The sequence below is a fragment of the Pyrus communis genome, chromosome 5, assembly GCF_963583255.1.
Source record: "Pyrus communis chromosome 5, drPyrComm1.1, whole genome shotgun sequence".
Taxonomy (NCBI): domain Eukaryota; kingdom Viridiplantae; phylum Streptophyta; class Magnoliopsida; order Rosales; family Rosaceae; genus Pyrus; species Pyrus communis.
Window position 1 is genome coordinate 15870683 of NC_084807.1, and position 72089 is coordinate 15942771.

The 72089-nt window shown below is 37.5% G+C and overlaps 5 protein-coding genes across 6 annotated transcripts; 3 read left to right on the top strand and 2 right to left on the bottom strand.

Annotated features, from left to right (window-relative positions):
* Positions 1–8097: 8097 nt before the first annotated feature.
* On the top strand, positions 8098–8984 carry LOC137735717 (BON1-associated protein 2-like). Its single transcript, XM_068475161.1, has one exon. The coding sequence runs from the start codon at positions 8151–8153 to the stop codon at positions 8685–8687; it is 537 nt and encodes a 178-aa protein (XP_068331262.1). The 5' UTR covers positions 8098–8150; the 3' UTR covers positions 8688–8984.
* Positions 8985–14759: 5775 nt separating this feature from the next.
* LOC137735763 (BON1-associated protein 2-like) lies at positions 14760–15842 on the top strand. The gene has a single exon (XM_068475208.1). The coding sequence runs from the start codon at positions 14785–14787 to the stop codon at positions 15319–15321; it is 537 nt and encodes a 178-aa protein (XP_068331309.1). The 5' UTR covers positions 14760–14784; the 3' UTR covers positions 15322–15842.
* A 1167-nt stretch (positions 15843–17009) lies between these two features.
* LOC137735023 (E3 ubiquitin-protein ligase At4g11680-like) lies at positions 17010–20860 on the bottom strand. 2 transcript variants are annotated; one of them, XM_068474380.1, is made up of 5 exons: positions 19882–20860; positions 19169–19297; positions 18934–19066; positions 17534–17695; positions 17010–17374 (listed from the first exon to the last, which is right to left on the bottom strand). In XM_068474380.1, the coding sequence occupies exons 1-5, from the start codon at positions 20379–20381 to the stop codon at positions 17198–17200; spliced, it is 1101 nt and encodes a 366-aa protein (XP_068330481.1). In that variant the 5' UTR covers positions 20382–20860; the 3' UTR covers positions 17010–17197. The 2 variants fall into 2 exon arrangements, with proteins under 2 accessions (XP_068330481.1, XP_068330482.1); XM_068474381.1 differs by having other exon boundaries at positions 17011–17374; positions 19178–19297; positions 19882–20857.
* A 17595-nt stretch (positions 20861–38455) lies between these two features.
* Positions 38456–41480, top strand: LOC137734859 (pentatricopeptide repeat-containing protein At2g03880, mitochondrial). The gene has a single exon (XM_068474166.1). It carries the CDS (start codon positions 38486–38488, stop codon positions 40949–40951), a length of 2466 nt encoding a protein of 821 aa, XP_068330267.1. The 5' UTR covers positions 38456–38485; the 3' UTR covers positions 40952–41480.
* Positions 41481–41680: 200 nt separating this feature from the next.
* On the bottom strand, positions 41681–46174 carry LOC137734860 (shaggy-related protein kinase theta-like). Its single transcript, XM_068474168.1, has 13 exons — positions 45870–46174; positions 44388–44654; positions 44143–44235; positions 43932–43991; positions 43547–43819; positions 43320–43394; positions 43110–43166; positions 42871–43011; positions 42724–42774; positions 42538–42633; positions 42370–42453; positions 42180–42282; positions 41681–42099 (listed from the first exon to the last, which is right to left on the bottom strand). The coding sequence occupies exons 1-13, from the start codon at positions 45930–45932 to the stop codon at positions 42038–42040; spliced, it is 1425 nt and encodes a 474-aa protein (XP_068330269.1). The 5' UTR covers positions 45933–46174; the 3' UTR covers positions 41681–42037.
* Between the last annotated feature and the right edge of the window lie 25915 nt (positions 46175–72089).

A 72089-nucleotide genomic window follows, 5' to 3' on the forward strand; every position in this document is an offset into this window, starting at 1 on the left:
CCTCCGCAATGAAAATCTGGTTGTAACAAGCATGGTCATCCATGAAAGATAACATCTCGTGGTTTACTATTGCATCAATTAACAAATCTGAAATGAACATTGTATATTCATCTTTAGGGGTTGCCAAATTCAAATTTTGAAAATCGATACAAATACATAGAGCACCACTTTTCTTTAAAACAGGGACGATGTTCGCCAACCATTCAACGTATCGAGTTGTACTTCGATCGAGAATCATCGGGGGGGGGGGGTTGGCAGAACGGTTTACAACCAAGTTTAATGTGTAATTCTTGCTCAACGAACGTTCAATCTAAACCAAGCATCTCATGGTAACTCCAAGCAAAACAATCCTTCAATTCCTTAAGTAAATTACAAAGCTTGATTTTCATAGGTTGGGGTAACAAAGCACTAATAAATAAAGGTTGCGAGTCTTCAGCCGTTCCAACATTTATTTCCTCTGAATGGTCATTGACTTGGGGTCGACTGTCTTCGAGCTCGGCCGAGGCAGCTTAAACCTTGTCAAGTGGTAAAACTAGATCGTTGTCTCATTCGACAAGAAACTCTACCAAGTTCACGCCCGAATTCGGTTGTTTGGAAATAGCATGCCAATGGGTCAACAATCATTCCATGGTGGATGAAACTGTGGCCTGGCATCTATCTTGTTTGGTATCAGACATCAGGATCGCCAATCAAGTCAGCCAACCCAAGTTTCGTTGAATCTTGATGCACAGTCTCGGCGCCTACCACAATGATTTTCTGAATTGAGATGCGAGTCAACTGTCATTTCTCTTTAAAACCTTGCAAGGTGATGTAGCCGACGTGATCGTCATAATAGCGAGCTTGAATCATATTCACTTCGAACGATTGATTGTCGGCCGGATAAACCACGACCGTTTTGCCTTCCCAGAAGATAAGGACCTGATATAATGACAAGGAGATGCAACTTGTTTAATAGATCCAATCACGACCAAGCAATGTAGCTCGGTCTTCGAATCAACTATGAAAAACGCGATCATGTGATTACGACCTGCGATATTTACGTCTAACATAAGCACTCCCTTGGTCTGGGATTTGTCATCAACAAAGCTGCTCATGGTGACCCCTGATGGAATAAGTTCGTCGTTGGAACAACGTAATACCTTCATGATAGCAACGAGCATGATGTTGAATGTTGCTCCACAATCGACCAAAATTTTGGAGACCGAATATCCGTCAACATGAGTCATAACATATAATGGCTTCAAATGATGGAGACTAACTAATGAAGAATGAGGAAACAATTTGGCAATAGCTGCTTTGAGTTTATCTTCTTTTGTTGCAAGCTCAATCTCTTCGACGGCCACAAAAATCGACTTGCGTGGCTTCTTCGGCAACCACGCTGCCGTCCAGGAAATTTGGTTGGGATGCGATTGGTTGGAACTCAGCAGGTAAAACATGGACCATGTTGATTTCCATATTGTCGATGACCGAATAACCCATCGGGTAGCGATCTTTTTCCTCTTGACTCTCAAACGAGGTATCCTACGCATGGGAAAGATCTATGTGATCGTTTTCGACTGAGGTCGAGCTATATTTATGTGGTATGTCCACTAAAGTCTTCTTGTTTTGCATGTTGACGTCTGGTTCACTCGGCGTTGGAATTGGGTCTTGGTCTGGTGACGTCATACGAGTTTGCTCCTGATATACGATGTGGGCGTCTCTCGTGTCAAGGTAAGCATCTAATCGTGCTATGCGTTCCTTTTCATAAGTTGTAAGGCTGAATAGAGAGACGGCTAAAAAGACTTAAAAATGGTATCGCAAATATTGAAGGTCTTCGAGAGAGAAGGGAAGTTCGGCAATGTTAATATCAGTATATAGATCTACCTCAAAGCTAAAAACTCGAGCCTCACGTATATGCTGGAACCTAGCTTTTATCCTTGGATCCGACGTCTTTTGCATGATCTATTCAGCATCGGGGCAAGTTAGAACGAGATCGAGAGTATCTTGGCATGCTTTCAACAAGCCATATAAATCATTTGTCAAATGCTTCTTGTGAAATTCCCGCAAGTATTCTAATGCTTCACCAAGAAATGGCGGGTGGAGATTTCATCTGACTCTGATCAACGGTTCATGTGTAGGTAACTGGGGAAGTTTGCTCTCGACCTCCCTCTGGAAGTGTTCGAGGCGAGTCTTTATTTCCTTAGGTCAAAGAAGAAGTTTGATTCACTTTTTAGATTCTTTAATCGTGGTTTCAAAATCACGATCAATTACCTTTCTCCCTTGGAGCAGCTCAGTCATGATCGCCGGAGGTTGTTGGTTATCTTCATTATCAGACGTTTCCTTCGGCTGCCATTTGGTAGCCGAACTATCCTGAGTTGCTCGTCGACGGGCCATGAAGTCCATTTTTTGGCACCGACGTTTATGTGATTTAGACAACGCAGTATATATACCGGTAGGGGAGTTATAAGTATACCAGCACTGATCACGTGGCTCAAGAAGTCTGAATGTGAGCTGAGTTGCAGGTGAACTTGAATTGCCAGAGTTGCGTGCATAATAATCCTCGTTATACAATGGCGTGTTGAAATCGAGGCGTCCTCTAGCCGAAGATGGCTTGTTATCTTGTACTTAAGGGCCAAACCTATCAAAAACTTCATGGCGTTGGCCTGTACCGAGCACCTTTTGGGATGTTACCGCAACTATGGGCACTTGTTGCGGTCTTTCGACCCAATGTGGCTTTTCCTTTGGCTCAGCTAAGATAACACTCGCTTTGCATCGACTACATAAAACCATGGGCTCGTTAGTTTCCTCTACGCTAGAGTCCGACATTAACTCAACGAAACCTGGTCCCGTTAAATCTTTGGGTGGCTTGTTTGAAAATAAATCAATCTTCAATCATGGCGAAGAGTTATGCTTTGGGACATATTGCATTGGAATGAACTCAACCTTTCCTTTTCCTTTATCCCTAGGCAGATGGGCATCTACCATGCTTACCGTCGCCGTAGGGAAAAGATCGGTATCAACACCCATTTATTTCTCAGTGAACTTGAGCTTACCATTATCAATCCAGCTTTGAATGGCATCGCGAAATACGACACAATTAGTTGTCATATGCTTGTTCGAATCATGGTATTTGCAATATGTCTTGCCTTTTAAATCATCAGCCTTAGGAATGTTATGCCCTGGCCAAAGCTTGACAATTTTCGCGAGCAACAACTAGTCGAAGATGGCGTCGGCCTTAGTGATGTCGAAAGTATAAACTTTTGACATTTTGATGGTAGCTTCTTCAGAGGCCAAACTGGTTTTGGCATCCTTGGAGTTAGCATGAGCCAATGCTTTACATATGTATGGCTTGTCAATCATTATCTCGGCCTTGTCAATATTGGCATATTGGGGTTCTTTGCCTTTAGCCGATGCATAACTAACCGTAAGGTTCTTGTAGATCGTTCCTCGGGATAGAGACTTTGAGATCTTTTCTTCCTAAAGCAAGTAATCGTATTGCTCGACATGTTGAGCTAGTTCGTACATATCTCGGAAGTTTGCCCCCAAGAATTTCTTTTTGTACTCCACATCCAAGCCATTTAATGCGAGCCTAATGAACTCGACTTCAGAGAAAGTACTCGGCACCTGTTTCTAGTCGACTTAAACCTCGTAAGGTATTCCATTGGTGATTCGCCAGAAACTTGAGCCATGCAAGCCAAATGAGATACTGACACGTCCATCACTGGCCGCTATAATTGGTCATGAAATTTCTCGACTAGTTCTTCCCAACTTTGGGTGGAGTTGGGTGGAAGGTTAATATACCATACGAATGCCAAGCTGGTTAATGAGAAATTGAACAATTGAAGCTTATGGAAATCATTGTTGACGTCCCCATATTGAGCAGTGAATCGAGCCACGTGTTCTAATGACGATAAGGATGACTCTTCAGTGAAAATACTGAAGTCCATAATTTTGAATCCTTTAGGGTACTCGAACTTTTCTACGAAGGTTGGATATGGGTAAATGAATTTCGGAAACTTCGACCCCTTTTTTAAGGCTGAATCGATCATTCTCTGAACCTCGACCATATCAATAAATGTTGGTTTTGCTCCTTGGTCAAATCTATCCGATCTACTGCTTGACCCACCTCTCTTTTCCAAATCGATCTTTTTGAGCTGAGCAAATCTTATCTCGGCTTGTATCACCAACAATAGATTATTCTTAAGTGGAGGCTGTCGGGAACAATAGACGGGTCCACCTTCGTGGGCTTTATTAACCAGTAGTTCGAGCAACCTGGTATGTGTAGCACTATTATCACGCATCTCTTCGAGTATACTTTTTATCTTTTGACTAGATATTTGCTCAAATTGCCGAGATTGCTCTTCAAGTCGTCGTCGAATAAACGACCTAGTTGGTGGATTAAAAGGCTCACAACCATCCTCGTCACAATCCTCTACTAATCCTTCAACAAAAATGCTTTTTGTCGCTTTGGTGGGGACTTCTACATCACGAGTCTGACCGCCGAGACTAACTTCCTTCTCTCAACTTGTTGCACTTATGGCTTCAGGTGTCATGGCAACAGAAGGATTATGTGCCTGTGGCAAGCCATCTTGTCTTAGGTTTTCGACTGTTGGTGGAAGATTAGTCGTTGACTTACCCATGATTATTTTCATTTTTATTGACCGTGTCTCAATGGTCATGGACTTCGTAGTTTTAGCATTGTGTCCCACCGGACGTGCCAAAATGTTGATCCTAAAAACTACCAAGCCTACGTGGTGCGTAGGCCTCGTAACTAATAAGCTAACTACGTCTTTCGATTATGTGCGGGGCATGCCAACTCGACAGCCAAGCTCGGTCGGTGAGTAAAATGTGTTGATGTTGTGTCGAGCGTGTTGCTGACGTCTTGATCTTGTAACTGCGGCCGAGGAAGGAACACGTCTCGGCCTTTGGGTTCTAGAGCCTGAAGACAAGGCTGTTAGTTCTGCGAAGTTCAATTTCAAATTCGGCTTTCAATGTGTCGAATGTAGTAACCTAGTAACACCTCACTTCGCTGAGAAGGCTAATGAGATGACCTCTACCAACAAGGACTTGAAAATCCTTGTTGACTGAGACTTGGATAAATAACTAGTCGGTCTCGAAGCAGTGCTATCTAACCAAATTGAAAGTGCTCCTCGATAGACTGATTCTACCGCTCTAATGTTGTTTATCCAAACTGAAGATGTCGTTGGTTGCCTTCATAATGTTGTTTATCCAAACTGATGATGTGCTGGTGAGAAGAAAAAGGAAAAGGATAAAATTCTCAGGGTTGTTGAGAAGCTTTTAGCAGGGCAATTTATGTGTTGAATTGGAGAGAGCTTGAATAATGCACTCCCTTCTCTATTTATAATAGCCAACCCCCTCATGGTCAAGCTAGAATCGTATTCAGATTAGAACTCCTTAACCTAATCTAATTAGGTCTCGACCAATCTTGACTCTAATAGGACTCTAAACCAAGCTGTAAAACAAACCAGATTCATCACCTAATTCTTAGCATCCTTAACCTTACGACTCCTCGACTACTTCACTCTTATCTAAACCAATTCCTTTCGCAATAGGATTCGGCCGACCTTAACTGGACGGCCTACAAGAAAATTCTAAATGCCATTAGGCCAAGAATAATCCCAGGCTCAGCCCAAAATAATATTTGGGCCCAAACAGAAAATATACATGGAAGTATCTGAATGACTTACATGTACTCATTCAAATAAGTTCTAGACTACAACACCCTCTCGGTTTAGATGAGGCTTTCACTTTACAGATGCAGAACAATTCGGGCATATGTGGTATACTTATCTAAGTAAATATCTGATCATTAGGGATAATGCCCTTGCGTTTACAAAATCCGAAATTGCTAGAGTTGCAGTTTATGTCAATGATATGAATCTCACAAAAACTCCGGAAGAGCTTAAGAAAACTGACTCATAACTGAAGTTGAACTTTGACATGAAAAATCTTGGGAAAACTTGACGCTACCTCGACCTTAAGTTTTGTGCATAGTTCTGATTATATTCTGGTCTACCAGTCAAACTAAATCCAGAAGGTGATGCTTCCGAGTATAATTTTGTCATTTATACGCTTGATGCAATTGAGACCTTTATGAAGGTTATTGAGCATGAGGTTCCATATTGGAACGTAGGGGGCCATATCTTAGTGTAATTGGTGTTTATTGTACTTAACTCAATGCAATAGATCGTACATCTCAAGTTATTCACTGAATCATACTCTCTGTCTGATCCGCACAAGGTGCGTTCCCAAATGGTTATGTTACCGTTACGGAACACCACAATATCTTGGAGGTCAACCAGATAGACCTCAGTTGCAAAATCTTTGAATTATTCCAAGACTCACCGTACTTCATCACGTGAGAGATATAGTCGAGAACTCTTGTTAAGCATATTTGAAGTTCCTGCGATTTTCATTCATCATTGAGTCTCAACAACGATTCATGAAGACAATGTCATATGTATCGACCAGATCATGATACATCCAACAAGTTAATGCCAAGAATATTGTGTCTACATCAACAAAAGCATCTGAAGACTGAAGTCAAGCAGTTCGATCCTAGACAACCTTGCCGACCTCTACACGGAGTCACTGCCGAAGTCTACCTTCCAAAAGATTGTCCAAGAAATTGGTATGCATAACTTTCTCGTTTACAATGCTTATAGTTTCATTTGGAAATTCTGTCAAACTCATGAGGAGTATCCAGAAGTATGCTTACTTGACCTTAATGTATTCTTTTTTCCTATGCTTAAGAACACTTTCCCATTGGGTTTTTGCTACCTTACTAGGTTTTGACAAGCCACCCATCCTAGGCAGGTCATACCCTTGAATACGTTCTACTTACGTCATGAAGATATATAGTTTTGGCTTAATGCAACTTCTCACTTTTCTCCTTTGACTATGGGCTTTTGTCCCACCTTGAGTTTTGCCATAGTGAGGTTTTGTGAGTTTTACCATCTATGCATTCTTCCGTTGGTTGTGAGACTTGCATTCGCTACTTTTGTCAACTAGACGAGATGACTTTATCAATTGCTTCTACATTTGCCTGAAGATCTTATGCGCTATCTACTTGAGTATTTGCACGTTCAAAAGGGGGAGTGTTGTGATATACATTCTAATACATATTGTGATTGTGTAAATCATAAGTAGAGATAGATTAGGAATCCTTTGGGATTTAGAAAATCTTTCCTAATAGACTTTATATTACTTGTTGAGCAAGTTTCTATCCTCTTTAGAGCATCTCCAGTGAAGTCCCTAAATAGGGAAAACCACCGTATAAAATGAGTATAAAACAAATATAGAGACAAAAATGAATCTCCAATAGATCGGATGGTCAGTCCCTAAAGTATAGGGACTTACCGAATACATAGTGTATGTCCTCCCATATAGGGACTGTATAGGGATAATCTTAAGTAAAAAAAATATGCACCTAATCAAACTATCACGTAAAATCATAAAAACTCTAAATTTAGGGATTCTATTATAAGGACTTTACCATTGGAGACAATATTCCTTTAGGAACACAAAAATTTCCTTTTAAGTCCTCAAATGAGTACTTAGAAGTAGTGGTGGTAATCCCTAAATAGGGACTTCAATTGGAGATACTCTTCTTACCATAAATAAAGGTACAATGACTAGAGAATAACATACAAAATTCCTCAAAGCTATTCTCCACTCTCTTTCTCTCTATGACATGCCCCCCCCCTGATTCTCCTTGAATTAAATATAAGCCACAACAGAATAGAAATATATCCATGTTTTCAAAAAGTTTAACTCCACAATAAATTTTAAGAACCAGTTGAATGGAAGTTTCTCTATATAAGAAGCGTGAACAAATTACATGGAAGTTTCTCTTTAAAAACTCGTAACTCATTTAAAGGTCCAAGAGTCAATTTGGGAAACCAATCCCAACTAGGAAATTACACTCCACCCACCCACTTTCGTATCCATTCAAAATTCAGCGCGTATTGTATTTCATCCTCCAATTTGGATTCCACAGAAACCACGTGGGTGTTTCTCTCTCCTTTCTCACACCCTTCCCTCAACCCTCCTATATAACCTCCTACCCACACCTCTTTCCTCTCAACGGCCCTCACAATTCCCCTAACACAAGCAATTCATCAAACACTTACACGCACGCTTCATCCAACATGGCAGCCAATTCCCGGACGCTCGAAATCAAGGTGATCTCCGCCGAGAACCTGCAATTAGATCGAAAACCCATCAAGAAAAACTCCTCCGTGACCGTCCGGACCGACACTAACAGCCAGTTTCGCACCACGGAGATGGACACAGAAGGCGGCGCCTACCCACGGTGGAACGAAAAGCTCGTGCTCGATTTGCCAACGCACTCGATGTCCTTCACGGTGGAGGTCCAATGCAAGACTTCGTCCGGCGTCAGGACGATCGGGACAGCGACGATTCCGGCGTCGGATTTTGTTGGCGGGTACGTGCCGGAGGGTTACCTGCATTTTTTGAGTTACAGGCTGAGGAATCACAAGGGGGAGAGGAATGGGATTATTAATATTTCTGTGAGGATGAAGGTTCAGGAGATGTACGCTTGTGCAAGTTCAACGACGTGGCCTCACTCGGCGATGGGGTTTCCGGCGGCTGGGAACAGTAGTTTTGGCGGCGGCGTTGTGACCGGAGTTCCGGTTTGGTATGGTGCATATCAGAAAAATTGTTGAAGAATCAAGTCACAATATTTTGAGCGTAAATATTAGAGGGTTTAGACTTTTGGTTAAGGAGAATACAAACTCAATTTGATGCATTCATTTAATTCATTGTTACAACACTTATTGTTTTTGTTTTGATTAAAAGAATTTTTCTGAACATATTATGGTGATTGTAATTCTTATTATCAATTCTCAGATGTAATTGATCTGGTAACCGAAAACGAGGAATTGATCTCATACCGGTTCTTACACTGCTATTTTCCCTACTTCTCTAATAATGTACAGAAAACCCATTTCCTTAACCACAGTGGCTCAATAGTTGGGAACGAATTCCAAGATCGTATTTTACACGATACATCTTGGGTTCCATTGCTGACGTTGATATATCACACAATGGTAGCCAGGGGCAGATGGGGCGTTGGGGGTGTGCAAACGGTGCAGTGGCACAATTGGGGTCCCCAAAATTTTTGATCCTCCTATATATTCATATGAGTATGAATTTCTATAAAAAAAATAAAAATTTATTACATCGATATAATTTTACACTAAGGGAAGAGAGAGTTTGGCTATAAGCCACACAATGGGCAACCTAATTTGGTATTGAATTCACTATCTACGAGATTCGAACCTAAGACCTCTCATTTCCAAGTGAAGAGGAATACCACCAGACCGTAATACTGAATGGCTTCTATAAAAAAAAGTTTTAAATTAAAACGAAAAATCATCATCGTATGATTTTATCTATATTACAATTGATCACGTAGAGGTTATACTTTTTTTTTTTTTTTTTGTACAAACAATATTTTCTACACTAAGGAGAAGGGATGAGTTTAGCCTCATAATGGGTTAACAATAATTTGGTTCAAATTCTCCTTTGGCCAGACTCGAACCTAAGACCTCTCACTTAGAAGTGAAGAGAAATACTACTTAATTGTAGTACTAAGTGGCAATAGAGCTAATACTTAATATGTTAATTTTATAGTTTTCTATACTAATAAAAACTTGTGTATTACTTTCTTCCGCTTTCCTATTAAACAATAAAAAACTAACTAGTGTATTATTTTCTTCTACAAATACAAACATACTTTCATATCTCTCTTTCAGTTGTGCTCCATTTTTTTCACAGATGAACCCTAAATCATGATTTTATGTTGAAAATTATTCAATTAGTAAGAGTGAGATATGGATTTCAATTAATTTTGATTATTGATTGTTGAGCTTTATGAATATATCGTCCAAATTTTTTTTTTTTTTTTTTTTAAATAAGGAGGGCCTTTTTATTAAATTTGCACAAGGCCCCTAAAATGTCAGAGACGGCCCTGGCCAAGGGAGACTGAAATGGCTTTGTTAGTTTTTCTTACCCTAAAAGGCTAGATTGTCGTGGTGAAACAACCAACCGGTCTCATTTAAAAGATTAAAAAAAAAAAATTCACTTCCTCTGATTTTTGGTTTAAACAACTTATGTACAATATGCCCACAGCAGGCAGCTGTACTACATTTATATTATATATACTAAACCAATTTACGCAGAAGGGAAACGGTGGTTCAAATTCGCTATGGTATTTGAAACAGCTGATAGCAGCAACGGTCGAATAACGCACACCACCTTTGACTTGATTAACCAGTGGTTGGGAGAAACACGTTACTGAAAAACCTAAGACAATCTACCACTTTCGAGTGACATTCTCTCACTTGTCGTTTATTTAAAGTTACCTTATCAAAATTTTGAGGACCCAATAAAAGTGTTGATCTCTGTATTAAAAATTAATGAGTAATTGTTCTTTTCAGTAATGCCATTAAAACTTACATCCAAAATATAGAAAGCGTGAGGAGGAAGACTTTGATTCAGCCCACTGAACTTGACTTATTTTTTTTTCTTTTCTGGTTTATAGACTTTAAATGGAAAATAAGAATGAAAATTTTAATAGAATTACCCAAACGAACAATTGCATTGCATTGTATTGTGACAAGTTCAAAGAACAATACTCATAAAATTTTAATTAATGGACCAAAGCTCTTATTCCACTATAACTTTGGGACTAATCCAATCTGCTTTTAAAAATGAAAATGTCTATTATTTATTAATGCCTAATCCTTCATGAAAAATAGGGGAAATTATAGCAATAGTCTCTTAACTTTAACCTAATTGTAGCAATAATCCGTCAACTAAAAATTCATGACTACTATTAGTCCCTTAACTTATCAAAACGTGCATCTACAGTCATTTTTATAAACTCCGTCAAAACTTCCGTCAAAATAAGTCACTTGCCACCCACATGAGGCTAAATCCAAGACAAATATGAAAAATCAAATGAAAAAATTTGTAACAATGATCCCTCAACTTTTACCCAATTGGAGAAATGGTTATTCAACTTTAACCCAATTAGAGCAATGGTCCCTCAACTTTAACCCAATTGTAGCAATGGTCATTCCAACATGAGTCATTTTGACGAAGTTAACGAAAATGACCATAATTGCTTGTTTTGATGAGTTAAGGGACCAATGATCATGGATTTTAGTTGATGGACCATTGCTCCAATTGGGTTAAAGTTGAGAGACCATAGCTACAATTTTCAAAAAAATAATCCCCAACTCATTAATTAAGCCTGGTAACCATCTATTACATTTTCTTATTTAGCATTACAAGAAGTTAGTTTACACTAACTTTACATAATATATCGATTTTGGTTTCCATAATATCGACATATATTTGATCCCGTTACCGTTCACACTAGTCCGATTTCATGTCGGTCACGGGGCTTTAAAATGTTGAACTTGCACATAGGGAAGGTAGCATTGATATGTAACCATTTGTCTATGCAAGTGCAGTGAAAATGATGCTGGCAAGGAAGTTGGCGTAGTTCTGCTCCATTCTCGTACACAGAATGGCAGATGCAGCATTCCTGCAATTTACCAAAAACATTCATGTCAACACGGCCGCGGCAGTCTAGTCATATACTTTTTCACAGTGATGATTTGCTAAATCGAACATCGAATGATCACTTGCGTGCATATTAGACATAACGAAATACAACTGTAAGTATAAAGGCACGAGAACTTACAGCATCAGCCTGGGAAATAGGATGCTCGGTTGGTGCGTTGGTGTCACATTCGGTCATGAATCCTTCGAAAGCTTGGACCTGACCATTAACTTTCTCCGAGTTACGTACCCTTCTGAATTTGAACTTTGGCAATCTATGAATCTCTTCATCTGTTGCTCCGTCCAGTTTCATGCACAAATCGTATGAAGTCAAGTCATATAAGCGTATATGATTGAGGTGTAATCAAGAATCCAAAACTTCTTTCATTTTTTTCGCCCTTCATTAATATAGAGCTTACTACCTAATGCAAAATCAATAGGTTCTACAGAAAAAGGAAATGATTGATTCTTCAATCCAGAACGTCACATGGCATTTGGATGACCCGTATAAAACTCAAACTTCGGCAAAAAATAGGAAGCATGAGATCTAATGCTTCAACATTAAAAAGGGAGTTCACATCTGGTTCACGATGAAAATCAAGGAGGACTGAATTCACTAACAGTTTAGCATTCATTATAAATATCAAATGGGATTAAATGAGTCAGAAGCCTTCACATGTATCAGAGCATCTCCAAGGGGGAGATGTAATTTGGGATGTAATTACATCTTAAATCTCCGGCAGACGATAGAGAATCTCACTCCAGTTAGTTGGATGCACTTATGAAATACAAATTTGGGAATTTAATCTCAACGGTTTAGGGTTTAAGCAAGAAAGTAATTACTGCACTTCATCTTTCCACTCTCTTCACGTGTTTCACTCATTCTCGCACTTGTTTTGGGCCCGCCAGAGCACGATGCAAAACAGATACAAATTTGCAGCTATGTATTCGTTTGTCGGCTAGTTGTTGGTTTTACAGCCCAAATACAACTTCCACTGGAACATGAGATCTAAATGTGCCTATACATCTCCATTTAGCACTGCAGATGCTCCCTCACTTTGTCAAATAATACAAGAAACCACAAACATACAGAACACAACGACTGGTAAAGCTATTAGCCTATTAGCCAATCGCCCCATAGTCATGTATCATCGGTTTCCATTCACATATTTCCATATTTGTGCACAATTCGCATGACACGTGCATCGAGGAGATCTATTAACTTGCCTATTATTACTGAATATGCTACGTCATTTTGTTTTTTTTTTTCTACATGTAGAGGTATATCATATAATCACGTAAACCATGTATTTTAAGCTTAGATGAGAGCTAATTTTTTTAATTTATCTCATGTCACATGATCAGAGGAAAGATTATATGAAGCTACCACTATCTAGACAATAAACTAAAGCTTGCATACAATCCTTATGGAGGTATACCTGATCTGTCACGGCATATAAGATTGCCATTATGCATGGCAGAAAGCAGCAGACTGCAAGCAGTGGGAAAGAGAATTCAAGTTAGTGAATGACTTTACACTCAAGTAGTGGGCAAGAGAATTCAAGTGTTTATATTGCATTACCATAGATGAACCCTAGATGGGTGTATTTATACCGTAGGGAGAAAAACATTTTTAGGATAGAATCCTCGCTCTAGGTTAGAAGAATCCTAGAGGATCTAGATGTAGATATTACACCCTCTTACGAGTTGTGATTATTTGTGGCGCACGAGGATGATTAGTGTCTGTTCTGCATGACTCTGGAATGTTATAGCTAAGGAGCGCCAATTCCTGGATTGTAAAAACTCGAAGACTTACAGTATCTGATTGTGTCCATATCCGAATCAAATCGCCTGTCTTGCAGACTAAGCATGGTCATCTAGCGGAGTAGCTAGGACTCTGCCTAGTGTCCTAGAGCAGAGTGATGGTGGCACAACTACTCTTTTTGATATAGCTCTGCTCGGAGCTAGTGAGTCCATGACTAGACTTCTGAAGTAATTGTATTCAAATCAAACTTACTCCAGCCTCGAAAAATCATAGTTCCACACATGTGATAAGTCAAGTAGTGAGGAGAGATGTGTGAATGTGTGTATCTATCATATGGACGTTACAACGTCACTATATTCGTACTATCTGTATGTTATATTTATGTAGAAGAACTTATCCACACGAGGATAAGAAAGAATGAGAATTACATGTATTGCGACAACATTTTCATGTGTAGCAGTTGTACCAAAAACTGTCTCCATGCGATTATTGAAAAATAAGGAGTAGAGATAATCCATATTTTCAAAAAGTTTTAACTCCGCAATAAATTATAGGAAAATTGATAGAAATGACCCATTTTCTTAATCCTAGGATCAAAATTAGATTTTACGGAAATGCACAAAGCATGCACACGGTATGCACAACAATATGACAGAAATAAGATTTTTCCTACACCTTAAAATAACCTAGTTGCCCTCGTATATAAATAGATTATTTCCTCTAACCCAATCACCGTTTGCACATTTCTCCGGAAATCTCTCTTCCCAAAACCCACGCCTTTGCACGAACCCTAGTCACCTCTCTCTCCTGAAATGGGATCCATTCATAATCCACTGCCTCTGCTGTTTTCTGGAAAATCCCTTCACTCATGAGCTCCTCTTATTCCTTCAATTTGGTAATCATACTACGGATGGGCATTATGCCGCGCCCCCCCCCCCCCCCCTCACTCCTCTTGTCCCTTCATGATGTGCACGACTTGTGCATGATGTGCACTAATTATGCATGGTTGCATGACTTATGCATGACCGATTTGTCTTATCTTAGTCCAAAGATTTAAAAAATTGCTCATGTTTGTCTATTTCCTTAAATTGGAAGAACTAATTGCTTGAAAGTTTCTCTCCACTATGAATCCTATTACACGGAAGTTTCTCTAAGAAAAGTGAAACTCAATTAAAGGCCCAAGAGTCAACTTGGAAACCCCTGACTAGGAAAGTAAATTACATTTCTCCCACGCACTTTCCCATCCATTCCAAATTCGGCGCGTAGTGTATTTCATCGTCCAATTTGGATTCCACGGAAACCAGGTGGGTGTTTCTCTCTCCTTTCTCACACCCTTCCCTCAACACTCCTATATAACCTCCTACCCGCACCTCTTTCCTCCCTAACCCAAGCTGTCCATCAAACACGCGCACTCTTCATCCAACATGGCAGCCAATTCCCGGACGCTCGAAATCAAGGTGATCTCCGCCGAGAACCTGCAATTAGATCGAAAACCCATCAAGAAAAACGCCTCCGTGACCGTCCGGACCGACACCAACAGCCAGTTTCGCACCACGGACATGGACACTGAAGGCGGCGCCTACCCACGGTGGAATGAGACGCTCGTGCTCGACTTGCCAACGCACTCGAAGTCCATCACGGTGGAGGTCCAATGCAAGACTTCGTCCAGCGTCAGGACGATCGGGACGGCGACGATTCCGGCGTCGGATTTTGTTGGCGGGTACGTGCCGGAGGGTTACCTGCATTTTTTGAGTTACAGGCTGAGAGATCACAAGGGGGAAAGGAATGGGATTATTAATATTTCTGTGAGTATGGAAGCTCAGAAGATGTACGCTTATGCAAGTTCAACGACGTGGTCTAACTCGACGATGGGGTTTCCGGCGACTGGGAACAAAAGTTTTGGCAGCGGCGTTGTGACCGGAGTTCCGGTTTGGTATGGTGTGTATCAGAAAGATTATTGAAGTGAAGTCACAATATTTTGTGCATAAATATTAGAGGGTTTATGCTTTTGGTCAAGGAGAATACGAACTCAACGTGTTTTGTGTTCTTGTAGGAAATTTGATGCAACCATTCAATTCATTGTTACAATACATGATTAAAAGAAATTTTCTCAATATATTATAGAGATTGTAATTCTATATTATCCATTCTTGGATGCAATTGATCTGGTAAACGAAAACGAAGAATTAGATTGATCTCATATACCGGTTCTTTCTCTCTTATTGTGTAATACTAAACCAATTTACGCAGAAGAAGATAGGGAAACGTTAATGTGATATTTGAAACAGATGACGGCGGCAGCAGTCGAGTAACGCACACCACCCGACCACCTTTGACTTGATTAATTACTGGTTGGGAGAAACATGTTACTGAAAAACCTAACCACTAAAACAATCTCCCACTTTCTAGTATATTCTACCATTATTTACTAGTTACCTTGTAAAAATTTGTGGACCCAATAAAATTATTGATCTCTGAATTAAAAAGTCATGAATAAATGTTCTTTCGGGTAATTCTATTAAAATTACGTTTAAAATATAGAGTTTAAATGGGAATAAGGTTGAAATTTTTAACAGAATTAACCAAATGAACCATTCTGTTGCATTGCCTTGTGACAAATTCAAAAATCAATACTCATAAATTTTTAATTAATGAACCAAAGCTCTAAGGGGGTGTTTGTTTGCCTTCTTTAACTCTCACTGGACTGGATTGGATAAAAGATTAGTGCAATCCATATTTGTTCGCTTGAGGGAGTAACTTTAGTGGTACTAAGGAGGACTTGCCTCGACTAACAATGTTGCTAGCCGGTCTTAGCGTGTCCCCCCCCCCACCCCCCCCCCCCCAACCCAAACGTTACTAACTGGTCTTAGCATGTCCCCCCTCTTTTTCCCCCACCCCCACCCCCCAAAAAACCCAAACTATGGGACTAGCTAAGATGCCTCTCTTTGTTCTTGCGTCCTCTCTGCTGCTCTCGTTCTCTCACTGTTGCCCGTGTCCTCTCCCTCACCCCTCACCTTGAACCCAGAATCACGTCCTCTCTCTCTCTCCTCATCCTGCTCAATGTCGATGCCAATCTGTGCGACCTAGACTCAAGGAGAGATTGTTGGCTGGTCAGTCCTGGTTCGCAACCCAGACTCAAATCAGGACTAGAATTAGAGTGTCGTCGTAGGGTATACAAGGAATCCAGCTACGGGTTCGATTTTGATTGAAATTGAAATTTTAATTGTTTGTGTTTTCGAAGCTTTATCGATTCAAATGGAGGAGAAAGCTGTGGTTGGAAGTTGAGGAATTTAGACGGAGAGCTTTCTCAATTGAAATGAAGGAGAAAGTTGTGGTTGGAAGCTATGGAATTTGGACTCAAAAAAGGGAGAGGAAAGAGAGAGGTTTCAAGGAGTGTTCTAGGACTGGAAAAAGAAGTAGAAAAAAGAAAGGAAAAAAGAGAATTAATTTTTATTATTTTTATTATCTTACTTCTTAGTCCGATACTACACCAAACACTCTACTAAATTAATTAAATTTAGTTTATTCTAAGTCAATCCAACTTAACCCCTCAAACTAATCTAGTCCAAAATAATATAGTGCAACAAACGCACCCTAATTTCACTAAAACTTAGGGACCAGTTCAATTTGGTTTTAAAAATGCAAATGTCTAGTTTACCCTAAATCTGCTTTTTGAATGCCGAATCCTTCATGAAAAATAATCCCCTACACATTAATTGAGCACAGTAACCATCTATTATATTTTCTTATTTGGCATTACAAGTTAGTTTACACTAACTTTACATAATATATCGATTTTGGTTTCCCTAATATCGACATATTTGATTCCGTTCCCGTTCACACCTGTCCGATTTCATGTCGGCCACGAGGCTTTAAAATGTTGAACTTGCACATAGGGCAGGTAGCATTGATATGTAACCATTTGTCTATGCAAGTGCAGTGAAAGTGATGCTGGCAAGGAAGTTGGCGTAGTTCTGCTCCATTCTCGTAGACAGAAAGGCAGACGCAGCATTCCTGCAATTTACCAAAAACATTCACGTCAACGCGGCCATGGCCGTCTAGTCATACACTTTTTCACAGCAATGATTTGCTAAATCAAACATCAAATGATCACTTGCGTGCATATTAGACATAGCGGAATACAACTATAAGTATAATGGCACGACAACTTACAGCATCAGCCTGGGAAATAGGATGATCGGTTGGTGCATTGGTGTCACATTCGGTCATGAATCCTTCAGAAGCTTGGACCTCACCATTGACTTTCTCCGAGTTACCTACCCTTCTGAATTTGAACTTTGGCAATCTATCAATCTCCTCATCTGTTGCCCCGTCCTGTTTCATGCACAAGTTGTATGAAGTTGAGTCATATAAGCGTATATGATTGAAATGTAATCAAGAATCCAAAACTTCTTTCATTGTTTTTTTCCTTCATTTAATATAGAGCTTACTACCTCATGCAAAATGAATAGGTTCTACAGAAAAAGGAAAGGATTGATTCTTCAATCCAGAACGTCACATGGCATTTAGATGGCCCGTATGAAACTCAAACTTCGGCATAAAATAGGAAGCATGAGATCTAATGCTTCAACATTATAAAGGGAGTTCACGATGAAAATCAAGTAGAACTGAATTCACTAACAGTTGAGCATTCATTATAAATATCAAATGGGATTAAATGAGTCAGCAGCCTTCACATGTATCAGAGCATCTCCAAGGGGGAGATGTAATTTGGGATGTAATTACATCTAAAATCTCCGGAAGACGATAGAGAATCTCACTCCAGTTAGTTGGATGCACTTATGAAATACAAATTTGGGAATTTAATCTCAACGGTTTAGGGTTTAAGCAAGAAAGTAATTACTGCACTTCATCTTTCCACTCTCTTCACATGTTTCACTCGTTCTAGCACTTGTTTTGGGCCCGCCAGAGCACGATGCAAAACAGATACAACTTTGCAGCTATATATTCGTTTGTCGGCTAGTTGTTGGTTTTACAGCCCAAATACAACTTCCACTGGAACATGAGATCTAAATGTGCCTATACATCTCCATTTAGCACTGGAGATGCTCCCTCACTCTGTCTAATAATAGAAGAAACAACAAACATACAAAACACAACAATGACCGGTAAAGATATTAGCCTATTAGCCAATCGCCGCATAGTCAAGTATCATCTGTTTCCATTCACATATTTCCATATTTGTGCATATGCCACATGCATCAAAGAGATCTATAATTTGCTTATCATTGCTGAATATGCTATATCTTTTTTTTTTTCTAAATGTAGAGATATATGATCACGTTCACTGTGTATTTTAAGCTTAGATGAGGAGCTACAACAACAACAACAACAACAACAAAGCCATTTCCCATTAAGTGGGGTCCGCTATATGAATCTTAGGATGCCATTGCGCTCCGTTATGTGCCACGTCTTCCGTTAGATCCTAAGCTTAGATGAGAGCTAATTTTTTTAATTTATCTCATGTCACATGATCAGAGGAAATATTATATGAAGCTACCACTTTCTAGACAATAAACTAAAGCTTGCATACAATCCTTATGGAGGTATACCTGATCTGTCACCGCATATAAGATTGCTATTATGCATGGCAGAAAGCAGCAGACTGCAACTCCAACGAGACAGGAAGCAGCAACACATACAATGATGAAGGCAACATCAAAAACTAGAAATGAAACACAGAGCCTGCAAAAAAAGAGCGGTGTGTAAATAGTTAAAACACATGTGCGCACAACATGCATTCAAGACAATCACTCAAAAGAAACCACTTCAGAGTAAAAACTGTACAATTCTAACCAGTAAAGGCGAGGTGAACCAGATAGCAAAGTCTGGCCACCATTAAGCACCCAGTAGAAGCCAATGACCCACCAAATAAATGAAAACATGCTATTGGCCGACTCCAGATTTTTGGTGATACTGTTGCACAAAAAATGGAGATGGTTAAATATACTTCATGGCATACGGCCACACAAGATTAGCTTTATGCAGAGAATATCACATTCACAACAAATGCCAACCATTACTCACATTCAATTTACCGCTTCAAATTCACAACAAAAACAAATGAAAAAGGACTGAATTCAGATATGAGATAAAGGACATCATAGAATGCAAACCCTGCTCAATTGTACATATCTAAATAAAGAAAAGAATTGTCATAAGAAAGAAAAGCAAAAAGCTTGCCAAATGTGGAACTATATACGAACAGCATCACGACTCCACAATTCAAAAAACGCTCATCCTCGTATGGTGAAACTTAGAAACCATATTTTCCATGTCCGTTGAACTAAACTGACATACACAAAAGTTCCTATACATCATTCCATAGAACAGTATCACAACACCTGCATTAATGCATACTTCAAAACAAAATGAACATAGATGCAACATTTGAATCAAGATTCATACTTTTACATCATAAAAATATTGATCAGTGTACTTTTAGTCCTAATTCCTAAAAGCAAGAATAACTATTAATATTATCTCCAAGATTGCTTTACCTTGTATCATCAGCCAAACCATGCTCACCCCCATAACCTCCAACATGACTCCCTGACATCAAACTCTCACTCCCACCACTCCCCCAACCCGCCTCGCGCCTCCTCCGATACTCCGCAACCACGCACCCAACATGAACAACACACAGCAAAATGTACCCAACAACCCAAATCCTCATAGGCACCAATGGCTTCTCCTCCACACTCAGCCCCAGCACAGTGAACCCAACAATCACAAAAACCAAATTCCACAGCAGGTCCAGAATTATGGCGGGCTTCGAGTGAAACCAGAAGCTCTGCCGCTCTTCCAGCTCCTCCGCCGCGTTCTCCCGGACCCTAACCGACGGGTCCCGCAGTCTCATTCGGCGCCCGCTGGCGCGCCGAAAGAGCCGCATCGCGCCCCGCAACGGTGGCGGGCCGTGGCGCATGAGCCGCCGGCTTTGGAGGAGCTCGTCGCCGATCGAGTACCCGATGAGTGGGTGAATGTCTACGGAATTCATCATGGTAAAGCAAAAGGCTTTTGGACTGTGCTTGATTTTTGGGAATTGGGTTTGTGATTTTCACAGGGTCCGACTCAAATCTATTTATTTGGGTTGCTGTGATTCATTGGATTGAGAGATTTGAAGGGTAAAGGTGAAAGCTTTTTGGGAGCTGGAAATTGGGCTTTGGGGAATCAAATTGGGGTCTAGAGAGAGAAAAAGTAGAAGGCTTAAAATGAAGCATTTGAGGGAGGAGAGAGAGGGGGCTTTAAAGGGGAGCTGCTGGTGCAGAGTAGCAGCTGAGTTGGGTTTCTGCATTAGGGTTTTGGAATTTTTCAGGGTGAATTGATGGGGAAGTTTTGTTTGGGACGAAAACTGCTTTTGTTTTTATCTCTTGTTATTTTTTTTGAAATTTGAAGTCTGTGAGCTTCAGTTTCTTTCAAATTTGCAGGATTGGGAGTTATGCTGTGGGATGGGGAAATTGCAGTTCTATTCATTGCTTGTTTGGCTTGGTGTGTTTGAATTCACATTCCCAGCTCTAAAGCAATAATACTTCTTTGGTAAATAAATTTTGTCACATAACTTTGTTGGCACAACAGAAAATCTTCACCCCTTTCCTTTTTTTTTTAAAAAAAAAAGAAACAACTGATGGCAAACTATCTATTTCTTACAGGCCCGGAAATGCTATAGAGAATTTCACTCTACCTATCATCACACTCAAGCAGACTCAACAACTCAGAGCATCGAACCCGGGACCTCCCTCATTTTTATGTTTATTGAGAGATGCAGTCAGCGCCCTCACCTCTTTCATTGATCAATTGAGTAATAGGGAAAAAAATTTGCAACTATCAATCATGTACGCTCATATAGCTCTAATTGTCATATGTATTTAAATTTTTCGCGCTACATAAATTAGTGCCTTTTATTGGTCGATTGAGCATAGACATGAGGTGAAGAATTTGCTGGAATCAATCGTCCACACTAATATTCTTTCATGGTCAGACACATTTAATTTTATCATTCTACATAAACTTCATCAATAAGGCCCCGATCGGTCACTTTTACGGCCCGGGATCGATAAGTGGAAGTCATAAAAAAGAGTGCTTCTCTTCGCGCGCGTTTTTGTTACCGTGATAGTTCATATAGTATATCTTAGCTTTATCAAAATGAAGGAGGGTTCGAATTCAAGACAAATTTCAGATTAAGCTCACACATTTTTGTAACTGTAATAGTTCAAATTGCATATCTCTTTATCAACATGATGAAGGATATGAATTTTAGAGTTCTTTTACAATGGAAAGAAAAATATCATTAAAAGAATATTAGTTGGTTCAAACTTGCTTCCTTATCACCCAATCATCAATGTGCATAGATTTCTCAGGAGTAAAATTCTCTTCTTTACTATGACAAAAATAACAATTTACTTTGGTAAATTTCATAGCTATACATACTTTGGTAAATTTCATAGCTATATAATACTGAAAATTGATTCATACACATCATTTTTTTTCTTTATACACTCCTAATATCTTTGATCTGTTAAGGATATAATTCTAGTATTATGTTGTTGCATAATACACAAACGTATCAATTATCATCTTTATAACATCAAAAACAAAAAATAAACGAGATTTTGCATGCTAGTATACTTCTTTTTGGGGTGTCTTAGCTTGAGCGGAAATGAACATAAAAAAAAGTGAATGTTGAGATGGTTTGAAGTGTGTGTGTGTCTTTTAGTGATGTAATGTAACCGCATTAGTCTGAACTCCATATGCTTTTCATGATCTTGGGGATAAGATTGTACGACGCACGCCCGCTCCTCCTGCCTTGTTTCCTGCCCTGCCGCCAACTGTTTCTTACAACCTTCCCGCCCTAACTTTCAACGCACTGCCCCTGTCATCCGACAATCAACTGCTCAACTCCTCCACACTAGTTTCTGCACAATAATATAATTTTATCTTTCTTTATATTTTTCTTTTTTAATTTCATTCTAGTCCTTACAACTCACTTGACTCATTATCCCAAGTCAGCATATACTTAATTACCCCATATTATTTCTACTAGTCTTTATACACGCGTTTAGGCATGTACAAAATACCTTTTATTTGTCATAGGCGTGCAGTGCGCTCCTAAAGATTTTTTAAATATGTTTGATAAATGTGTAACAAAAATAACATTAATGTTTAATTGTATGGAGTAGGTCACATTTTTCAAATTGTCATAACCAAATGCTTGTATATTTAATACATTGTTTCAAAACAAAAGATGGACAATATGACATTAAAAAAAACATAGAATCAACTTGTAAGGTGATGGTGGCATTACCAAATTATGGTATGTTTTAATATATCAAGCAAAGCAAAATATGAACAACACGTACATATTGAAACATAACATCTACTTGTGACATCAAAGCCATGCTCATATATTTTTGATACTGATCCAAAACAAAAGATGAACAATATGTACATTAAAAAAAAAAAAAAAAACATAAAGTCTACTTGTAACGTGGTGGTGCCATTACCAAATTATGGTATGTTTTAATGTATCAAGCAAAGCAAATATGAAAAATATGTACATATGGAAACATAACGTTTACTTGTAACATCAAAGCCATACTTGCCACCCATTTGTTTGCACTTGATGCTTCAGATTTTCATTGTCAATCTGCGAGCAATAATGATAAAATAAAAAATCTAACTAATTAAAAATGAGAATAATGCACTATAATTTACAATCACAAATATAAGGGTTGCAAGCAATTTGAACCAACACAAAAAACTCAGTCTAAGTTTTTTTAAGTGAAATTCTATCATGAGAAGGTGTTTATATTGTGAAATCATTAATATGTATAATTTAACCTTTGAATGTGTAATTAAAAGTTATGACCAACATAAGTTTAACCCAAATAAACTTAACTTGGACAATTTACCTATAGCATACTCCGATTACTTGAAGAATATTGTAAGATAAATAACTTTTCAAGTTTGAGTTAACAAATTATACTCATTTTTACGAAATTAAGTAGTAATAAATGTTACTTTAATCTTGTACTTCAACCTTTTAACTTTGAGACAGGTGTGATGCTTGTAAAACTGACAAAACATGCAATTTTATTTATATTTGAATTTGAATGCAATTTGATTTTATTGTATAATTCCACATGAAATTAAGAGATTAGTTGTCATATTTAGAAAGTTGTTTGGTCACTATTAATCTTTTTTCAGAACCCATAAGTTTTTTAAATTTAAAATAATTAATTTGTATAATGATATAGAGAATGGCATTAAAAATAAATAGGCATGAAATGGTGTTGTACTTAATTCGTTATACTTTATTCCAAATCCGTATGATATGAAGAGTCATTGAATGTTTTAGTTCTTGTACAGTCTTTTTTCGTGCACCAACTATATATTAAAGGTATATATAAAGCTAGAAATTTCTTAACCAAAAAAAACAAAAAACAAAAAAAAAACAAAAAAACAAAAAAATGGATTTAGAATGCATATGGCTCATGCTTCTTCTTTTCCAATTTTTGAGAATCAGTTGGTTTAGATAAGGAGTTTTATTCTGACAGATATGCTCCAATCAGGTGTAGAAATTGAGACACACCTGTTAGGAATCCTATCAATAGGCAGTTCCTTCTTCATTTTTTGTTGCATTTATTGTGGTGTTTCAATAAATGTTTTCTAAAGATGCTTAGAAGGAAACAAACAATTTTTTTTGTTGTGAGAATAACGGTTTGTCAATTTTTAAAACAATGTCAAAGAATAACAATGACACACCCTGACCCGGAATGTCCACTAGAAGTCCAAATCGAGTTGTGTTGGTCGACACCTATAAGGTGACGAAGCCATAAAGCGTAGTGATGTGGAAAATGTGAATAAATTTAAACCTACAAGTGCCTAAATACAAGAGTGCGCGGTAAGCGAGTTATGAACCCATTTCACATGTGATGATAGAGCATAAGTATAGTACAGTACAATAGGGTGAGAATTATACCATCGATGGTAATCGTCTACACCAAGATTTGCCAATAATCCTCGTCGGTGCAAAAATTCTACTACTAGAACCTGGAGGGGTGAAAAACAAGGGTGAGTAGGCCTGAAAATAAAGTTTTAATACAAACCTTTTGAAAACGTTATAACCCCTCGTCGTAAAACTTGTATAGTTTCCAGAAAATAATAATACTACGTAAGTATGAAAATGAATGCTCAAGTGCAGTGAAAACAAAAGCATGCCATGTTACAACATCTCAGCAATAATAATTGTAAGCCAGATGTGAAATCTATCTAAACTAGCATGCCAGTCGGAGTCACCTAATGTGACCTGTACGATTGGACCTGTTACTCATCAATCTATGCTAGCACACGAGTTGGAGTCACCTAGTGTGACCTATACGACAGGCTGGGTGTAAATATGTACGCTTTAGTGCTATGATCACGTGATGGCTAGCGATAAATTACGGGTCACCTACGAGTCGAAATTGCCTAATGCAGTCTGTACGACAGGCTAACACCTACTTGGATCCAAGGCCAGCATGCAGTGCAAGAGGTGAACATTATGTGAAGGACTGTGCCCTTGCTGGCCTGAGGCAGGAGCACTAACACCCGGGTGCAACAATGATGAGCTCTAAATGAATATATCCATGCCAATATGATGCAACAATTCCAATCACCAAGTAAACTCACATGAATTTACCTGCGCATCCCGTATGATCGTTTGGCATTTCACAATTTCATAACAATGTAACATTTTAAATATAACATTATTTAATCATTGCATGATATGCATAACTCAGTTCAAAGCATTTGTGGAAACAATAAAGTTTACACACACACACACACACACACACACTATAAAAAGGAAAAAGGCCCACTCACCTGAGGTCCGCGCTACAACTCCCTAGCACCAATATCGAGGCGTCACGAACGATCGGCGCCTAGAACAATTATCAAATCACGTCTCAAAATTCTTATCGATAAAACACATAACTTACATATCCTATTCGAGAAGATCCGTACTTCGGATTCCCTATCCGTAAGTTTCTAATATCCTCAAACATTACGTACTATAACGTATTAAAGTTTGGTAACAATCCAACGGTCGGATTATCGATTCATTTATTAACCAAGTGGTGGCGCACACTTAAATTATAAAAAAAAAAAAAAAAACAGGTTGTTACAAACAAAGTAAAAAACAAACAAGTACAAATTAAAAGTTACAAGTACATATAAATCGTTAACTTTAAAGGAAAAGGATTCGGGAAGGATCCCGCAATCATGACTATTCATCGATCATCGTGCGATCAACTTTAGTTTGGTACTACTTGTATTTAATTTTAAATTTTAAAATGATTTATGATTATACGATGTACGATAAATGGTCACAATTACGGGATCCCTAGGATCCCTAGGAAAATGATCTAGCGAGGATCCTTTTTCAACTTTAAAAACATCACAGTTGAAACGTATAACTTTTTTTCAAAAGGCGAGGACCATGAAGTAAATAGGCATATCTCTGTTGACCCTAAAAATTACAAAGCCTACGTGGCGTGCAGGCTGAGTAACTAATGAGCTAACTACGTCCTTTAGTTGATGCGGGGCATGCTAACTCGTCGGCCGAGCCTGGCCGAGGAGTACAATTTGTTGATGTTGCGTTGAGCACGTTGCTGACTTCTTGATCTTGCGATTGTGGCCAAGGAAGGAACAAGTCTCAGCCTTTGGGTTCTCGAGCTTGAAGACAAGGCTGCTAGTTCTGCGAAGTTCACGAATCGTCGGCACCGGATTCGGTCACAATGATTATATTCGTAAGAGTATAAGCAAGTCGAATCGACACCAGACTATATGGACACAAATACTCAAAGGAGATGTATGTCTTGATGGTGAATCTGGTTCGGCCGTCAGAATGCCGAACTTTGAAACTCACTTATGAATATCCAATCATAAAATCACTCGGCGTTCAATGTGCCGAATATCGTAACTTGTAACACCTTACTTTGCCGAGAAGTCTAATAAGATGACCTCTGCTAATAAGGATTCGAAAACCCTTCTCGACTGAGACTTAAATAGGTAACCAGTTGACCTCAACACAGTGTTGTTTATCCAGACTGAAGGTGCTCCTCGGTCAGTTGATTCTATGACAACAGTGTTGTTTATCCAAAATGAAGATGTTTGCCGGTTGCCTTCACAGTGCTGTTTATCCAAACTGAAGTTGTGTCGGTGATAGGATCATATTTAGGCAACTTAGTTGGCTTGTTCTTGTGCATTTACGTTGTTATTTCTTAGTTCTTTAAGTCTTTTAAGTTATTTTCGTATGTTTTCAGGTTCTAAGGGCTAAAAGAGCAAAGAAGTGCATTTTGGGCCTTTTGGAGCACTATTGGGCTAAGGATGGATAGCTTATGCTTAGAGCCAAAGTGTTGGATGAAATTGAAGGCCTTGTATGCACTTTAGGACATAAAACAAAGGGCCTAGCCATTCTCTTCCCAAAAACCATCTTAACCCATGCATAACCTACCAATTTCAGCCACACGCACACAAAACCCATTCTATGCCGTGGCCTCCCTTGCAATTTTAGCCATCACACTTCATCATTGCAACCACCATTCACCCTAGTTGTCACTCACATGCTTTCCCATTCTATAATTCACTCACATGCACTCTTAATCATTCATCCATTTTCTCACATGCACACAAACACAACCTTGCCGTGCATCCCTTTGCATTTCCAGCATTCCCATTTGCATTTTCAGCTTTCCACCAACCAACCTAGTTGTCATTCCACATGCATTCCCTTCTTTAATCATTCCTAGCTACCATTCACATGCTCTCCCATCCATTCTCTCCCTATAAAACCATGCAATGCATTCATACAAACCATTCCAATTCACCACAAAACAATCACACAACACACCATCACAAAAACCCATTCTTTGCCGTGCATATCCCTTCCATTTTCTGCATATTTTCTCTTCATTGCAGCCACTCTAACCACTCCTCATCCCCCCCAAAACCTATCCTTAGACCTTGTGCCGTAACAAAGAGGAAGAGAAGAGGGCCTAAACGTTCATACAATTCAAGTTTGAGTTGTTGGAATGTTGAGATGTTTCTTTGATTTCAATGTTTAATTTCAATTCTCTTTGTCTTGTACGTCTGAGGAACTAAACCCCCTTTAGCTAGGGGGTGATTCGAAACCATGTTTATACTTGCAATATGAATTGATTACCTTTGGTTGGAATTTCATAAGTTGTGGATTCAATTTGTTTAACCGTTTGATTGATAACTTATTTATGTATGTTTATTGAGAGTGCACGCTTAATTTTCATGCAAGAATATGACGCTAGAATATAAGTGAGTTTCACCTAATAGTTATGAACTTATATTCACAAGTAGTGGAGGTTGCTTATAAACAATCGCGTTAAATGAATCCTTGGCACTAGTTTCATGCTCATCATAGTAACGAAGGCCTCGTCAACACTTATAGTTTTCATGATGCTTAATGATCTTTGATTGTATCTTTATTGTGCTTTTCACGTAAAAGACTTTTGGAGAATGTTGTGAATTGCATTGCGCAAACCCATCCAATTCATTAACTTAAGGAGAACTTGACGGTTAATTTAAGCGGACCTAATTAACCCGGGGTGTTGAGTTTCATAATTTATCGAAAGACCAACTGAAAATCATCTTGTATGCAAGTGTAACATGTGTGGAGAAGAACCCCTTAGCTATTCCATCATCTATATTTTCATCACATTCATATTTACATTTTGCCCTTAATTATAATCTGTCCATTTAATTTAATCTCGTCCAAACACAACCCCCCCCATATTTTGTTAAGTCTTAGTCATTACAATCTATCTTATTTTGTGTTTTTAAGTATTTGGAGTCTTGTGGACTTGTTTTGAGTTCTTGTTAAGTGAGTTAAGTGTTTTAAAAGTTAGTTTTATTTATTTGAGTCAAGTGTTTAGCACCCCTAGTTAATCCCCGGTTAGAACGATCCCTACTTACGTCATTACTACAATTGTCACAAATAGGGTTTAATTTGTGTGTCGTATAATTCTCGCATCAGTCGGCGGAAAAAGAAAATAAAAAATCTTAAGATGTTTGAGAGGTTTGCGCAGGGCAGTTGTGGGTTGAATTGGAGAGACCCTTTCTGTTGTTTGTAGCCTTGTATTTATAGGGACAAGTATGCGTTGGTTGATAAGCTGGTAAAGACTACCATGTTATTAGAACTCTTCCACTGATTTGAGCCTCGGATAAGCCTTACTCCCCCCAAGACTCTGAACTTAGCCAAAAATACAACCAAATCCAATCCTTGTGTTTAGTCTTATCAGTTATCACATCGAATCCCCAAATAATCTGCACACTTGAAGATGAACAAATAAATAGCCACCAATTATATATATATATATAGTTAGCCCAGTCCACACGGCATGCAGACTATATGGCCTAATCCCATCATCAATTCTTATGGTCTTGTACTCAATCTGACAACACCATCACCATGCATTGAAAACCTACCCTACCTAGGTTTCTCATCTCATCCTCACATCATCACCAAAAGCCATCATCTCTATTGTCGTGCATGCATTTTGATCAAATGAATTTCAAATTCATTTTAAGCTTCCAAGTGCCGCCAGACATCCCAAATCAATTCGAATTGTATTTCTTTATTTGAGATATAAATCGCATCCTATTTATCTGGTTTAAGAAGATTCCAAGAAGATAATTATTATGATAAAATCCATAATATTATCCTTTAGCAAAAATATCTCCATTTTTCCATCCAATGGTTGAGAACCATGTTCACTCAATGGCCTTGATTACTCGGGCCGATGGTGTAAAATCGGGTCCAAAGAATCTCATACACAGAAAATTTTTATTATGTTCAAATAATATGAAATGGAATAAGAATTACAAATCATCTGGCTTATAATTCCACAACTAAATGCATTATGGGAAACAAAACTCTAGCATTCACATATCTAAAACTAATAAGGAAAAAATACACAAATAAACACAATAAATGAATGGAAGATATTGGCACATCAATGTTACTAAATTATGAAGATGGCAATGAAATTGATATAATTTATCAAGACTAGATCTTGACATACACCCAGGGTTGATGAGTAGAGTCCCTCCCACAATAATATACTAAAAATTCATGACGAGCCAACGTCCATTAGATCCCCGCCAATCGCTAGTTTAAGTGGCGGCCAACCACGAAACTAGGCTAAAACAGTAGAATTATGCTAAACGGATGTCAGGTCGACGTCCGCAATGTGAGGAATCTCATAGTAAGGTCCTCTAAGACTACGCATGTGATCTTCCCCCAGAAGAACTATGTGATCCACTCCTGAAGGCACTCTAAGCATCACCACAAAAACGACTATGATGACTCCACTAGTTCAACGCTAAGGGCTTCCTCCAGAAGTAGCCTACAAATCTCTACGAGTAGCACTTTGATGTCCTCCATGTGAAGATCCTTGAGAACCACCTAAAAAAATCCATAACATTTTCGGGCTCTACTCGAATGTGTATTAAAAGAGTGGGGTCCTAGGCGAGCCTTCGAAGTGGGGTCCAAAATTTTTTCTGATCGTTCTTTGTATATTGATTTGTATAAGAAAGAATTCACTAAATACATAAAAAGTTCTATTTTCACGTCAAATATCATTAAAAATTAATATCAAAAGAAGATAAATATACAAACATTATTTAAACATTACACGATTCACGTTTTTAGACATAAATGTACTAAATATTTGCAGTCAAGAGTCTAAGATTGAGAGTGAAAAACAATAAAACTTGATGATCAAGAGATTAAATAACAATAAAACTTGATTGACGAGTATAATAAATTCAACGCCAATTGTTTCTCTTGTGTTTTTTTCCTTCTAAAATCAACATCACACTAACAAATTGAATATTCAAGTAATCCATTGAATAAAAAGTTATTGAAAAGAAAAATATAAATTCAAAGTTTTGATTACCTTAAAGTACAATCTTTAAGACCATATAATAGTTGGTTTAAACATTCAATAGAAATGGACAGAATGGGAAGTTAGTTTAAACATTCGATAGAAATGGAGAGAATGAGAATTTGAAAGAAAAAAGATTGTAAAGAGACTTAAGTTTTATAACTTTATATGCATTTGGACAGATGGATTGATAGTAAATTTGAAAAACAAGAAAAATCTAGTGACTGAAAGGCAGTTTCGTGTTTCGAACTCAACACCCCAAAGAAAAATGAAGCCAACATTTCCAATGCACTAACAAATGAATTATGATATTTCTTACATTGTTTTGTATTTATATGTTAATTATAGGATATAAAAATTTTTTGGGGGCAATTCTGAAGTGGGGGCCCTAGGTGGGCACCTACTTGGGCTACCCTCAGGGCCGGCCCTGCCTCTGACCGAGTCCTCTTGTTTTGTTCTCCACTCACTTGTGTATTACACTCCTCATTAAGATCCGATGTGCGTGCGTGCACGATCTATAACCTGGCTATATGAAGTCAGCCCTTGAAGCGACAGCAAATCTCGAATGCTCGGTTAGAAACCTCTGATCAACTTCTTCGTCTTCTTGTCCTCAAAGAAAGGCTGTGAGAAGTGGTAAAGTCGAGTAAAGTAGGCCACATACTCAACAACCGTATTTGTGCCTGCTTGACAGTAGCAAACTCCGCCTCGAGCTCTTCTCGAAAGGACTATGGGAAGTACTACTCGTAGAATGCTATCTAAAAATGCTCCTAAGTGATGGATCCCTTAATTGCTACTAACAGATGGGCACTCTGCCACCACTCATAAGCCTCGTCTATCAGCGTGTACGCTGAAAGGTCTACCTGCTCTTTAGATGAGCAACTTAAAACAGTGAAAGCCCTGACTATCTAGTTGATCTAGGACTCAGCTGCTTACAAATCAGTAATACCATCAAATGAAGACAACTTGTGAGTACGAAACTCTCTATACAAAGACTTCTCTATAGGTCGCACAAATGTAAGCCTGAACAAGCTATGTCAAATTCTCAATGGCCTAGAAAGCACCGTCAAGTCTATCATCCCAGGAGCAAAACCCAACTAACCTTGACCCCGTTGGACCACCGTAGATGACGAATCGACACTGGGAAGCTTTAAGCACTTGCCGGTTTCGTGGGTAAAATTGATCATCTTCCGTCTACTTTTGGGCTTTGTGGCAGGTATGAAAGTTGTTCCTCTCTTTGAGATCTTCATTTCTGTGAAATTTGAGAATTTTTAGAAATAGTAGAATTTTGCCGGCGAAAAGTGGCGGCCAGCCACCACGCATGGGTCGAGACTCCACTTGACCTTCCTAGGCTAATTTTGAAGCCCCGATTCCACATTTGACATCCGTTTAGTGAAAATATGATGTTTAATATAGTTTCATAGTTGACCACCTAGTTGGCCATTAAGAGGTCCTTGCATGAATTGACGATCCGATCGTTGGATTGTCACCAAATTTTAATACATTATGTTATGTAATATTTGAGGATATTAGAAGCTTATGGATTAGAAATCTGACGTACGGATCTTCCCAAATTGGATTTGTAAGTTTGTAAAATAAAACATTGACAGCCATTTGAATTGGCAATTGGCGGAGATCCAACCGTTGAATCGTAATGAACCTTTAGTATTATGTTCTAGAAGTTTAATGTGGATCTTTAGAAGTTTCAGATCGGAAATCTGAGATGCGGATATTCCAGATTGAGTTACGTAGGGTTGTGGACCCTACCGTTGATCTTTGACCAAAGGTTGACTTTTGGTCAATGAATCTCAAATCATTCTAGAACGTCCTTGGGATATGTTTTATGTAAACTATGGGTTCTATGGATAAGAGTTCTGAGACCTGACTGAATAATTGTTCTAGGTGAGGATCGTTCGTGATGTCTCGATATTCGTGCTTAGGAGTTATAGCGCAAACCTAAGGTGAATGGGTCTTTTCCCTTCTATAGTGTGTGTGTGTGTGTGTATATATATATATATATATATATATAAGATTGACATCTCCACAAACGTTTATAAATTGAATATTTCATATAATTTCTGTGAATGTTTTGAAGGACTAGTACGAACTACGAATGACTTGATCCCTATTTAGGGTACGTAGGCAGTCTAACGAGATGTTAGATGCGGCCATATAATAAATGAGACTAAATAATTGAGACAATAGCCTTGTTTGGGGAATTGAGCAATGTGAGGGACATTGGTGGAAAATGTGAGATTTAACCTTATGATTTGGTGGTTAAATGTTGGTCATAAATCAATGTGTAAAGAATCAAGAAATTAAAGTAAGGAAACGTAAACTAGTGTCTAGTTGGGCTTATCACCGATAATTATTCCCGAAAATAAATAGTTTGGAAGTGGGGCGTTATAGATTATGCATTTCACGCCATGTTGTGTATGTGTGTGTGTGTGTATATATATATATATTTGGAAACATTATGGTATGGTTGAGTATTAGATTGCATCATGGCATATCCATATGTATATTATCTGCACATAATTATTGTGAATGCTTTGAAGTGCAAAGGTGAACACAGGACACACAGGTAAGTTTAGGTGAGTTTATGATATTAGTTGAAATGTTGGAGTTATGCCATGACTACATTTATGTTTTAGGCAACTCCGACATTGTCGTACGATTGTAATAATAGGCAACTCCGACCTTGTCGTACAGGTTGCCCCTGAGTCGTACATGTTATATTAGATGCAGTTAGAGCTCATAAACTTGCACCCCGATGTTAATGCTCCCGCCCGTGGCCAGGGCACAGTCCTTCACGTGATATTCACCTCCCACACCATATGCTCACCTTGGATCCAAGGTAAGTGCACAGTCCTATCGTACAGACCACAATAGGTGATTCCGACTCGTAGGTGACCCGCGAGTATTCGCACAGTCTTCACGTGATCGTAGCACTTGAGCGTATTTATTTACACCCAGTCTTGTTGTATGAACCACTTTAGGTGGTTCCGACTCATGTGCAGGTATACTTATTGAGCTATTGGATAGCATGTTATTGAGCTATTGGCTAGCATGTTATTAAGTTATTGGCTAGCATATTAATGAGTTATTAGCTAGCATATTGATGAGCTATTGATTTAGCCGTACAGGTCACGTGAGGTGACTCCGGCTAGCATGTTGATGAGCTATTGGCTAGCATGTTGATGAGCTATTGGCTAGCATGTTGATGAGCTATTGATTCAGCCGTACAGGTCCCGTGAGGTAACTTCGGCTAGCATGTTGATGAGCTATTGGCTAGCATGTTAATGAGCTATTGGCTAGCATGTTGATGGTTAGCTAGCATGTTATTGAGCTATTGGCTAGCATGTTGATGAGTTATTGGCTAGCATTTTATTGAGCTATTGGCTAGCATGTTGATGAGCTTTTGGCTAGCATGTTATTGAGCTATTGGCTTTGGCTAGCATGTTGATGAGTTATTGGCTAGCATGTTGATGTGTTATTGGCTAGCATGTTATTGAGCTATTGGCTAGCATGTTGATGAGCTATTGGCTAGCATGTTGATGAACTATTGATGAGCTATTGGCTAGCATGTTGATGAGCTATTGGTTCAGCCGTACAGGCCACAATAGGTGGCTAGCATGTTGATGAGCTATTGGTTTAGCCATACAAGCCACAATAGGTGGATTCGGCTGACATACCATTTCATATTGATTTATTTCACCTGGGTTACTTATTCTTGTTGAGATATTTGACACGGCATAGTTGTGAGATTGTTATTTTGGTTATGGTTTTGAGTTATAGTCACGCCTGTTATTTTCTGGGAAATTATACAGGTGTTACAGCGAGGGGTTACTGCCTTTGGTGATTGAAATTGATTTGAAAAGTTTTGTTTCGCTCACTCACATTTTCTATTTTTGCACCCCTCCAGGTTCTAGCAGCAAAGTTCCGTATCGACGAGGATTCTTGGCACTTTTCAGTATAGATGTCTTCTTATGATGGTATAATCATTATCTTACCTTATTGTACTATACATATGCTTTGTATCACACGTGAAATGGGTCCAGACCCGCTCATCGTGCACTCGTGTACTTAAGCACTTTTAGGTTTTAATTTATTCACATTTTATATACTATCACACTTTATGGCTTCGTCACCTTCCAGGTGTCAGCTAGCACAGCTCGATTCGGGGTCCTAGTGGACATTCCAGGTCAGGGTGTGTCAGTTGGTATTAATACTCCGAAATACATATGACGAACTTAATACAAACGAGGAGGGAAGAAGTGGATGATAACTTTTTTTATTAATAACAATCTCCTTTCCAAAATGGGAATATTTAAATGAATCATATGAGAAGTAATTTTTGCACACATTTTTATTCCTTTTGACATTGAGAGGTAGATTTGATTCTCGCAAAAATAAATTTGAACTAAATTATTATAGTCCGCCCATTTTGAAGCTTTGTTCACTGCCTTTACTCCTTTGTGTAAATAATATTGCATGTATTAAAAAAAGCATTGATTTGAAAACTTTAATGAAAAAGGCTAAGTTTATTTTAACCAAAAACCAAGCTATAACTTTATTTAATAAAAATAAATTAAATATTAATGAAATACCATTAAATTTTAATAAAAATGACAAAGAAACTTAAATTTTAATGAAAATGACACAATTTTAATATATATAAAAAAAAAAAAAAAAGGATCTGACGTGCGTGCCTCTAGGCTGGTTTGGTATTGCTGTGCTTTGAAAGAAAAACTGCTTCTGCTGTGCTGTGAGAATAAGCAGATGTGAAATAAAGCAGCAGAGTGTTTGGTAAACTTTTTTGTAAAAGTGCTTTTGAAAAAAAAAAAAAAGCAGTATTATAGTGTTTGATAAACTTTTATGTAAAACAAATGTGAAAAAAAGCTGGTTTTTCAAAGCTGGGTTTTGCAACTTTGTGTTTTTGGCTTTTTTTCACCCAAAACTGTGAAAAAAAGCTGAAGCTGAATGTTTACCAAACATAAAAAAGCTCCTAGCTTTTTTTTCATAGCCACTTTTTTCAATAATCACCTCAGTACCAAACTAGAGCTCTATCACAGACACTGTTTATGAAACTGAAACACTATTTATGAAACGGAACACTATTTATGAAACTTGACGCTATTTATGAAATTGAACGGTACTACACTATTTATTAGTCAAGTTTCATAAATAGTGCCTAGTTCTTGGTCATGTTTAATAAATAGTGCCTAGTTATTGGGTCCAATTTCATAGATAGTGTCTAATTCTTGGCCATGTTTCATAAATAATGCCTAGTTATTGGGTCCAGTTTCATAAATAGTGTATAGTAATTGGTACAATTTCATCAAGAGTGTCTCTTTCTTGGTCCAGTTTCATAAATAGTGTCTAGTTATTAGTCCACTTTCATAAATAATGCCTAATTCTTGGTCGTGTTGCATAAATAGTGTCTAGTTCTTGGTCAAGTTTCATAAATAATGTATAGTCCAGTTTCATAAATTGTTTCCACTTATTGGTTTAGTTTTAGAAATAGTACCTACTTATTGGTCTAGTTTCATAAGTAGTGTCTTCTTATTGGTCTAGTTTCATAAATAATGTCTACTTATTGGTCAAGTTTTATAAATAATGTCTAATTCTTTGTTCAGTTTTATAAGGTTTGAAGCTTAGACCCTCTTTAGTCCTATAAAAACACCCATTGCGCCAAAAACGATGAACCCAAAAGTGATCATTTAGATCAAAACCTTGAGAAGATTATGTCCTTAGTAATTATATTTAGAAAGTAGTTTTCAATTACCAAATTAAAATTCCCTCATATTTTTTACATACCTACAATAATTAAATGTAACTCTCCATCCAATTTCTTTTGCTTGTGTGTCATCTTGGAGAAATTTTTCCTTATGTTTGTACCATAAGTGGTACAACACATGTTATTATGTAAGTAGTGAGAAATTTTATTTTTTATGTTATTAATTTTTTAACACAAGAATCTCACTACTTGTATAAAGACACATGGTATACCACCCCGTATTCCAGACATATTGAAAAATCTCTTGTCATCTTAACTACTATTGGGAAACAATACCACAAAAATAAAACTAAAACATTTATTAAATTTGAAGTCTTTCTTTTATGTTTTTTTTTTATTCTTTGGCCCTTATCATTAAATAAAGGGAGTTTTAACGAAAAAGCCCACGGAACTGTTCACTTTAACAAAAAACCACATTTTTACACTAAAAAGTCAAACCTGGTACTATTCACTTTGCCCTTTATTTTGTCCTTATCATTAAAACTCAAAGTTTTCAAGCCTTTTTTTATTAGTTTTCCTTTTAAAAAAAGTTAGTTGATGATTTTTGAATAAAATGTAAAGATTTGAAACCATTTTCATTCATTTTTCTTTAATTTTATCCGTTAAGGAGGGGATCTCATCTCTCTCAAAAAATGGGGATTACTTATAGGGCACACTTCGTTCTTTTACATCGATATGAACCGTCTAAGTTTTATGTCTATTCAAAGATCATTCTTGCTAAAAAATCTATTTAATCCAAAATCATATCTCATATACTTCTCATCATGAAACTTCAATATTTCTTATAACACTATGTTCATCAATTTTGAATATCAAAATTAATTTTTTTTAATGATTTTCATTTTGATTAATATTTTTTTGTTTGTCAAACGATAGATTTTATTAGATTAGATGTTAAATTATCTACCGACAAGGTTCAAACCTACATCGTCATGTAAGGGTTCAATATTTTTTCACCACTATGGTAAATGATCACCTTTTTTTTTTTTTTTTAATATTTTTCAAGAATGATCAGTTCAGATCGTTAAGAAGAATGGAGAGTAGGCTCCATAGTTCGTCTCCATTCCTTTTAATAAAGGGAACTTTAACGAAAAGCTCTCTGTACTGTTTACTTTAACGAAAAACCACATTTTTACCCTAAAAAGTTAATCTTGGTATTATTTACTTTACCCTTTATCTTGTCCTTATCGTTAAAACTCAAAGTTTTCAAATCATTTTAATTAGGTTTTTTTTTAAATAGAGAACCTTTATTACGGGATAGACTCAGTCCAAACGACTAAAAAGAAAATGAGTATGCATAATGAGAAATGAGTTTATCACTTTTCTATTGCATAAGCATTTTACTTTTTTGGGGTCGAAGATATAAGAATTTTACGTACGTGAGTCAAGAAACACGACAAAGGATTCGTTTCATCGCGTCAACGACACCATTCTTTCACAAAAGAACTATCAAGTTATTTTCAAGACAAGAAGAAACAATTGAAACCTTGTTTTCTCTTTTTGAACAAAAGTAAAACCTTAATTTTCTTTCTTTTAAAAGTGTGGTATACAAAGTAAACATTCGTGTTGACACATTGGAATGACCAATGTGGTTATCTATGTCGTTTCATGCAATTTATATTAGTTTAAAGTGAAATATCGTTTATTTAAAAAAGAGAAAATTGTAGTAATGACCCCTTAATTCATCAAAATATGCAGATATGATCTTTTTCATCAGCTCTGTCAGAATTTCGTCAAAATGGGTCATGCTAGAAGGTTCATTACTACAATTGGGTTAAGGTTGAGAGATCATTACTCCAATTTGGTTAAAATTAAATGACCATTTCTTTAATTGAATCAAAGATATGGCAAATTGAATACCAAATTAGGATGTCCATTGTGTGATTTAGCCGAACTCCCCTCCCCTTAGTGTAAAAATATCGATGTACCCAAAAAAAGTTGAGGGACTATTGCTACAATTTTTCTCATTTGGTTTTCCTTATTGCCCTTGGTTTAGCTTCACGTGCGTGATACGTGACTTATTTTGATGGAAGTTTTAACAGAGTTGACAAAAAGAACCATAGCTGTACGTTTTGATTAGTTAAGAACTAATGGTCACTTAGTTGAGGAACCATCACTTTAATTAGGTTAAACTTGATGAATTATTACTACAATTTACTTTTTAAATAATAAAATATAGTTTGAATTAATAAGCAAGCTTTGATATTCAAATGGGCCTGTATCCATTTTTCTGGCCCAATTTCAGATCAACTTGTTTCCTTTCCTTCGTTACATAGAATCCAAAAGGAAATTGATTTCTTTCATCAATTGGATGATGTTGAAGTCAGCTATATTTGTAGAGTTGGAACCTTGATGATCTACACGGCCATTGAAAAGCGAAAGCTGGTTATGAACAAATTCAATTCAATTTTTATCAATTATTCCCATCAATCCAGATTCAATCACAGAGGACTGACCCGTTTCCTCCGCAGCACTGTGGATTCAACGGAGTCTAAGTTTCACTCCAATTTACTTCTCAATGAGCTGTCTAAATCCGGCCGAGTCGATGAGGCCCGCCAGATGTTCGATAAAATGCCGAGCAGGGATGAGTTTTCTTGGAACACTATGATAGCTGCTTATGCCAACTCAGGAAGACTCGCTGAAGCAAAACAACTCTTTGATGCGACCCCAAGTAAAAACTCCATCACATGGTCATCATTGATATCTGGGTACTGCCGAAATGAGAGCGAAAGTGAAGCTTTCGAGTTGTTTTGGCGAATGCAGTTCGAGGGGCACAAGCCCAGCCAGTACACATTGGGCAGTGTTCTGAGGTTGTGTTCAACATTGGGTTTGCTCCAGAGAGGTGCGCTTGTTCATGGTTATATGACAAAGACCCAATTTGACAATAATATTTTCGTTGTCACGGGTTTGGTGGACATGTATGCAAAGTGCAAGCGCATATCAGAAGCTGAGTATCTCTTTGTGACTCTGCCTGATAGGAAAAACCACGTTTTGTGGACTGTCATGCTTACTGGGTACTCTCAGAATGGTGATGGGTTTAAGGCAATGAAGTTTTTCCGAGACATGCGAGCAGAAGGGGTTGAATCCAATCATTTTACGTTCCCTAGTGTATTGACAGCTTCTGCGTCAGTCTTAGCACATAGTTTCGGTGCTCAGGTGCATGGATGTGTTGTTCAGAGTGGTCTCGGGGCTAATGTGTTTGTCCAAAGTTCCTTGGTTGACATGTATGTCAAATGTGGAGACCTTAATAGTGCAAAGAAGGCATTGAGAAGCATGGAGGTTGACGATGTTGTTTCTTGGAACTCCATGATTGTGGGTTGTGTAAAACAGGGATTCGCAGAAGAAGCTTTGTCCTTGTTTAAAGATATGCGTTCGAGAGAAATGAAGATTGATCATTTTACGTATCCATCTGTTCTAAACTCCTTTGCTGCGATGAAGGACATGAAAAATGCAATGTCTATCCATTGTTTGATAATCAAGACTGGTTTTGACGTTTATCAACTTGTGGGAAATGCTCTCGTTGATATGTATGCTAAGCAGGGGAACATAGATGCTGCGGTTGAGGTGTTTAAGTGTATGTCAAACAAGGATGTTATCTCATGGACCTCCCTGATCACAGGCTATGTACATAATGGCTCTCATGAAAAAGCACTTAGATTGTTCTGTGAGATGAGAACTGCAGGGATCTATCCCGACCAGTTTGTAATTGCCAGCGCTTTGAGTGCCTGTGCCGAACTGACAGTTCTGGAATTTGGCCAACAAATTCATGCAAACTTTATTAAGTCCGGCCTTCAAGCCTCCTTATCAGTAGATAATTCCTTTGTAGCAATGTATGCAAAATGCGGGTGCATAGAAGACGCCAATAGAGTTTTCGACTCTATGCAAGTTCAAGATGTGATTACTTGGACGGCTTTGATAGTTGGTTATGCCCAGAATGGTAGAGGAAAGGAGTCCCTAAAGTTTTATGATCAAATGATTTTAGCTGGCGCAGAACCGGACTTCATTACCTTTATCGGCTTAATATTTGCTTGTAGCCATGCTGGTCTTCTGGAAAAAGGTCAGTACTACTTTGAATCGATGAGTAGGGTTTATGGAATACAACCAGGTCCAGAGCACTATGCATGCATGATTGACCTCTTGGGGCGCTCAGGGAAGCTTAATGAGGCCGAAGCATTAGTTAATAAAATGGCTGTGGAACCAGATGGAACTGTATGGAAGGCACTGCTTGCTGCATGTAGAGTACACGGAAACATAGAACTTGGAGAGCGGGCAGCAACAAACCTTTTCAAATTAGAACCTCTAAATGCTGTGCCTTATGTTCAGTTATCTAACATGTATTCTGCGGCTTCTAGATGGGAAGATGCTGCAAGAATCCGAAGATTGATGAAATCAAAGGGAATTCTTAAGGAGCCTGGATGCAGCTGGATTGAGACGAACAGCCAAGTGCATACCTTTATGTCTGAAGATAGAAGCCATTCGAGGACGGCTGAAATATATTCAAAGGTTGATGAGATCATGATGTTGATCAAGGAAGCTGGATACGTGCCAGATATGAATTTTGCGCTTCATGACATGGATAAAGAGGGTAAAGAGCTTGGCCTAGCGTATCACAGTGAGAAGTTGGCTGTTGCTTTTGGGCTTCTCACCACACCACCAGGGGCACCAATCCGAATTTTTAAGAATCTCCGGGTTTGTGGAGATTGCCATACTGCAATGAAATTTATATCAAAGGTCTATCTTCGGCATATTATATTAAGAGATTCAAACTGTTTTCATCATTTCAAAGAAGGGAACTGCTCTTGTGATGATTACTGGTAGAAGATTCGTCTGTTAACTCCAAATGGCTCGTTCTTGGTGCTCTTTCTAAAGCCGGTCCACTTGCAACACTTCAAAGGTTAGGTTCCATCGACACCCTCAATCCTGTTACGATCAAATGAACATCGACTTAAATGGTAATATAAACTTTCCCTTCTCTCATACTCTGTGATGTCACTTTTCTGTAAGCATCTTAAATCTGCTGAAAGCCAAGTTCTCAGTAATTTAGGTTATAGTTGAGTATCTTTTTTAGTACTACTTCAAAGCATGCTATTACATTACCGTTCATGCACATTCGGTAGGGTATTTCAGATTATGCTGGTGAATCTTCACTGAGGTCTATCCATGATACACTGCAACCCATTTTATGATGTGTAGCACAAACAACCGTTTTGGTAGGTCTATCTGAGAAATGCTGCTTCACGGACGACTGATTGCGTTTATTTGGCAGTTGCTGTGGGAGTTCGAGTCGTGTACCTTGAAAGTGACTTGCAGCTCCTAATATCAAAGTTTAGCGAACGTCAATGTCATCTCCGTACTGAGACGCAGGTTCTTCGGAAGGAAATATATGGAAGGTGTATAATGTTAAATGAGACTTGAGTTTAGTTTCAGAGGGTGTTTCAAGCGTGACGTTTTTAGCTCGAAGATTAGTAGAACGAAAATCCACTCAAAGATTTGAATCTCTGTAATAGTGGAACAGCAGACAATGAGAACCTGATTTCATCTAAATGATCCCATTTAGTCTCTCCACATTACTCATAAAACACTATATGTGACAACATGATTTAGCATTCACATGTAAAAGCTCTTCTTTCACAGTCAAGGTATACGACATACATCGCGAAAATTTGGTCTTGGAATCTTAGCCGAAGCAATCCCCACAAACACCCACCTGAAAATTCCACCCGCAAAATCTATTCGATGGAATAGCCTGCCACTTCATCTCCGGTGCGTACTTTCATTACTGAACTGAAAGGATCGAGAGACAGCAGACCCTAGGGGTGCAAGGCAGCATGGCTCATCTGAGCATCCAAGCAATCAAAACGGCATTTACATCGTGAACTTATGTGACCCCCTCAGGTTCGTGCATCAATTCCTAGCATGCTCAGGGATTAGACGATGTCGGAGTTCAGTGGGTGCTCCAGCCAATTCTGCAGGGCAATCGTCATCAAGTTAAAGACTGGAGGCGACAACAACGAAAACCAGACCATAGAATGGTGAAATATCTTACCTTGAGCTGTGAAATTGAACAAAGGAGGCAATGCTCGTCCATTAGGCAAACTCATGTTCGGGTCTCTCAAATCATCAAAGAAGGGGTGTGCACAAGCCTCCAACTAAAAACCAGGAAACAATTTGGCTTTAGACTTGTCCATATCACATACTTTAATCATAATTTATCAAAAGTAAGTTCATTTTCTTACAGTGGTACAACGTAGATTTGGTGAGTACTGGAGCAGCCTTGACACAAGATCCACTGCTTCTGGGGGCATTCGCTTGTGAAATATCTGAAGATAACAATCACAATAAGATTTCGGCTGAACAAATACATCCAATTGACCATAAATACTGAATTAAAATATTGAACATACCTTGTGCCACGGGTGAGCTTTGATCTGAGGAAACTTGAACTCTGTGTAATTGGGATTCATGCACTTTATTTCTTCTCTGGTTGGTGTCCCAAGAATCTAGAATAATACCCAAAAGAAAGATGAGAACACAAAATAGCACAAATATCACCACCATGACAAGAAACGAATGGTTTACATCTACTGTACCTTTATAATCTCCACCAGCTGATCAACACCACTCTCCCCGGGAAACAGTGGCTGTAATGATATCAGAAATAGTCATGAGATTCTGGAAAAATAAAACAAACCAAACTCATACAAGTTAAACAAGAATCTGACGTGCTATTCACGTACCTCTCCAAGAAGAAGCTCAGCAAATACACAACCAACAGACCACATATCAATTGCAGTGGTATATTCTGTAGCCCCAAATATAAGTTCTGGTGCCCTATAATAGCGTGAACAAATATATGATATGTTGGCTTCACCAGGCACCTAAAAATGAGGAAATTAAAGAAGTCATCAGTTCCAAGACCTTCATGAATTCCAAATATCATCAAAGCACCTCCAGATTCACAGAATACGAAACATACCAACATCTTCGCACTCCCAAAATCACATATCTTCAGCTGATGCGTGTGGGGATTGACCTGCACATGCATCAAACCCTCAGCAGCATTACAATGACTGAAGATACAATCTCAGATCAATTAAAGTCGGACAGCTATGAATGAGAAAACTAATTCTTGTTCATACTTGATCAACACTAAGATTAAATTGATATAAACTGTAAGAAATCTTACCAGCAAATTTTGTGGCTTAATGTCACGATGGCACACACCAACAACATGGTGCAAGTAATTTAATGCACGACAAATCTACAAAAAAGAAAATAATTCAGTTTATTATTACATAATAGGAATAAAAAAACCTGACAACCCACTAATGAAAAGGCAGTGGAGGAAATAGACACAACAACAACAAAGCCTTTTCCCACTAAGTGGAGGAAATAGACGGATTCCAAAATCACCTGGTATGTATATAACTGCACATAAATAATGGGAATATGTTGGTTCATCCTGATATAATGCTTTGAGACCCGGTAAACAGTTTCAGATATATACTCGAGGACAAGATTGAGGTACAGCTCGTCCTTGTCAGTAGTTGAAAAGAAACAGTGCTTCAATTGAACAACGTTAGGATGGTCAAGAAAGCGCATAATTTGAAGTTCTCTGTTTTTATATCTTTTATCCTGCAACACCTTTTTTATTGCAACTGCTTCACCTGTTTCCAGACACTTAGCCTGCACAATAAATTATAGTAAGCAAGGTAACAAATGACGTCGAGATCTGTATCAGTGGAAAACGGAACCAAAGAAACCTAAATAATGAACAAATGTAAATAATTCTAAGTACCTGAAAGACAACTCCAAACGAACCAGTGCCAACTACACGCTCTGCCATGTAAGAGATAGTCTGTAACCAAAAATGAAAAATTAGTCAATCCAGCAGAAAATGAGGTCATGCAGAAAGAAGTTCCGAAAAAAAAAAAGAAACAAAAAAAAACAAGAATAACATGAGGACTTCCTAGGAGACAACATAAGAAATGCAGAATTACTAAGCACACCTGTTTAGGTTGTCCATTTCGACCACCTACTGTCGTTGCAATTATATGACCTGTTTCTGTTCCATTACCATTTATAATAGTTTCTTCCATATCCTGCACAGGGCAAGTTTACACAATTTACCCAGTAACCGATATTCACTTGTTTAAAACATGTCTTTTTCACATGAGAGTTAATAAAGACACATATATGGAGGAAAAAAGGATCACAGAAAAAAAAATCAACGCCTGCCAACAAAAAAAAATACCTTGTCATCATGGTGGTTGGCCTTCTCATCTCTAATTTTCATTTCATGCACTTCTTTGGGAAGCTGATCGTTACTAGATTTGTCTTCTTTGGTCTCGGTCTTACCTACTGAAGATACACTGGATGTGCTCGCAGCAGTTTCCAGTGACGTTGAAGCCATATGCTGCTCTAGACCAGTGGAACTTCCCTCAACAGTATTTGACTGTTTATTAGCCTTCTTCTCAGTTTCTTGATCCACCTTTGCTCTTTTTGTGGTAGAATCAATTCCCTAAAATGAAAAAAGAAATAAATTTAACTTTGCTAAATATAGATTCAAACGGAAAAAAAGAACTGCGCATCCAAATTACCAAATTGTGAAGAAGAAAAAAAATTCCACTCAGCCTTCATTGTGTCATTAACTATTAGCATAATTGCATAGATAACCAATGATCGTTTCATCACAACAAAATTAGGAAAGTACTAAAGACGTAAACATTAACATAAACACAGAAGATTTATATTCCAGAAGAGGTATAAAAAAAAATAAAAAAAATACCCACAGCTAACTTGGCACATTAAAAGCCATGCAAAACCATATGCAGTACATATGAGGCAAGACACGTTAATTTGCATCTCAAAAATCAATAGAGTATACACATTGTGATATACTTCAGTTGGACATTGTCCTGGAAATAAGAAGAAATCCAATATACCTGTCTAAAATAACAATTTGACTCATTGATGTGCAAACCCAAAGAGCCACGGCATTCATGAGGTAGAAAATCATTCTCGTCCAACTTTATACTTTATATACATATATGTACATACACATATCTATCTAATATCCAAATACAAAGTAGGCATTACATGTGATGGCTCATACAAGAACCGAAAGTAGTAATTTGTTCCATCAGTTATCCCCCAAGATGCTCTTTCAAAAAACACTACTATCTGTGGTAACACAAACAAAATCCGACGCTCGCAATTAATTACAATAGAAATGCATCATGAAAATGCTATGCCAATCAAAACTAGCAGCCAACATTGAACAGCGAGCCATATACAAAAGTAACAAAGAAAACCAATTAAAATTCCATTTCAACTTGGATCAACTATATGCATAAGATTGAACATCCACTCACCCCTTGGGCGAAAAAATAAAAGTCTCTTTTAATAATATATAAAATACAAATGTTAATCAACTTCACTCAAATGATCCTTCAAATCCACATAATTACACACACCTATATACTTTCAAGTCATATACTTCCCAAATTATAAATAAACAAACACAAATCCTCCACCATGTTTTTCTACATCGACTAAATCTTACCAGACGCGAGCTTCTGAAATCGAAATTTGAAATATCACAAAACCAAACCGCCCTAAGTCAAAACATTCAACATTATTGCTTTATTTTCCTCCATTTCCAAACTACCAGAAACAAGCTCAAATCCTCCAAACCAAAACTAGAAATCAAATACACACAAAAACTCAAACTTACAGGGTCCGACGAAACTGAGGTCCGTCCCGAAGCAATGCTCTTGAGCCGGCGCATCATATTCATCTTTGTTCGTTGTTCTGATTCAACAACCCAAAAACCCTAACTTGAATTTCCTCCCAATGAACAAGAAGAGAGAGAAATGCCAAGCTTTCTCTCTCCTCTCCTCCTTCTCTCTCGCTCCTCCCCTGATTCAAATCAAACACTGCAAATCCCCCAAAAGAGAAGAATCAAAGGAAAAGAAAGGAAGAAAAAAACCACAAACTCCCTTTCTTCCCTATCCCTCTCTCTCTCTACAATTGTTTTTGTAGTCTTCTCTCTCTAGAATTTATCTCTCTGTCTGTTAGCTGTTTTTTTTTTTTTTACTTTTTATTTGGGAATTTTGATTCTGCGGTCAAACTTGGACAGAAGAAAATCATTCATTCCAGCCTTACACCATTTCTTTATTGTACCTTGGTCAAAGGTTAAATTCCAGCCGTTGATCGGATATGATGGGGGATCAGACGGCGCGAATTTGCGGATTTTCCAGATAGAGGGGAGATTTTGAAACGGAATATTCGGGTGAGAGTGCCTTTTTGACTGGTCATTGGACGGTTTGTCTTGCAATCAAGTTTTTAGGAGGCAGGTTGTCTGCCTTTCCCATTCATTTCTATTTGTACGGTTATGGTTAAATCACGTTAACATTTTATATTCCTATTACTTTTTATCTTATTGTCTCTATTAAAAAATGAATAAAAAATATTGACGTGATTTAACCATGACCGCACAAAATAAGAGGGGACGGGAAGGGTACCCAAACAGAAGGGCAGACAATCTGCCTCCAAAGGCTGAGACATTTTCTATTTCGACTTAATTAATTGTGCTGGCCCGAATGCCGAACAAATCGATCTATTTTATGAAATGTAATTTTTAAAACTTTAAAAAAAAATTGGAAATTGATGTTTTGAATTGGACAATGGAGTAAAAATAAAGGCATTGCCAAGAAAGATATTGAGTAAAAATAGAGGGAATGGAAAAAATTATTGAAAGATTGTTTTTGTTGTAAAACTAGATTATGAGATGTAATGAGATGTTTGTTTTGGCAATGATTGTGGTCATTTGAAGGGAAGGGGGCTGTTGGTGTAATGATTAATGAGAAATTCAGTAAAATTTGTAATTTTTTTGTCTAGGAAATTAGAATCCCCCAACTAATTTTTCACTTTTTTTAATTAAATATCTGTTACTTTTTATGATTTGACGAAGATGTTTTAATCAATTGTTACCTCATCAAATTTTTATTCCATGATCAAAGAGTGACGTCACAACTTACCTGTTCAACTATCATGTCTCGATTTCGAGACAATGACCGAAAAACACTAACAATTCAATAGTGTAGTAGCTTTTCCTCTTGTTTCATCATGGTTGCATCTTACCTCTGTGTTAAACTACCTATGTACCCTAAGATAGGATCAAACCATTTGTGTTCACCCTTTTTTTAAATTATGAGATTTCTCATGATACTTCCTAGCAGAAAAACACAAAAGTTCCATAAGCACTCAATGGAACTGAATGAGCATAAATCACTAGATTCCAGATTACATAATGAAATCATATGACAAGCAGGATTGTCATTTCGTCATCCACATACATCACAATGTTTTACAACACAATTTTACAATCACAACAAATAATCGATTCAATGATCCAACGATACACAATATTAACATTTAACTACTTAATCAACCAACAATACAAGTATCCTTTCATGAAATTTAATAAAGTAAATCTCTATATTTCCCTACATGGATTTCAAGCAATATCATAACCCTAATTTACAAACAAATGTCTACCATCAATATTTCTATTCACAAGTATGTAGGGTTTAGGGCTAGCTCAACAGACTCGACCAAGAGCTAGGATTCTGGAGCACTCAAATGGAATCTCACTAGGAAGTGGTCACCTGTCACAGATTTATCAAGCACAACCACTCCTTACAACCCTAGGGAGGCAATGATCAGCTATCGTGATACACCAAGCATAATCACCCCTACAATGCGTATGGGCCCCCATCGGGATATACCAAGTAGGACCATTGACATAATATAATCGTGTATATAGTGATCACCCCTTGCAGATATACCAAGTATGATCACCTTTAAAATACGTATGATCTTCATCAGATATACCAAGCAGAACCATAGGCATGCATCAAATGGTGTGGTCCCTCAATGCTGATTAACCAAGTAGGACCACCCATAAGCATCATGTAACCAAGTAGGTAATGACCCCCAATGTGAATTAACCAAGCAGGGTCGCCCTAGAATGTGTATAGTTCTCCAATGCGGATTAACCAAGCAGAACCATAAACATGTACCCAATACTATGGTCCCCCAATGCAATTAATTAAGCAGGATCGCATGTGGGGACAAGGTAACCAAATAGGCAATGACCCCCAATGCGGATTAACCAAAAAAAAACCACCAATGTACTACATTGTTACATGTTTTAGTTATATGATTGATGCGAAATATATAAGCATACAAATTAAAACCCTCTTTTGACAATTGTAGTATATGAATAAGTAGGGATCGTTCTAGACCGGGGATTAGGAGGGATTGCTAAATCACTTGAAAACTGACTCAAAAACGTAAAACAAAGGTTAAAACACTAAACTAGACTCAAAGAATGCAAAACTAAACAATAAAACACTAAAACAGCACCAAAACACTCAAAACTACCTTAAAAACACAATCTGGGCAGTTTTGAGCACTTACACTAATTTGGACGAATTTGGGTGATAAATTGAATCAAAACACTTAGAAACACAAACTAAGACACTTTCTAACTAAATTGAACACTAAAGTAAAGGGGGATTTAGTTTTGACGAAATTAAATAAAGTGCACAGATTGTAATAAAGACAGATTGTAAATACGAATTTGATGAAAATATGGATGGAAAACTAGCTAGAAGGTTCTTCTCCTCACATGTCACACTTGCATACAAGATGATTTTCAGTTGGTCTTTCGATGAATCATGAAACTCAACACCCCGGGTTAATTAGGTTCGCTTAAATTAACCTTCAAGTTCTCCTTAAGTTAATGAATTGGATGGGACAGCGCATACAACAATTCAAAACATTCTCCAAAAGTCCATTACGTGAAAAGCACAATAAAGATACAATCAAGATCATTAAGCAACATGAAAACTATAAGTGTTGACGAGACATTCGTTACTATGATGAGCATGAAACTAGTGCCAAGAATTCATTTAACGCAATCGTTTATAAGCGACCTCCACTACTTGTGAATATAAGTTTGTAACTATTAGGTGAAACTTACTTATATTCTAGCATCATATTCATGCATGAAAACTAAGCGTGCACTCTCAATAAACATACACAAATAAGTTATCAATCAAGCAGTTAAACAAATTGAATCCACAACTCATGAAATTCCAACCGAAGGTAATCAATTTATATTGCAAGCATAAACATGGTTTTGAATCACCCCCTAGCTAACTAGGGATTTAGCCTTTCATGTTCACAGAAAGAGAAACAAAATTGAAATTAAACATAGAGAACAAAAGATTGATTACACTTAAAACGCCCAATGATTCCACTTGAATTTCTGCACGTTTAACTCCTCTTTCTTCTTCTCCTTGCTGCGGCAGAGAGGTTTTTGGGGATTTTTGGTTGTGATTTTGGTTTTTAAATGGGTTTATGGGGATATGGTGGTGCGGTAGAGAGGTGGGATGATGTATGGAGGTGTGGATGGATGATTTAAAGTGGCTGCAATGGTGGGAAGGTTGCGGCAGAGAAGGGAGAAGTGGCTGCAATGGATGGGAGTTGCAGCAGAGATGGATTTAGGGTGATGGTGGATGTGGCTTAAGAATGGAATGATGAAAGAATGAATGAAAAAGAGGATCCCTAGGGTGCGGCTAGGCTTAGAATATATAGGGTTTCAGAAATTAAAACCCTAGCTTAATTTTATTAACTAAAATTAAGTCAAAGGCTGCTAGAATTAGGAAATCAAATCAGAAATTAAAAAGGGATTGGCTGCAAGGTGCGGCTAGAGTTTTATTTAGAGAGGGGCATGTGTTTAAGTGCATAAAATGGGACAAAAATGCCCCCCCTTGCACGGCAAGGGAATGAGAGAAAGGGAAAGGCCACGACAAGGGTTGTAAGGAGGTCTAGGGCCTTTGTTTTGTGTCCTAAAGTGCATACAAGGCCTTCAAAGTGGCTGAAAAATAAGGACTTTTAAGATTAGGAAAGGTTACCAAAATGGGAAACCTAGGCTTAACTTTCCTACTTCAAGTAGGAATCCTTGTTGAAGTAGGAATCCTCGTTGAAGTAGGAATCCATCTTTCTTCAAGTCTTCAACTCATTCATTCCTCTTTTGCTCCAAAAGACTCTAATTTGCATCTTCTTGCACACTTTGGCTTTATAATCTGAAAATACACAAAAGTGACTTTAAACACTAAAATAACTAAGGAAACACAACATAAATGCACGAGAACAAGCTAATTGAGTCACATGAATATGCTCCTATCAATGATCACACATCATGCATCATGCATCCTACATCATACATCATACATCATACAACATACATCAATTCAACATGAATCGCAATTGTAAGCACAAACATTATCAATGTCATATGACTAACCAAAAGTCTTGTCATACATACATATAAGTTCTACATAATACTTCTAATATGGTTCCATGCTCATATTTTCATACTAGTCACACATATCCATCATTTAGAAGTTCAATAATTACGTAAATTTTAGTAAGGTGCCACTGGCATGCAAATTGAAGCACAGATCCCTCATGATGGCTCACTGACCAAGATAGGCTCACTGGGCTTTATTGGATATTTAGTAATGTTAATTTCAGTATTTAAGAACGATTCGGAACATTTTGACCAAAAGTCAACCCTCGATCAATGTGGTCAACAGTATGATCAACAACCTTCGTAATCCATACGTCAGATTTTTTATCCGTAAATTCTCAAGACCCCAAAATATTACGTATAACCACATACTTTAATTTTGTGACAATCCAACGGTTGACTCTTCATCTACTACAAAGGGCACGTGGCAGATCTTTATTGAACCAGGTTCAGACAATGGAATCTCATCTAACAGATATCAGAAATGGATTCACGGTATCAAATTTAACTTAGGGAGACAAAGTCGGATCACTGGCCATGTGACACCGCCATCGCTGGATGTTGGTCAACCCTAAAATACACAAAAATTATATCACAATGTAGATCTCAGCACGAGGATAAGAAGTTATACTTGTACTAGAGGCCAGATGAGGGCGGAAGCCGAAGAAATTTGTTGAAAAAGCTCCAGGTGGCCAGAAAACACACGGGCTTGCCGCGTCTCCGATATTGCACCAATAGAGGATCAGAAGGTAGGGTCTTGCTCCTGAGATAAAGGGCTTCTCAGAAGTGGTGGTGGTTACTAGTGTCGTCAACAGAACGACGAGTCGCCGGTGCATAATGGCAGTGATTCACAACCTTTGCGTCAGAGTCCATGATGGTAGTTACTGGAGAAATTGAGGGGTGAGTTATGCTTATGGTGATGAAGGGAGTCGAATTGTAGTGGTGATCACAGTCGTAGTCATCAAAAATGCTAGAAACGGCGATAAAAAAAATCCTTAGCGAGCTGGGTTAGTTCATCGAGTCAAGTGGTATCTAGGTTAACCCACGACTTGGGTTTCCCCAAATTAGAAATGTTGCTCTAGCAAGCAAGGCTGGAGCTTTCCAAATATATCGGGTCTTATTGACAAAAATGCCCCTTTCTTTAGGGTCTTGTAATTCCTAAGTTAAAACTTTGTTTCATGAATGATTTTTGCCTACGTGTTTATGGGATCGAGTTGTACCCGAAAATATTACGAGTGACCCATAAAGGTCTATGGCTTTTATTCACTACTTATAGAAAATCAAACTTTCTAACAAACTACAATTGTAAAATTAATGAAAATACAAATAAAAATTAATTCCTGTAACTATGAAATAGGAAATTGAATAGTAAAATCTGAGAACGGGGTTTCACATAGCAAGTCACAACTAATTATTAATGCTAGAGAGAATAACATGCTTATTTATTATTGGTGGCATATCATTTAGTTTGTAAATTTAGTCAGCCTAACATTACTCTTACCCAAAATTTAGGAATTTTATTTTTGTGATTTTTTTAATTAAGAATTAACTTAAACAATTTCTCATTATTAGTAACAAAATGAGAGAGATAACTTCCAATTAAATGCGTCGATGTTGTTTTACAGTTGTAAAGCCTAGTCTTAAGTGTTTGGCTTTCCTTGTCAAATATTGAATTTGTGTACCACATGCTTAATTTAGTTTTAGACTATATTCTCTGGTTATGGGCTGCTGCTGTTGGGATTAAATGTTCAAGGATGTGGCTCACTTCACTTCAAAAGGTTTGGTCATGCATGTGCATTTCACGTCTATATTCTTTGTGCATTTTGTTTAGTGTTGTTGTCTAGTATTGCTCATTGCTTTCCAGCTGGCTAGGCACGCAAATTAAGAGCTGCCTATATGGGATTCTTGACAGCTTTCTTTTGATGGTCAGATCTCAGCCCTTAATCTTTTTTGATCAGTTTGTAGTACAACAAGTGTTCTTAGTTGGTGAGAAAAACAAACTGATACTTTTGGGGTTAAAATCCCTAGCTAGGGTTTCTTTTCATTTGGGGTTTTTGTTGGTGCATATTGTTTAGAGGGAGAAGTTAGAGAGAAATAGAGCATTTAGGCTTCCACCTTATTCCTCCTCCTTATTTATGAAACCCTAGTTGCAAAACCAAGTTCATGCATTACACACCGAATTATTGTATATTTGGGTTGCATTCTTTTAAGGTTTTGCCTTAAATTCTTGGTTTGGTTTTAAGCTTTAAATATGTTTTTAGACCAAGCTTTTGGATTCAAGTTAGATTCTTCTTTCAACTATTTGACTGGAGAATCTGACTGGTCGTTTGAATCTAGATTTTATATGCATATCATAACATCATATCATTTCATGAATTGAGTTGGTATTGGTGCCACAAGATGAAGAGCTCATGACGAGCTGCCGCTTTGTGAAGACCAAATAAGTTCATCTCGTGTAAGGAAAGGTTGCACAAAGGTAAGCTACCTCGTAGATAGTGATCTAGGAATTGATTTTGTGTGGTCTTCGTATGACCATTGTTTACACTAGTGGATTAGACTCAGTGGAGAATCCCTTGTTTTTAAACCCAGAGGTGGGTTTTTTCAACCAAAAACATCTTGTGTTCAAAATTATTTATATTGTGTCACACATCTCACATACACATACATACACATACATGGTACACATATCTCTTGAACATTTAAATGGTATGTGCTCATAGTCACGCTCACTTGACACATTAATAACTTGCAATGAACTGAGGCCTTGCTGACTAGGACAGTTTTTGGGAATTGAAATTGGTGATTGAATATTTGATTTATTGACTAACAAATATATCTTAGTTGATTAGCGTGCTTGACTAGTCAATCCAGAGGATTATAATTTTTATATATAGGATATTCCACTTGGTACCAATTTTAACAGTCATGCTCCTCATTTTGAGGACCTGTGAGGACCAAATGCATATTAACCACAAGTTTATCTTAGTTTAGATCCAACAGGAATGCTCTCCTAAGGTCCGCTTTTTGAGGACCTGTGAGGACCTCTTTTATATTAACCATAAGATTAATCTAACGGTCCAAAAAACTGATGAGTCTATATAATCCTTTTACACCTAAACTAAATCAAAACACGCCAAAAATTAAAAATAGGTTCACGCTCAAATTTTCGATAATTGCAGGTTAAAGGAGAGCAACATGACTTCAAATTTCACAAGGTCCTAGGAAAATTGAAATTCTCTTTAGTTACGAAAATGTACTTTCTGCAGTGAATTGTAAGACTTAGAAGCAACTTCAGTGATTTGGCAAATAAGATACAAGCGAATTGTACGATTGGAACCAACTAAATTAGTGCTATTATGCCAAAGAGATAATTGTAAATTTACTATAAAGCACTTAACATGTATACCAGCAATATGTGGTGTTTCATTTGGTAAACATGTTCGGTCATGAGAAGCTTCGGCATTGTGTATGCTTGATCTATGAAATATAAACTTGATATATAAGTATACATGAACTACAATGTTATGCAATGATTGACCAAGCATAAGTTAATTAAAAATCAGAATTATACATACTAATTAAAAGCAAATAAATATTACCTGTCTTCTGATACTGATGTGAGAATTATACGCACACAAATTAAACCCTCTTTTTATCAATTGTAGTGAAGAATGTAAGTAGGGATCGTTCTGGACCGGGGATTAGGAGGGATTGTTAATCACTTGGATTTGACTCAAAAACGTAAAAACACAATATAAAACACCAAACTAGACCCAAAGAATGCAAAACTAAAGTTTAAAACACTAAGACAAACCAAAAGACTCAAAACAGCAAGAAAACACTCAAAACTGCCTTAAAACTACTTTCTGAGCAGTTTTGAGCACTAGAGAAGAATTTGGACGAAAATAGTTATAACTTGACTCAAGATACTTTAAAAACACAAACTAAATTGATTTCTAACTAATTTGACACTCCAAGTAAAGGGGGATTTTGATTTTGACGAATTTGAAAACAAAACTTAAAACTTTGTAAAACGAACAGATTTTAAAACGAATTTGGATTTAATGAATGGAATGAAGGCTAGCTAAGGGGTTCATCTCCACACATGCCATACTTGCACACAAAACGATTTCTAATTGCTTTTCAATAAACCATGAATTCTCAACGCCCCAGATTAACCGTGAATTGCACTAATTAACCCTCAGATTTTCCTAACGTTATTGAATTGGATGATTGCATACGACAACCCAAAGCATTCCCCACAAGTTCCCTACATGAATTGCATAATAGAGATACAAGCAAGAATCATTAAGTTCTTTGAAAACCATAAGCATTGACGAAGCACTCGTTACTATGAATTGCATGAAACTTATGCCAAGAATTTACTTAACGCAATTGAGATCATCAACTTTTACTACTTGTGAATATAAGTTTGTAACGATTGGGTGAAACTTCCTTATATCCTAGCATTAGATTTACGCATGATAATTAAGCGTGCACTCTCAACCAACACACACAAATCAGTTTAATTCAAATAGATAAGTGAATTGAATTCACAACTTATGAAACGCAATTAGAGGTAATCAAATCATATAGCAAGCATGATCATGGTTTCGAATCCCCCCCTAGCCAAGGGGGGTTTAGTTCCTCATACGTACAAGACAAAGAGAAGTAAATTTAACCATTGAAATCAAAGGAGAGGAAACACCTAAAAACTCCAGCAACTCGAACTTGAATTGCATGAACATCCAAGCCCTCTTCTCCTCCTCTTTGTTGCGGCACAAGGTCTAAGGACAGGTTTTGGGTGGTATTTGTATGGAGGAATGGATGTGTGATGGTAGGGTAGTGTTTAGGAGGGATGGGGAGTGCGGCAAGGTGGGAAAATATGGAGAATGGTGAAGGATGGTTGCGGCAAAGGGTTGGGAATGTATTTCTGGCGAATTTCTGAATGTGGAGGAGTGAATGATGCTCAATTGGTGCGGCAAGGGGGTCTATTTATAGTGCAAAATCCCTCTCAATCAGCAAGGAAAAGGACTAAGTCTTTGAAGATGACAAGGAAATCAAAACCCATCAGGAATAGGCCATCTAGAAGGTAGGAAACCCCAAAGGAAAAGGAATAGAGGCGCCAGATTTTTAGGGTTCTAGAAACAAAGTGTTTTGTGGCAGAAAATTGGCACTTCTAGAAGGATTTGGGGCGCCACCTTTGTAGGAGATAAGATAAGGTTTCTAGAATCATGATTTAAGTGCCAGATTTGTAGGGAAAAAGAGATAAGGGTGCGGCACCTTCTTAGGGATAATGTTAGGGCTTCTAGAAAGCCTAAAAACTAAGGGGAGTTGGATAAAACCCACGGCAAAAATAGGATAGGGCATCTAAGGCTTCTAGAAACCCTCCAAGATAAGGTAAAGTGCATGGCATCCCTATAGGATTAGGATAAGGTGTCCTAAAGTGTTTAGGACTCCTCTTTGTGGCTGAAAACCTTGTGCATTAGGATTAGGAAAGCTAATCCTTCTTCATCTTGGAATTCTTCTCCTTCTTGGACTTGGAAAACTTCTTTGTTGCTGCAACTTGAGGCCATTGGGATTTAACTTTCCTACTTCAAGTAAGAAACCTTGTTTGAGTAGGAAACATCATCTTCAAGTCTTTAATTTCGTCCATCCTCTTGGCTCCAAGCATATGATATCCATTCCAAACTCTAATTTGCTCCAAAAGGCTCCAAAATGCATCCTTTTGCATACTTTGCCCTTAAATCCTGAAAATACATAAAACTAGCTTAAAAGACTACTTTACTAAGGAAAAACACTATAAATGCACAAGAACAAGCTAAACTAAGGTGCATAGATATGCCCCTATCAGATACTAGACATTTTCTTATGGTGCGCCCAAGTCCTCCACATGCCTTGTACTTCTTAACTTTCCTCATTGCCTTTTCTTTGGAAGACTTCATTTTTTTTCCCACTTCCCTTGGTATTTACTTGAGCTGGTTCATTGATCGTATGTTTTTGAAGTTTTCTTTTTGTTGGCACTTCGCCAACACCTAAATTGGAGCATAATCTTTTTAACTGCAATATGAAGCAATTTGATTCATTTTCTTACAAGTTCAGTTGTTTCTTCCAGAATGGATGATTTATCAATTAAGCACTGTGAAAGTTGAGATAACTAAATATGCCTCATCATTAATGACTTATCTTGCACAATTTTTATTTCCAATCCATCTCCATCCTCAACTCTTTCAGCCTTCACACTTTTTGTATATCTTTTCATGATGGCTTGGCAAATCTACAATATGAATACTTCTGAGAAAAAAATATAATATGTCTACACGGAATTCCTTCAAACTTAAATTTTTTACAGCTGCACTTGGCAAAACTAGAAACATTATCATGAACAATATGTCACAATTTTGAGCTTTCTGCATTAGCACGTATAACAACATAAACACATTCTTTTCGTGCTGCCTTATAGCTTCGCTTTAAATAGGTAGTACTTTTGAATCACTTCATCTGAAACTTTAAAAATATCGTTTTTGTATAAAAACCACACATCTGCTTTTCAATTGGAAATAATGTCTTCAACTTTGGAACTTCATTAACATCCACATGATCAGAAACCAATTCTTTGTGTCTTTGATGTTTGAGTGCCCATTTAAATCGTGTTACAAAATCCCACAAAGAGATGCATTTTGAAACATATTTCTTGAAGAAAGAGTGCCCACTTTCAACTCTTTGACTACTCGACACTCCTACTGAAAATATAAGCATGCAAAATGCAATGAACCCATTGCTTATGAACTTTGAATATTGGTAGCAGTTGTTCATGATTCTCCAATGCACTATGTTGCAATAATGCATGCTTCCAACTTTCTTCATATTCTTCTATAGTTTCGGAACCGTATATACTAGCGCTAATTGTGGCATATAAACTAAAAGCATTGGGGCCAAGCTTTAGTGGAAACTTATCCATTATACCAAATACAATACCGGTGGAAAGCTAAAGGAAAAACTTTAGCAGTGGCCTTTGATATTGTTTGATCTTGATCCGTTATTAACATTTGAGGTGGACCGCTAGGCATAGCTTTTAGCCATTGCTCAAATAACCAAATAAATGACTCTGTTTTCTCTCATCACTTAAAAACCATATCCAAATACAATTGTCTTATTGTAATGATTAACCCTTACGAATGAAGCAAAGATCATACTATACTTATTTGTGATGTAAGTCGCATCAAAAGTAACTACATCACCAAAAAAGAAGTATGATTTTCTTGCAGTGGAATCAACCCAAAAACAATGGCTCAAGCTATTTTCCTCATCTTTATTAACTTCAAAATAAAAAGATGGGTTCTTTTCCTTTTTTGAATCAAAATATTCAAGAAGCATGTCAGCATCATATCCCTTGATTTCTACAAATCTCTTTCAAGTTTTCTCACATCTTTGTCAACACATCCAACATTTGTAATTCCACCTGCCTCATTTTCCATAATTCTGAATTGTTGACTTGTAGGTGCATTTGCACTACTTAGTTTTTCCATGTAAAGCTTCTTTACTTTTGAAACGTTTCAAAAAGTAGTAGGTGTATTTTTGTAGGTGTTGAAAGTACATGATTATAACACTTTCAAAGTTACAAATAGACCACTTCGTCCCGACTTGTCACGAGAAATGCTTAAGTTTGCCTTACAACCCGTGTTGATTTAAGATTCATTTCTTCCTTGGTTGATGTATTCTTCTTTGTTTTCTGATAAGTCTCATCCAGTTCACCTTCCTTTGAACAAACAAATTGTTTCCAAGTGATTTCATTCATTCATTTTTTCTTCTTACTTGAACCCATTCTGACACTAAATCCAACTTCTCGTGCATATTGTGTGAAATTCCGCCCCCAGATTTTATTGTTTAAAATTACGTATTTCATATTTCATATGTGGCTTCGATGCATTTATATTTACGACATTTAACTTTTACGAGAAGTAAAAAGACGAAAACGCGCCTAATGGACTAAACGAAATTCTACAAGGTCATATTTGATCCTTACATATTTTTCCACTTCTCTTTACATATTTGAATAGTATTCGTCAAACGGAATGTGATTCAAAAGGGATGCTAATCAACACAAACTAAACTTATAAAACTGAAAACTAAGTTAAACTAACATTAAAACAATGAGGGGGGAGATTTTGGACGAATTTAATTAAAACAAAAGTCAAGGGCAACAAGTAAATTAAGTTGTGAATGAAATATGGATGAAAGGATAGCTAAAGGATTCTTCTCCACACATGAAAAATATGCATACATATTGATTTCTAGTTACTCTTCCTATAAACCATGAATGACAATGCCCCAAATTAACTGTGAACAACACTAATTAACTCTCAGATTTTCCTAAGTTCATTGAATTGGACTCAGCAATGCAACTAAATTATTCTTTTCAAGTTCCCTAACTATGAAAAGTATAATAGAGATACATCTCAAAGATCATTAAGTTATGTGAAAATCATAAGCATTGACAAAGCATTCGTAACTATGAAAAGCATGATAATCCTGCCAAGAATTTACTTAACTCAATCATAACTAATGACTTTTACTACTCCCTACATTGTTCAAGTCAAAATATCTCTACATGAACTCGTGTTTCATCATATGTCAATGAGCATTGGATATGATATGTTTATTTATGCGAGATTATGTGATATCGGTCGTTATGTGTTTATTTAAGCAATATTGCGATGTATGGCATTCTTGTGATATTGCAGGCTACGGCAAGTGTTTTTAGACAATACGTAGTATTTATATTTTGGAAACTATACTTGTTTTACGACGATGGGTTATTATGTTTTTGAAAAGGTTTTTACAACGCTTTATTTTTTAGGCCCACTCACCCTTGTTTTTCGCCTTTCCAGATTTTAGTAGCTGAGCTTTCGTATCGACGAGAATTTTTGGCAAATCTTGGTATAGGAGGTTACCTTCGATGGTATAATTCTTAAATCTACTCTACTGTACTTTACTTATACTTTGACATCATGTGTGAAATGGGTTCATTCCCGCTCACAAGCGCACTATTGTATTTAGGCACTTTATATTTAAATTTATTCACATTTTCCACATCACTATACTTTATGGCTTCATCACCCTCCTGGTGTCGGCCAACACAGCTTGATTCAGAGTCCAGGTGGACTTTCTGGATTGGGGTGTGTCAGTTTGGTATTAGAGCCTAGTTTGGGCAGTATTGCGTTCATCACACGCGTGATGTAAGCATTCTCGGTTCTTAAGCCTAATTTTCGAATCTTGCCACCTTGTTGAGCATGAAAAATGTATTAGCTTTTTCTAAGTTATGGGTTACTTAGATGACTTATCGACCTTCTATATTTTAAACGAAGAACCTCACTGTCAAGGAAAATCTTGATTTGGAACGAATTGTTGTCCTTGAAGTCGGACTAATGTATCGATAGTTGTGTATGATCAAAGAATTACCAATCAATCCCATTATTATTCTCCAGCCATCATTACTAAACCTTTCAAGATAGGGAACCATAATTAGTTTCGATTCTTTGGCAATACCTGCTAGTATAACACCTATTAGAATTCTTACAAAGTTTTACTTTTCGTCGAAAATTCCAAAATATATTCCAAAATATCTCAAGTGATGGTGTGGTGGTACATTGGTAGAACTCAACAGAAAAACATTTGGGAGACAATCACTTTTGGTCCCTGATGGCATTAATCCTTTAAATGTACTAGTATTATTCTGGATCTTCATGTGGAAAATCGATTTCCATTTAGGTCCATTCTAAGGTAGGTTATTAACAAATTCCTTTTTCCGACCTTAGGACATTTCAACCAATATTAATTCCTAGAATTTCTTTCAAAGTTGTACTCGTATACGATGAGTATAGTTTGGGAGTAATAGTTGTTATGCCTACGTTTAGTAGAAATCCCAGAAACAGTAATTGATTTTCCCTAAAATCAATGAAACCACCTCATAGGACCAATTCTTTACCAATCATCTGAAACCATCCACCTAAACGAGCTCTAACTTGTAATCAGTCTACGGTGGCGTTACTAATTGACAATATTGTCCGATATCCAGAAATTGTCAACCAATATTTAAGCAGTATGATTTCTGATACCAAACACATATACTAGTATCTGGGAGTGATACCTTTGTGCTAGAACGCCGGTTCACAGTTTCAGGATAACGAACAATATCAAAATATCATAAATGTGTTAATTAGCTGCATAACTGATAAACTGATTAACAATGATTACATGAGCCGAAGAAATTAAGTCGTGGAAACTTAGGAGCAAGCATTAGATGAGGACGATAAACTCGTAGTTGTTTTAACCTTACCACCCATATAGATAACCAAAACATCTTCGACCAATCACGTTTCTGACCACTTCCATAGGTAAACATTAAAATCAAAGCATGAGTTATTTTCCCGTTGTAAGAACAATTTGAGTATCAAGAAAGCTAGGAAGACTTATTAGTACACGGCATAGAGAAAGGAAGTTGTATGGTAAGTTTCGACAACGAATATCTTTGGCATCGGTTCCCAAAATTTTACCTAGGATACCACTGAGGCGGGAAGTAGAATACACCATAGATCCACTTTCTCGTACTACACAAATTCTCATTGCATTATATCGAACGACTCCTTCGGTTTTGAGAAACCTAGTTGTAAAAGTTTTTTGATTAGGAATCATTCAACCCAACACATTATCTTGCAAACCTCAAACCTATTTGCAGGGTAGAAGACTGAACCTTAAGATCTTACCTAGATTTTAGCAACTCAATTAGGTGACGATTAGAAGCCGTTAACCTCTACTTCAAGTTGATGTTTCTCCGAACAACTTTTAAAGCCCAAGTTTTCTTCCATAGCTTGACGGATTTGTAGTAATCTTACCGACGACTTTCTTACCTGCTCCAACATCGAGATCAAATTCTCCAAATATTGACAGTTAGCTTTATACCAAATTCATCAAATGTTAGCTTTGTTTAGATTGCTACTTTTCTTGGGAGACGTAATCTCAATAGATGATATTCCTTTCTTTCCCTAAATGGTTGTAGTGGAAGAAAGTTGAAATCCTCACAAAGTGTTGTGAATTACAAGATATCCTTGGTTTTGTCGATTTTTTTTAGCGATTTATTTGCAATTTTTCAATGATGGCTTTTTCCTCACTTGTTGACCAAGGAAAGTTAGTTTAGCTGTGATGCTGATTATGAATAAAATTTCTGACAACTGAAGTGTTGTCTCTTCTCGAGCTTTATTCTTATATATTTCGATGACATTGATAATTTCAAAAATCCACAGTGATGTTTCTCTGGATGTACTGGTTGAGTACTGATACAATATGATGGAGTATCGCTTTTGGTTCCAACAGTTGGGATCGTACAAAATGAACCATCTTACTCATGACTAGAGTAGAAGGTTACCTTCTTTACTTGAAAATAAACGTGCAAAATCTTTACCAACCACACTAACTTTCCAAAAACCTCTTCACTAAAAATGAGCTAATGCTCGAATTACGGTGATGAAAAAACAAAATCAACGTCTACGATTGCACTATCATGTATTATCTCAGTCATGCAAACGTAATTAATGTTTACCGTAGCAAAAGACATATCTACCCTTGAACACTCTCAGCCTGTCCTATTTCGTTTCAGTTGGAATTCACGCGTTTTGATATGATGTTATTTACGAATCATCAAGAAATCGTTCGGGTTGTTATAATCACTTCCTGTATCTGAATAGAGATGGGAAATATCACCATATTGGTGCGAGGTATCTTATACATATGGAGATTATGATGATGCTTCGGTGATTATCGACCGACTTGACAAGTCAACTCACTTTTTGTTGGTCCAAAGGGACTACATTTGGGAACAATTGGTTAAATTTTTTATTCTTGAACTTATCAAATTTTGTGGCGTTTCGATCATCATGTACTCTGACTGTGATTCCATATTCACCTAATTGTGCTAGAAGGTATTCCAATCAACCTTGAGTACGTGTTAACCTTACTGCATTTCATATTATTTATGAGACAGATAGACCGTTTAGGAGAATCGCTCGAACATTGAAGTTTTAGTTGTGACCATTAATTCCTCAATCACCTAACAAATACTCTGCTGAACGAATCTTTATCGTTGGTGATTAAATATTCCTGAAGCTACCGTTGTAGTAAGATGTTATGCATTCAATCTAATTATCTTGTACTCTAGGTTTGATGGACTTGTTTTGATCCTCAAATTCTTGAGTGTTCTTTTAGCCTTCTTGACATAGTTTTTCACTAAATCCAAGAGAAATTCGATATGAATCTACTCCCTAAGGCGTTGTGTACTACATTGTTTGGCCACATGGTGTGCTTGTCATTACTATATCTGTGTATGATGCGCGTTTCACTTACAAGTCTTTGGAAGTCTTTTTGAAGGCTATAAGTACTAAGTTGTTGTCTGATATCACATTTTACCCTCAGACAAATGGCGAGTTAGACCTTATTGTACATGTTGCATTTTGTATGTACTGTAGTTTTTGCATGGTTATGATAGACACTTATCTTCGGTAGAGTTGTGTGTAATTGCGGTTACACTTTCAGTTTTTGGGTACGGCACCATTTGAGACGTGGTATAGAGATTTTATGCATAATACATGATTGATAGAAGAGTATTGCGAACAGGTATTCGAGGGATCGAGTCTAAGATATAGGAAATTGTGTACTTTTGATGTTGTTGCCCGATAAGGTAGTGCGTGAGCGCGATCGAGCCTTTCATTAGACGATGTATGTGTATTTCCCAATGAGGGGCAAGATAGTAATATTGCACCCTCGAGAATTTATTACTTGCTTATCGGGACAACAATGAGTTGTCGGTATTACGGGCTGCATACCATAATATAGATAACTTATTTGTTGGATTCGTTAAGCAAGTAAACAAGTAGGCCCGTCTACGTTAGTATTGTTATTTATTTATTTATTGTTTGGGTTTGACTCAAAGATACTACACGCATATCTTCGGATTAAGTGACGCTACGAGTGCGTAGGTGAAAATTATTTCTATGTTCAGTTTTGATTTCAATACAACTAGCTTAACTTTACATTATTACATATGTACTTTTGACATTATGTTATTATATATATATATATATATATATATATAATTTTAACATTTTGTTTTTATAAGAATTTATATTTTAGTATTATACTGAAGGAGAAGGAAAATTTTTAGTTTGTGTTTGGAAGCATGAAAGAGGAATCATTGCAATCCGATTGCAACGGAATGACATCCTCTTTTATGCAACCGCTCTAGCTGATTTCTTCCTCTTATATATATATATATATATATATTGTTCCTATCATTAAATAGTTTATGTATAACAAATGATTTCAAATTTCAGGGACAAATTTTTTTTTAAGGTGGGTAGAATATAGCAACCCATCCCTAATTTTATTAATTTTAAAAGAGTGAATTGAAAAAATGCCCCTAGAGGCGAGATTGTTGACTTTCGTTGACTGTCTTTTCGTGATGTGTACGAGCTACTATTTTACCGTATTCTCGAGGTACTTAACGATACGAACGCATAGGTGCAAGTGGAGTTGAATTTGGAGTTAAAACGAAGATTTTATGAAACACATCACTCCTCTATCTGGTCCTTGGGTTCCCTTCCAACACATTCTTGGACCATTCTCTTACTGCCACCTCATTTCCTTCCTCTAGTTTTATTAAATAAATAAATAAAAATACAAATAAATAAAAAAACTCTCTCTCATTATCTTCTTCATCTCTGTAAACAGATAAGCTGAGAAGCCGAGGACCACACACCCTTCTTCGGCGAACTACCCTATAGACCACCACCTTAACTCCCATTTTATCTCATCCTATTTCTTTCTCTTTCTCACTCAAACTCTCATTATCTCTTTTTTTCTCTCTTACTTATGTAACACAGAACTGGCGACCCATCACCATTTGCCATCTTCGATGAGCCCAGCTAAATCACCCACTTGCTGCAGGCCTCGTAGCAAGTCACCAGTAGCCATGATGTTCCTTTCGCATCCCTCTATCTCTCCTTCACTCTATAAGCATATAGGCACCACCGCCACCACTTAACCTCTCAAACTCCAGCGAGTTCTCACCATTCCCAGCGAAGGTGAGCCTCAAACACCACCCCCCCCCCCCCAAAAAAAAATTCTTAAATCTTGTTTTGGTGTATGATTAGGGAAATTTTGAGATGTTTTAGTGACGTTATGATGCAGAAATGGCACGGGGAACTTTTCCCCAAATTTCCAGCGAACTTGCGGGTTGTTGCAGACTTTTCCGGCCACGGAAAGACCTAGTGAAGGTATATTCCGATTCCTTGTTCTCCGATCTTCAATTTGGTATATTACATGGCTACGTTTAGTTAAGTTTTGGGGTTCATCAAAGTTGAGATTTATCCCGACCTTCTCTTTTACAGTCTCCGATGATTGCAATGGCAACCAGCCAACCGAAAAAAAAAAAAAAATGAAAGAAGAGAAAAAGGGGCCCAAAACTGGATCCATGGGCCGGCCCAAACCTTTGGCCTATAAACCCTAAACTAGGATCCAGCTCGGCCTACATCCTAATGGATTTAGAATTATTTGCGTTCACTTTTTCAAAATTTTCTCGAAAACCTTCCTAGGCTAATTTCGACACCCCGAGTCCGTTTTTAACATCTATTTAGCAAAATTCCAAACTTTTAATGTTGTTGACCGGCGGGACGGCTCGGCTGACTTTTAGGGTTGACCATTGACTTTTCGTTATCTTTTTACAAAATTTGCCCAGGACTCTTCTCAACGTATTCTAACACCCTAATTCCATATCCACACTCCATTTTTCCAAATTTAATCGTTTTAGTTGAGTTTTACTGATGGTACCTCATATTATGCTTAGGTGCGATTGCTATCAGAGACTCCAACTTTTCTAGTTCGAGCGTCTGCGATCTCGCAAGCATCTGTGAGTGGGTATTTGCTTTTAAATATTATATATTTATTTAGTTTCCATTTATACATTTGAAAAAGAATTTCCTACGTATGTGCGACAACCCGTCCCTAATTTTACGTTTTTATGAATTTTAAAAGCGTGAATTTATGAAAATGCCCTAGAGGCAAGGACTTTGACTTCCATTGACCATTGGTTTGAGAGATGTGGGACTTATTCTTTTAGTGTATCCTCGTAGTACTCGTTGGTACGAACGCATAGGCGAAAGCCGTTTGCGAGTCCAGATTATAACGGTATAGTTATGGACGTTTGAAAATGGTTATTTAAAGTTTAGTTATAAATTATTTAAATTCCCACCTTGTGGGAAAGTGGCCCAATCAAATTTGTGTTAGTAAAAGACCAATTAGATAAAAGAGGGAGTGACCAATCAGAATGGAAGGAAGGAGGGCAGCAGCCAATCTGAGAAAAGGAGAGAAGCTCCCAGCTTCTCTTTCCCGTGCACAACCCAAAACCACCTTCGCGACCTTCCATTTTCTAAGGCCGATATCGGCCAACTCCGATGGAATTTTTCGACGCCATCACCACCACCTTGAAGCTCTCATTCCCCTCTATGAAAACCAACCAAGAACCACCTTTATAAACCACCATATATGGCGGGGCGAAGCCACGAAATCCGACACATCAAAACCATGTTCGGCCACTCTTTTCAAATTTTCGGCTAATTGGCAAAGAAATGGCCGATGCTACCACTTGGGCTTTGTAACCCATCATCCCAGGAGAAAATCCCAACCAACCTTGACCCCGTTGGACCACTGTAGATGACGAATCGACACCGGAAACCTTTAGGCACCCGCCAGCTTTGTGGGCAAAATTGACCGTCTTCCGTCCACTTTTGGACTTCGTGGTAGGTATGAAAGTTGTTCCTCTCTTTGAAATCTTCATTTCCGTGAAATTTGAAAATTTTTGGAAATAGTGGAATTTTCCGGCAAACTGTGGCTGCCAGCCACCACGCGCGGCGGAGCGTGGGCCAAGACTCCACCTGACCTTCCTAGGTTAATTTTGAAGCCCCAATTCCACATTTGACATCCGTTTAGTGAAATTATGATGTTTAATATAGTTTCATAGTTGACCACCTAGTTGGCCATTAAGAGGTCCTTGCATGAATTGACGATCCGACCGTTGGATCATCACCAAATTTTAATACATTATGGTATGTAATATTTGAGGATATTAGAAACTTACGGATTGGAAATTTGACGTACGGATCTTCCCAAATTGGATTTTCAAGTTCGTAAAATAAAACATTGACCGTCACTTGAATTGGCAATTGGCAGAGATTCAACCGTTGAATCGTAATGAAACTTTAGTATTATGTTTTAGAATTATAATGTGCATCTTTACAAGTTTCAGATTAGAAATCCAAGGTGCGGATTTTCTGGATTAAGTTACGTAGTGTTGTGGACCTTACCGTTGATCTTTGACCGAAGGTTGACTTTTGGTCAATAGATCTCAAATCATTCTAGAACGTCGTTGGGATGTGTTTTATGTAAATTATGGGTTCTATGGATAAGAGTTCTGAGACGTGATTGAATAATTGTTCTAGGTGAGAATCATTCGGGACGTTTCGATATTCGTGCTTGGGAGTTGTAACGTGGACCTAAGGTGAGTGGGTCTTTTCCCTTCTATCATGTGTGTGTGTGTGTGTGTGTATATATATATTTAAGATTGACATCTTCACAAACGTTTATAAATTGAATATTTCATATAATTTATGTGAATATTTAGAAGTACATGCGTGAACTATGAATGGCTTGATCCCTGTTTAGGGTACGTAGGCAGTCTAACGAGACATTAGATGCAGCCATACAAGAAGTGAGATTAAATAATTGAGACAATAGCCTTGTTTGGGGAATTGAACAATGTGAGGGACATTGGTGTAAAATGTGAGATTTAACCTTATGTGTTGGTGGTTAAATGTTGGTTATAAATCAATGTGTGAAGAATCAAGAAATTAAAGTAAGGAAACGTAAGTAATGATAGTTAATTAAATTAGTGTCTAGTTGGGCTTATCACCAATGATTATCCTCAAAAATAAATAGTTCGGGAGCAGAGCGTTACAGCTTATGCATTTTATGCCATATTATGTATATGTATATAATTGAAAATGCTATGACATGGTTGAGTATTAGATTGCATCATGGTATATCCATATGTATATTACATGCACATAATTATTGTGAATGCTTTGAGTTGCCAAGGTGAACGCAGGACACCCAGGTAAGTTCAGGTGAGTTTATGGTGTTAGTTGAATTGATGGAGTTATGGCATGACTACATTTATGTTTTAGGCAACTCTGACATTGTCGTATAGGTTGCAATGTTAGGCAACTCCGACACTATCGTACAAGTTATCCATGAGTTGTACATGTTATATTGAGATACATTGAAAGCTCATAAACCTGCACCCTCGTGTTAGTGCTCCCGCCCGTGGCTAGGGCACAATCCTTCACGTGTTGTTCACCTCCCGCACCTTACGCTCACCTTGGACTCAAGGTTGGTGCGTAGGCCTGTCCTACAGACCACTATAGGTGGTTCCGATTCGTAGGTGACCCGCGATTATTCGCACAGTCTTCACGTGATCGTAGCACTTGAGTGTACTTATTTACACCTAGTCCTGTCGTATAGAACACTAGATGTGGTTCCGACTCGTGTGCAGGGATATTTGATGAGCTATAGATTAAGTCCTACAGGTCACAAGAGGTGACTCCGACTTATGTGATAGCACTAATTGATGAGATATTGATGAGTCGTATAGGTCACTATAGGTGACTCCGACTTATGTGATAGCATTAATTGATGAGATATGGATAAGTCGTACAGGTCACTATAGGTGACTCCAACTTATGTGCTAGCATTGATTGAGGAGATATGAGTGCAGTCGTACAGGTCACCATAGGCGACTCCGATTTGCGAGCTAGTATGGGTTATTAAGTACATGATTATTTATATTGCTAATGACATGTTGTGTAGTGGTATACTTCTGGATTTATTGTTAGTATACATTTGATTACATACTTATACACAGTATGATTTTCTAGAACTATACAGGTTTTACGGCGAGGGGTTATTACCTTTGGTAATTGAAATTGGTTTGAAAAGTTTTGTTTCACTCACTCACATTTTCTATTTTTGCACCCCTCCAGGTCTTAGCAGCAGAGTTCCGTGTCGACGAGGATTCGTGGCACTTTTCAGTACATATGTCTTCTTATGATGGTATAATAATTATCTTACCTTACTGTATTATACCTATGCTCTGTATCACATGTGAAATGGGTCCAGACCCGCTCACTGCGCACTTGTGTACTTGGGCACTTTTAGATTTTAATTTATTCACATTTTATACATTATCACACTTTATGGCTTCGTCACCTTCCAGGTGTTGGCCAACAGGCCACGATTCGAGGCCCTAGTGGACATTCTGGGTCGGGGTGTGTCAGTATGCCTATATTAGACTAATGTTTATAAGAATTAGCGAAATGATAGAATTTTGGAATTATCCTGAATCATATAGGATGCACAGGTATGCATATTCTTACGGTAATGAATAGTATTATCTCGACATAAATTATTGATTTACCAATGTATGATTTTGTTTACGTAATCTGCTCATTGTTGCTGCACCGATGTTAGTACTTACCCGAGCCAGAGCCAGTCTTTCACGTGTATGTTCACTTCGCACTGTACGCTTACTTTGGGTCCATTGTAGGTGACAACCTTGTCCTAGATTGCTATTGGCAATTAGGACTCGTATGCGATGTGCATAGCCCCAGTCTTCACGTGATTGTAGTACTATAATGTAAATCTTTATTATACCCAGTCATGTTCGTGTCAGAATATCTCTGCATGAACTCATGTGTCAGCATATGTCGATAAGTGATGCGAGATTTATACGCGCATAAATTAAACCCTCTTTTTGTCAAATTGTAGTATATGTATAAGTAGGGATCGTTCTAGACCGGGGATTAGGAGGGATTGTTAACCACTTGGATTTGACTCAAAAACGTAAAATAACAATATGAAACACTATACTAGACTCAAAGAATGCAAAGCTAAACTTTAAAACACTAAGACAAACCAAAAGACTCAAAACAACACAAACACACTCAAATCTGCCTAAAAACCACTTTCTGGGCAGATTTGAGCACAAACACAAATTTGGACGAAATTAAGTAATAACTTGACTCAAGAACGTAAAAACGCAATATAAAACACTAAACTAACTCAAACAATGTAAAACTAAACACTTAAAACATTAAAACAAACCAAAAGACTCAAACATCACCCAAAACACTCAAAACTGCCTTAAAATCACTTTCTGGGCAGTTTTGAGCACTTTGGTGAATCTGGACGAAATTGGGAAATAAAATGAATCAAAACACTTAAAAGCACAAACTAAATTGATTTCTAACTAAATTGGACATTAAAGTAAAGGGGGATTTAGATTTATACGAAAATTGAAATAACAAAACAAGTTAATAAACTAAACAGATTGTAAAACGAATTTGATGGAATGGAATGAATGGATGATAGAATGGCTAAGGGGTTCATCTCCATACATGTTATACTTGCATAATAAAATGATTTCCAATTGCATTTCAATAAACTATGATACTCAACACCCCAAGTTAACCGTGATGCACTAATTAACCTTCAAATCTTCCTAACGTTATTGAATTGGATGATGCATGCGACAATTCAAAACATTCCCCACAAGTCCTCAACATGAATGCATAGAAGAGGTACAAGCAAGAATCATTACGCTCTATGAAAATTATAAGTGTTGACGAGGCATTCGTTACTATGGATTGCATGAAACTTATGCCAAGAATTCGTTTAACGCGATTGTTTATAAGCAACCTCCACTACTTGCGAATATAAGTTCGTAACTATTAGGTGAAACTCACTTATATTCAAGCATCATATTCATGCATGAAAATTAAGCGCGCATTCTCAATAAACATACATAAATAAGTTATCAATCAAACGGTTAAACAAATTGAATCCACAACTTATGAAACGCAATTAGAAGTAATCAAATCAAAATGCAAGCATAAACATATATTTCGAATCCCCCCCTAGCCAAGGGGGGGTTTAGTTCCTCATAACTTTGAAATCAAAGAAACACCTAAACATTCCAACAACTCAAACTTGAATTGTATGAACGTTTAGGCACTCTTCTCTTCCATTCCTCATACGTACAAAACAAAGAGAATTGAATTTAAACATTGAGATCAAAGAAACACCTAAACATTCCAACAACTCAAACTTGAATTGTATGAACGTTTAGGCACTCTTCTCTTCCTCGTTGTTGTATCACAAGGTCTAAGGTGAGTTTTGGGATAGTGTGAAGTGTTTTGGAGGGATGGGGAGTGGTTGGAGTGGTGTTTTTGATGATTTTCTGAATATGGACCAATTGAATGAATTGAGGTGTAATGCATGCTTATTTATAGGTGAAATGGGGGGAACATGACAGCTAGGAGGGAATGTGGCTGCATGTTTGAATGATTAAAGGATGCATGTGGGTTGGAATTGCATGTGCAATGAATATGTGGCTGCATGTGCAAGGGGACAATCTGAAAATGCATGTGAAAGCATGTGTTGGCTGCAATGATGAAATGGATGGGAGTGCATGTGGCTTAATTAATTAAAGGGAGTGCATGTGCAATGTTTTAAAGGATGGAATGCATGTGAATATGATGGAAATCTGATATGGTGATGGGAGATGCATGTGAATGCATGTGGCTGCAAGGTGTGAATGATTATGGGTGCATGTGGCTGCAATGGATTAGGAATCCTTCAATTTCGTCCATTCCTTTTGCTCCAAACATAAGCTATCCATTCCAAGTCCAATTTTGCTCCAAAATGCTCCAAAATGCATCTTTTTGCTTCCTTAGCCATATGAACCTAAAAACACACGAAAATGGCTTAAACGACTAAAACAACTATGAATTAACAACATAAATGCACGAAAACAAGCTAAGTAAGTCGCCTAAATATGCTTCTATCAAATTCCCCCACACTTAGCTTTTGCTAGTCCTCGAGCAAAACAAAACAAAAGAAACCAAAAACAAAACAAAACGAACAAAACACAACCTATACCTTCCAACAATCGTCTCAGGGATTTCCAATGCACATGACAAGTTAAAAATCATTATTCCCACAGATTTTAGCCATCTTTACACTTAAGTACATTCTTACTCATAGTCACCACATACTAGTTCACAATTAAGCATTTAAAACCATGTTTTGAATGTAGTAACATGCCTTAGAGAATTCCCTCAATTCCTTACTAGATGTACTCTCGTTTTTCACACAGATTTTCTGACTGCACACCCTACACTAGGTATATGTGAGAAGATTGATGTAAACATGTAGACGAACACTCACATATGTTATAACAAGGAAAGCATTTTCTGGATTTATGATAATGACATGAATATGATCTCATGAATGGAATGCTACTACTTAGGATGAGAACCAGTGATTCCATAAGCTCATATCAATTCCAAACTCCACATTATTGAACACATAACGATCAAGATAGAAGTCAAAGGTTGTAACGGGGCT

What these genes read in the sequence shown, in the direction of transcription:
- LOC137735717 (XM_068475161.1), top strand. Translation starts at nt 8,151, where the DNA reads ATGGCAGCCAATTCCCGGACGCTCGAAATCAAGGTGATCTCCGCCGAG.
- LOC137735763 (XM_068475208.1), top strand. Translation starts at nt 14,785, where the DNA reads ATGGCAGCCAATTCCCGGACGCTCGAAATCAAGGTGATCTCCGCCGAG.
- LOC137735023 (XM_068474380.1), bottom strand. Translation starts at nt 20,381, where the DNA reads ATGATGAATTCCGTAGACATTCACCCACTCATCGGGTACTCGATCGGC. An exon ending in GGTTTGGCTGATGATACAAG is followed by an intron (nt 19,298 to 19,881) that starts GTAAAGCAATCT and finishes TTTGTGCAACAG; the next exon opens with TATCACCAAAAATCTGGAGT. An exon ending in TATATGCGGTGACAGATCAG is followed by an intron (nt 17,696 to 18,933) that starts GTATACCTCCAT and finishes TGCATGAAACAG; the next exon opens with GACGGGGCAACAGATGAGGA.
- LOC137734859 (XM_068474166.1), top strand. Translation starts at nt 38,486, where the DNA reads ATGATCTACACGGCCATTGAAAAGCGAAAGCTGGTTATGAACAAATTC.
- LOC137734860 (XM_068474168.1), bottom strand. Translation starts at nt 45,932, where the DNA reads ATGAATATGATGCGCCGGCTCAAGAGCATTGCTTCGGGACGGACCTCA. An exon ending in CCAACCACCATGATGACAAG is followed by an intron (nt 44,236 to 44,387) that starts GTATTTTTTTTT and finishes TGCCCTGTGCAG; the next exon opens with GATATGGAAGAAACTATTAT. An exon ending in AAGCTCACCCGTGGCACAAG is followed by an intron (nt 42,454 to 42,537) that starts GTATGTTCAATA and finishes TGTTATCTTCAG; the next exon opens with ATATTTCACAAGCGAATGCC.